Source organism: Eschscholzia californica, unplaced genomic scaffold (assembly GCF_041429995.1).
Source record: "Eschscholzia californica isolate CP2 unplaced genomic scaffold, dmEscCali1.0.p SCAF_2, whole genome shotgun sequence".
NCBI lineage: Eukaryota > Viridiplantae > Streptophyta > Magnoliopsida > Ranunculales > Papaveraceae > Eschscholzia > Eschscholzia californica.
In genome coordinates this window covers 58046048-58108912 of record NW_028238309.1, presented here as the reverse complement: position 1 = coordinate 58108912, position 62865 = coordinate 58046048, and the positions used below count along the sequence as shown (strand labels likewise).

Here is a 62865-nt window from a genome sequence, read left to right as displayed (position 1 = left end):
TCATTTGGACAGTGGCCACAATAAGATTTGTTCTTTTATCAACAATCTCACATTCTCCATTGTCAAAATGGAGAGAGTAATTTTTCCTCATGAGTTGCCCCACACTTAAGAGATTTTGTGTTATACCGGGAACATAAAGAACATCATGAATAAATTTATCACCTTTATTTGTAGCTACTGCAATCACACCTTTTCCTCCGGCAGGTTTTAATTTTCCATCACCAAGCTTTACTTGAGTAGAAACATTTTTTTCAAGTTCTACAAATAATTCTCTATTTCCAGTCATATGATGGCTGCATCCGCTGTCCAAATACCAAATATCCGATGGTGGTGTTTCAACATTCATGCAAGAAAATAACTGTGCTTCTTGTTTTTCTTCTGTAAAATTAACTTCACTTTTTCCTTTTTGAAACCAACAATCTCTTTGAGAATGATTGGGAATTTTGCATTTGGTGCATTTAAACCGACATTCCTTAGATTCATGACCAACTTTTTTGCAACAGGAACAATAAGGAGCAGAATTTCCTTGAGAATTTTTTGTGTTGACGAACTTCCCTCGATTGTGTTCTTTTCCTTGAGATTGGAAAGAACCTTGTCCTTCTTGATGCTTTTCAAAATAATTTCTTTTTTGGAAAAACTTACTTCCTTTTTTTTTTTGTTTTGAAATATTAATCTTTGATTGAAATGCTTGCTCCACCGGACTACTTTGATATCTATCGATTCTACTTTCATGAGCTTCAAGAGAACTAATTAGTTCATAAAAAGAGAGAGAAGATAAATCTTTAGATTCTTCAATTGCGGCTACAACATGATCGAATTTTTGCGGCAAACTTCGAAGAATTTTTTGCACGATTTTTTTATCTTCGATAGTATCTCCAAGACTTCTAATTTTGTTAATAAGTTCAGTAACACGAGATGAAAAAAGTTGAATATTTTCACTCTCCTTCATTCCCAAATTATCAAACTCTTTCCACAATGATTGAAGCTTAATAACAATAACTTTTTCGGAACCTTGAAATTCCTTTTTCAAAATATCCCATGCAATTTTAGCTTTAGTTGCACCCATAATTCTATGAAAGATCGATTTACTAACCCCTTGTTGGATGTATTGCAATGCTTTTGCATCCTTTTTAATTAGCTCTTTCAATTGAGCTATTGTTTTGCCTTCTTCTTCATAACCTTCATCAACTAATTCCCATAAATCTTGTGATACATAAATTGTCCTCATTTGAATGCTCCAATAACCATAGTGTTCTCCATCAAAAATTGGTATGGAATTAGGTGAAAAATTGAAGGTGGAATTTGAAGATGGTGTTGACATTTCTTTATGAGAATGAAATAGATGAAGGGGATAATTGGCTCTAGATACCAAATTTGTTGGGTGCTAAGGAAGATGATGGATTTATATAACTTGAGAAGGATATTTGATTGCTAGATAACTTAATTTTTTTCTGATTTTTTTAACTTGTTTTTTGCTTCATCAACAACATTACAAAACACCTCTATTTATAATAGAGGATTTAGCACATCTAGCAAAGCCTAGAGACTTCCACATTGGAACTTACAAGTCATAGTCTAAGCTTATCTCTAGTCTAAACTTATCTCTAGTCAAACTTCTCTAGACCCATCTATCTTGAAGACCACCACAATTCATTTACTCCCCTCTAGATTTTTCTAACACACTTAGAAATTACAAATTACATTTTTTAACACTCGGTTTGTACAAGATTTCCCGGGTCTCTCCATATGTAACATTCTTGTTGATTTAAGCATCTAAGCAAATTTTTGACAACTTCAATTGCAGGTGATTAGTTCCATTGTGTTATACTTTAGGATACATTTTTTGAGTTTATGTGATTCTTCTAGTAAAAATTTAATGATAAGTTGGGTTTCATCTAAGGGATTCGGATAATTACTTTGATTTGTTTTTCATTCTTGAAGTTGAACTTTTACGTGTTTATATCTTCTTCTTCGTATACGCATACTATATAATCTAATGCTAGATATTATTTCGTCATTTAATTGCAAGATAAACAAGAAACAGTGAAGGAAAGGAGTGGAGAGAATAAAGAAAACCTAATCTTTTATGTTGGGAGTTTTTTTATACACACATTTTGGTATTTAAACACACCACCCAAACCTAATGTTGTTGCATACTTGTTATTTACACACACCACTAATTCTTCTTTTTCACCGAAAATAGCACGCATTGATCACCAGCGGTCACTTTCTCTAACTGTTCTTGTTTCCCTCGTTGTAATGGTTTGTCTCTCTTTGTAATGACGGAGGTGTTGGTTAAGGCGTCACGAGGTATAATGGTGGTGGTGCAGCCGACTGCTAGAGCCTATTGTCATCTTGTGAGGGTTAGGCCTCTCTCCATCTCTTATGCGCGGCTGTTGCTATCGGATACACCTACGAGACTTGCCAGTCTAGTAGGTGTAATCACCACCAACACGATACTATCGGTGATACCTGTAGCATGATTTCAATGGCCATCGGTAGCATAATACTGGTGGTTATACGGAAGCAACAGTGAAGTTGTACTGGTCTTTCGCTATAACACCCTTAACCACAACTTTTCAATAAACAAGTTTAATGTTTGGAAGCCATAGTGGGGGGTTTAGACAAGGATAAGGTAGTCTGGAAAGTTTCACCATCGGGAGACTACACAGTTAAAGATACTTATAACTCAATAAGACGGAAAGGGGTTCAAACTTCATGGTCCAAATTGGTATGGTGTACAGAGGGAGTCCCTAAATACTCTTTTGTAACATGGATTGCACTCAAACGGGGACTAAAAACGAAGGCCAAACTACGCACATGGAACCTCGAAGTGGATGAGGTCTGTCCACTTTGCCAATCGGGTTTAGAAACCGATGAACACATACTGTTCCAGTGTACTTATTCGATAACAATCTGGACTGAATTGTTATCATTGTTGGGCATTAACCGAAATCACTTAATAGTTTGGGCCTAAGAAATTAAATGGTGTGTGAATGAATTTCGAGGAAACTCGATCCTTGGTCGGTTGGGGAGCCTAACCTTCACAACTTATATCTATCATATTTGGCAGGAACGAAATAATCGAGTTTTCAGAAGCGAGAACAGACCAACAGCAGTAGTATTGAGAGAGGTGATCAGAAATGTGCAAATGAAGGCCATGGCCTGGAAACGCAAATCAGTCGCAACGAGTGATGCTACACAAATATTAGATCGGTTTAACCTAGTAATTTCATTGGCTCAAAAGAAATTACTAGCATGTAAATGGCAGGGACCAGGAGCCAATGAAGTTATTATTAACACCGATGGAGCTTATGATTCCTCCTTTGCTGGGTTTGGAGCTATCATCAGAGATGCCCGAGGCGATGTAATAGTTGATGTTGCTGCCTATACGACAAACAGGGTATCGGTGCTAACTCATGAACTTCAAGGAGTCTGATTAGGTCTCCAGCTAGCACATAAATTTGGCAGGAAACGAGTCCAGTTGGCAACTGACTCGGCACTGACTGTTTCTATTCTGACCAATAGCGTGAAATCACCTCCATGGCAGACTGCACGGTTAGTTAAAGAGATTCGGACTTTATGGGGACAGTTTGAAGAATGCTCAATCAAACATGTGTTTAGAGAGATTAATCAGCCTGCGGACTTCCTATCAAAGATGCGACCAACTGGAGGGTATTTGGAAATGTTACACACTGAACTACCGGAGGAACTTAAGAAGATCGTGAACGATGATAAAAGGGGTGTAATTAGAGTTTTTTTTTTTTGATGATAATTAGAGTTAGACAGTCATAGTTCGATTTCTGTTCTATTTTGTTTAGAGCATTTGTTATTTTTTGATTCAGTTTTTTGTTCAGGGTAGGGTCCCTTCAACCCGCTGACAATTCAAATAAAAAAAAAGGGGTCTCGGACTGGGCCTAGTTCGGGTTCGGGCTGTTCAAACCCAACATAGATTAGGCAGAGTTCGAGTGTTCTCAGACTGGCCAGTCTATGTGGGGCACTAGTGGCAATTTTTTGGTGCCTTATAGGCCTTTCCTTTAACAAAATAATAGGATAAAGTGGATACTAATTTGCCTTGTTTTTTTTTACGAACTAATTGAGAGTTGGTATCCAACACTGGATCTAGAAACATTTTTGGATGAAAAGTTCAACATGAACATTTATTAGCAAACTTAAAGAATTCAGTCTGAGGCCAAATATATATATATATATCTTTTTTGGTGAACTTTTGAAAATTCAAAACACGTTCAAGAGAATGTAATTCAAATTTCGCAAGAATCTTAATGCATTTTACTGAGAGATAACGAAAATACAAGAAAAGTTACATGTTTATTTTTGCACTTTACAATTTGTAATTTAGTATTCGTGATCGTCTTAAATCACTTTCACCATTAAATCATCACCATTAAATCTAGAAGTTCGTATGATTTAAACCTTGGCTGCAGCCAGAGATTGCCCTACCCTGGCTCCGTCTTGGTAACGACAAACGTACGTAGATTGTAGTATGAAAAAAATGAATTGTTGAATCCACCTTCATTTAAAATAAAATTAAAATAAGCATAATAATTCGTACTTTATGAAATTAAAATTCAAATAAAAATAAAATAAGTATAAGATTTGAACCAAAGTGGCTCTTTCCTTTGTTTACTTTTCTTATATAGAGTAGGAAACAATAGTAGTGGTGAATGATTCAAAGCCAGCCAAAGCCCAAAACAAATAAATTTTAAATTTCAAATCCAGCTTTTCTTCTTCATCTGCTATTCTCCTTCTTCCCCACCTTTTTAAATCCATTTCTTTCTCTCAGATCTCTTTCTCTCTCTAAAAAACACACTCAATCTATTATGGGTCTCACTCAGATTCATCTCTTCTTCTTCACCGTCTTCACTTTTCTCTCTCTACCCATCTCTCTCTCTCAACCACCACCTGTGACAGTAGGAGCACCACCACCAGCTTCTGATACTTGTAATGGTGTTTTCTTATCTTATGTTTACACATCTGGTGAACGTCTTCCTCCTTTAAATTCATCACATCAAGCTTATAAGTTTAAATCTATTGCTACAATTCTTAATAATGGTGCTGATGATTTAAAGGGTTGGAGATTATTTGTGGGTTTTCAACATGATGAGATTTTAGTATCTGCTGGTTCTGTTGTGTTAGCTGATGGAACTACCCTTCCTTCTCCAGTTGGTAATGGAACTGTTTTTGCTGGATTTCCATCAGCTGATCTTAAAACAGCCATTAATACTGCTGGGGATTTGACTCAGATGCAAGTTCAAATTGAATTAGTAGGTACCCAGTTTGGGGTTAAGCCTCCTGCTGTTCCTATGCCTATCAATATCTCTCTTGTCAATGATGGATTCAAGTGCCCTAAACCCACTATGCTAGGTAAAGTAGGTTTCAGTTTTGTTCATCTGTTCATTCTGATTAGAGAGTTTGAACTACAAATTTTTATTTAGTTTAAAGGGGATTGTCTGCTGTTTTGTCTAGGGTTTTGTAGTTTGATTTCCCTTTTTAGAATTAAGAATTGAGTTAGACTGCTTAGACTTGTAATTCTTTTTTTTTATCTGCTGACTAGTTTAGGGTTTTGAACATTATTGATTCTTTAGAAGGATTCAAAATGAAAAAAGGGTTGAAAAAGTCTTCATCATTCATGGATTTTAGGGTTTCCCTGGATACCCATTTACTGCCCAAGAGTGGTGATCCGAACAAGTTGAGTTTCAGAGGGCCTGTTCATAGTTCACCACTTCATCCATGAATTAAGAAACAAAGATGGAAAAAATTTTAATGATAGAAGAAATTTAAGTTGTTTTTTTAATATGAATCTGTTTCCATCTTGAGTATAACCTATATATATATGTATAATATTTGTGTAGGTAAGAGTGAGATGCAAGTATGTTGTGAGAAAGACCCAAATTTTACGGTGAACGTTACTGAGGTTGAGTTCCTACCTCGCCAAAACGGAGATCTTACCATCTCTTACGATGTTGTTCAAACCTTCGATACTGAGTATTGGGCTAAAGTTCAAATGACAATGCACAATCCACTTGGTCGACTCGATCATTGGAAATTGAGTTGGGATTGGATGAGAGACGAATTTATCTTTGCCATGAAAGGGGCTTATCCATCTGTAATTGATTCGAACGGGTGCATTTATGGCCGACAAGGAGCTTATTATAAGGCGTTAGATTTCTCTAGTGTCCTCAACTGTCAGAAAAGGCCAACCATTGTTGATCTCCCTCCTACCCAAGCGAACGACTCAACCCTTGGATTGATCCCCTTTTGTTGCAGAAATGGTACGATTTTACCACGAGCTATGAATCCAAGCGAGTCTTCTTCTGCATTTCAGATCCAAGTGAAGAAAATGCCACCAGATCTAAACAGAACTCAAATTGTTCCACCACAGAACTGGAAGATCAGCGGTGACGCACTTAACCCAGATTTCAAATGTGGGCCTCCAATTCGTGTTAGCGCAAGTCAATTTCCAGACACGAGCGGGTTATCAGTTAATAAAGCGGCAGTGGCTAGTTGGCAAGTGGTCTGTAACATTACAGAAGCGAAAGGAGCAAGCCCTAAGTGTTGTGTTTCATTCTCAGCTTTTTACAACGATTCTGTTATCCCGTGCAAAACTTGTGCTTGTGGGTGTCCGAAAAGCCCAAGCCAAACTTGTAGTGCGACTACACCAGCTATGCTTCTTCCACCCGATGCTCTTCTCGTTCCGTTTGACAACCGAACTTTAAAGGCAAAGGTTTGGTCCGATATCAAACGCCGACCCATTCCAAGCCCATTACCCTGTCCGGATAACTGTGGAGTTAGCATTAACTGGCACTTAAACACAGATTATACCAAAGGTTGGACGGCAAGGATTACTCTTTTCAACTGGGGAGATACTGATTTTGCCGACTGGTTTGCTGCAATGGAATTTAAAAAAGCTGTTCCAGGCTTTGAAGCAATGTATTCATTTAACGGGACCGTTCTCAATAGTACCACCAACAATACCATTTTCATGCAGGGTCTACCGGGATTGAACTATCTTGTAGCGGAACGACCAAGTTCCAACCCGTCAAAGGATCCGCCAGTGCCAGGGAAACAACAGTCTGTTATTTCATTTACAAAGAAGTTGACTCCTGGAATAGATATCGTTGGCGGAGATGGGTTTCCATCAAAAGTCTTCTTTAATGGGGAAGAATGCTCTCTTCCTTCAATTATTCCGATCGGCAATGGCCATAGAACCGGTTCCACTTCAAGTATTTTAGCCTTAGTTTTAGCTATTTCGGTTCTCATCTTGATGCAGTAATAACCAAATTCTTTGATCTTTGATTCTTTAAGTGTGGTTTGGTTGATCAGTGGTAAAACTACATGTATGGTGTTTTGAATAGCACAGACAGAGAAAAAGAGAAGAAAAATGAAAAAACCAGAAAGCCACCATTGGAGTAGACAGAAAGCTTGTAGTTGGTGGTCAGGTGAAATTTTCTAATATCATATTTCATAGAAGAAGAGAGATTTCATTTGTTGTGTTTTAACTGTTTCTCCATTAAAGCTCTGTAGTTATACAGTTAAATATGTAATCTTTGATATAAATTTGATTTTTCATCAGTTCTTAGAAAATTCATGTCAGAAATTGAGAAATACTGTAGTATAAACTAAGGTGTTTGAATTTCTTCCTACTTTTTGTCCTACACATGCATCACCAAAGGCAATCTTGGAATGTTTCAATTTTGGTTTCTTGAATCATAAATGGTCTTAGTTTGTTTGAGTGTGAACTTGTAGTTTTAGACTTGGTATTGGAAGATGGCCTATTGACTCAATCTTCTCCCTGGAGGAATAGAGTGTGGTTTTATAGGCGGATATTGGGGAAAAGTTTGACAATTTTGAGAGAAACATTTTCTTTTCTGAAATAATATAAGGTACTAAGTCTTCGAATGATGTGATGTTTGAGGAAAATGATATACACTGGGGAGATTATACCGTACGACAAACAATATGAGTAGGAAGGGAAGTATACTATCATCGTTCATTGCCAACTAGTTTTGAATCAGATTCTCGTAAACTTAATACAAACCAAATGATCCTTAAGATAGAATATCATTTCCGTTCATGAGAAAAATAATATCAAATTTGTACATCGAATCAAATCTTAGATACGAACGTGGATATTTTGTTATTAAAATTAGAAAGATCATCTACTACTTCCTCCATGAACAAGTTTCTACATAGTTCTCATTAACATTTTAACCCCCACAACTCCCTAACTTACCATCCAAGCTACCACACCATGACAACTACCAAAATTTAGATATTGTTGTTAGCTTGAATTACCAAAAGAAATCAAATTTTGTAAGCAGTGTCTTGACATTCTCCAAAGACATCAGCTTCATTTTTGTGCATGATTGATTTTTCTATACCTCAAATTACCATCTCGGCCATAAAAATGAGAGATATGCACATTAAGAACCACTAGTGAGAACTGCAAGATCTTGGCCTTTGACATGATTATGAACTTGGGGTTACCTATTGAGGACTCACCGGATAAATGCGAAAAGTAACTTAGACCGATATATTATCCATCGGAAACCCATCAAAGTTGAGCTCGTTCTCCACAGGCGCTGCACCTTCTTGTTGCTGAAAGAAAAGATAGTAGTTAGAGAGAGAATTAAGTTCTGCAAAAGTTAACTATGAAATGAATATGAACTCTGAAAGATAAAGAATCGAGAAAATGAACCTGTTTGAGAATAGCACTCATGAGATCATCCTGTCCCCAGTGTTTGTTTGTGAAGTTAAAATTGTCATTGTTAAATGGCATCACGCTCGGACCTTTTAGCTTGAAATCGTTCTGAAACTGGAGATTTTCTTGGCATTGTGGAACTCGAGGGGCAAGTTCTTGTTGTGTTCCATCTTCAGTCTTTGGATTTGAGAAGATATTTTGTTGATCCAAACCTGAAAAAGACGACCCGATGTTGCTCTGTCTGTTGTTATGTTGAAGCTCATTAAAGATATCATAACTTGGGTTGTACTCTCTTGGGCCTTTTACCCCTGAGCTACCTCCACCTTGATACATCCCTACGGATCGGAAACCAGTTACTCCTGAAGAGCTACAATGAGCAAAACCAAGTCCAGGCAATTCAGATGCGTGATTCGTCGAGAAGCCCGCGAAGGGAGAGGATTGAGAAACTTGGGGTTGTATTGAACTTCTACCATTACTCAGAGTACCATTTGGGCCCAAGATTCGAGGATGGATTTCATTCGAGAATAACTTCCCTCCAAACTGAGACTGAGCCATCTGCATCATTAGAGGGTTACCATCATTTCTTTGAACCGGATCAAGACGGGTCGATGAGCTAGTTCCTAGTGAGCCCATTGGTAATTTCATAAAAGACGATGAATCTTCGTTGCCTTGCAGACTCGAGCTCCCGAACGATGGGACAGACTGCTGTAAATTGGTTAGTTGCTTCGGGTCCATGGTGGTCGGCATTCCACGGAGTATATTGACTTGATTATTGTTGCTTAATTGTTGACCAACTCCGAACCTTAACCTTGGTGTTTCTACACCAAACATGTTCCTCTGATCTGCAATTTGCAAGTTTATGCCACTTTGTGGGGTTGAGTTAGCTAGTCCTCCTCCCGCCTGTAGTTTTGAAAGACTATTCTGGGGTTGACTTGGAACAGTAAGAGCTTGGAGATTGAACCCATCAAGTGATGACATATGAGCAAAACTAGCGTCTCCAGGACCCATAAAAGGTGAATTGAATTCATTTTGTGATCCTCCACTGAGCCTCTTAAGGTATAGACGATATTTCTACACAGATTTTCGTAGTGAATCCATATAAGAGAACGCCTAATAATATTGGAACTAAAGAACAACTACAGATACATATAAACGGCAGAACTTTAATGGAATTTTAAACACTTTCTCGGGTGTTTATCAATAAAAAAGTGTAACTTACCTGAAGGTGGCTAGCAACGTTTTCTCTAGTTAGCCCAGGAACATTCATCAGCTCCAAAATTTTCTTGGGCACAGCCTCTGCAGTTACAAACAACAGATGAAGGATATTAGCAACGAATTCTGAGAGAGACAGAACAGAGAGACTGGCCGACGAAAACAAATTGATTTAAGAGGAACCAAATTCTAAACAAAATTGAATACTACAAACTGTTTCAAAATATCTTATAATTATTCAAGATTGATAACTTTCATGTGAAAATGGATAGAAAATCTTACTATCAATGCTCAATTGATTCACAGCAGCGACAAATTGTTGATGGAGCTCGACTGACCACACCACCCGTGGCTTCTTCAAAGACGAACTGTCATCTCTTTCATCTAATTCATCTTCATCATCCCTCCTCTTCTTCGAATTTCTCCAACTTTCTTCATTTGCAGATGATATATTATCAGCATCCTCGGGAGGTCTTCGATTTCGTTCACTTTCTTCAACACTACCCGATTGCTCCAACTCCCTCAATTCATTCTTTCTCTTTCTAACCACATGTTGCCATATATTTTTTATTGCTTCCATTCGAATCGGTTTGATGAGAAAATCACAAGCTCCATGAGTTACTCCCTTCATTACGACTTCTTTCTTGTCATCCATCGACATCACTGAGACAAGTTTAAGAACGATGAGTTTATAATCTTTCGATCAAAAACGTTTGGACCAAAATCAAAGTAAAACTACACATTACTCACTTATTACAGGAAGATCCATCTCTAGTCCAATGTGTTCAAGGAGCTTGAACCCGTCCATATCGGGCATATGAACATCGCTTAAAACAATATCAAACATATACTTTCGCTCTCTAAGAATAGATAATGCAACCACCGCTTGAGAACACGTCGTAACTGAAAAACAAAACCAGAGATACGATAATTATCGAAACTAAGATAGTTCTTATACCAATCTTCTCAAATAACAAAAGAAAAACAAAACAAAACAAATCAAATCAAATAAGAGTAAAGCTAATTAACATTACCCATTGATTCATTTAGACTTCCTAAATCATGGCATTTCTAAAGCTAAAACAGTTCTATTACAAGATATTGTAAAATAAGGAATCTAATAAATATTTCCCACCCCCAAATCAGAACAAAATCAGATTTGCATGTATCTTATTATGCAAGATTATACCCAAATCTTAAAAATTCCTTCTTTTTGTTCAGATTCTTGATTTTTTTTTCTCTTGATGAGTAAGATTCTTCTTATATCTGTTTATACTACTTTAACATCTCAACAGTTTTCTGATAAACAAATTCACATAAAGATCATAAGTTACACAAAATAAGGTTTCTATACTATTATTAAACAATAAAACAAGAAGTGGAAGAACAAAAGGATATGTTTATATATAGAGTGATAAATAGGTAGATTTACCCAAAGAAAACAAACCCAAGAAGAGTAAAAAAAAACTAAAAAAAAAAAGATTGAAGCTTGAAAAACAAGAAAAAGTGAAGACCCATTAAAGATTATACCTTCATAGAGACAATAATGAAGCATCTTTTCAATGATTTTGAGGCATGTAAGATCATCATCAACTACAAGAACTCTAAGACCAGCAGGAAATTGAGTATGAACTCTATCACCACCAGAACTTCCCATTGATTTATAACCTAAAAAACCAACAATAATCCCCACCACCCTTGTTGATTTTTTCTTCAAATTACAAAACCCAAATTTGCATTCTAAGAAAAACCCAATTCTTAAAAAAAACAGAGATTTTGAATAGTTACTATAGTAATCTCAAAAAAGAAATGGGGTTGAGAAATTGGAGATTGAAGATGAAACAAGAGACCAGTACCAGTAATAACAAGTTAAACAATACATATTTGTTTCTTTTCTTTTACTCTTTTGAGTTTCCCAAAAACAATGTAGAGAGAAAACAGGTAAGCAGGTAGAGAGAGAAATCACTAGTTAGAGAGAGAGAGAGAGAGAGAGTAGTAGTAGTAGTAGTAAAAAACTGAAACCCTTTTCTGGGTTCCTCTGTTTCTTCTTCTTCAATGGTGATTTTGATCAACAGGAGTCAGGAGGGGTGGTGGTTTTATTTTCTCACTCTAAAACTAGTTGTCTCCGGTAAATAGTGGATCCAGCTCACAACCATGCTAACAACCCAACACGGCAGCCAACCATACACATCAACTCTTTTAACTTCCTTTCTCAGTTCCCTCTCTCTAAAACTCTCTTTCTCTCTCTAAAACTCTCTTTCTCTCTCCTCTTTCTTTCTTCTTTGCTTTCTAATCAAATATAGCAGTAAACTAGCAAGCTAGCTAAATTGCCATTTTATTTTTTGATTTTTTACTCTTTCTGTTTTATAACATAAATTAACATTCTTTTTAGAAAATAACCTTTTAAAGTTTAACATGAATTTTCCAAACAAAACCCAACATCCAAAATAAAGAAATTAAAATTTATCCAATTTTTCTATATTTTGTAATAATTATAAGAATTTATCCACTTTAATCTGCCATTTTAGAATAAAAAAAAAGATTATCCAGTTTTAATGTTAAGATGGTGAATGATCTAAGAGGATCTGCAAAAGATGTTTCTTATTACAGTATTATTTTTCCTTAATGATTTTCTAATTAAATTTTTAATTATTCAAGATTTGGTTAATATAAGGTTAGTAAGAAAAATATTTATACTCGGACATATTTAATCACGAGTAAATTACGTTGTAACTACGTAAGAATGAATACTTTATATTGTTATCTTCAGATGGAAATTGCCAACAACCAATACTCAGTTGGTAGTGTTCGATTCCAGCAAAGGTGTAATCCTGGTTTATTAAAATTGATTTATTAGAAGGTATAAATAAAATAGTTTGTCGGAAATGCTAGTAGGTTACATATTTTGGTCTGGTTCTATAAGGATTTAAATTTAAAGGGTGTTATTGTGTTTATCACGTCTTATTGATGTATTAACGTCATGGTAATTATTATTGTAGTCAATTTTTTAAAATAAAATAAAAATTCACATTATTTATGATAATAAATTAAATATATAACTACTACTCCAAGATTTACAGATCATGATTTTACTGATCGAGTGATAGTTCATGTAAATTTAAAATTGCACTCTATAGTTTGACATAACAAGTTGAGGGAATATGATTATAATTTGGTAACTAAAATCTAGAAAAATAAAAATACTTCAGACTCTTGAAATATTAGTTTGCTGATTAGGTCAACTAAAGTGAAACACACTTCGGTTGAGTGATGACATATATGTCTCTCGATTAAAGAGGCAAGGATTCGAATCTTATTGTTAGAAAAAATTGTTAGTACAATGAATTGAATTTCTATACACCACCACCTCATTTTCTTTCTCTACCATGACTTATGACTTGATTTTCTTGTCTCAGTTAAGAAAGGGGAGACAACTTGGAACTATTTTTCTTTGACAAATGCTAAACGAAGCTGCATAATTGCTTCATAAAGCTATTTGCTAGACACAACCATTTATTTTTTATTAAATTGCTAAACAACACTAAAGATCGATTTATTGGTTTTATCTAGCAAATAATTTTTTGAATCTTATATTGCTAAATACAACTATGTTTTAACTTCCCGAAATTATTTAATCGACACAATTTTTTCTTTTATTAAATTATCAAACAAAAATAAAATTGGTTGTATTAGTGTTATCTAATATTTAAAAAAAAAAAAAACTTAAACGTGTTATAGGTTTTAAAAATATATGCATTATTTTTATGTAATATGATTTTATGTATTATGATTTTATGAAATATACATTATTAAGGTTTAAACTAAACTTAAAAATATACATAGTGCTTTTATGTTGTATGATTTTATGAATATCCCATGGAATTTTTTTTTTTTGAAAATATATCCGTTAGATTTTTTTTTGTTGAACAATACCCGTTGGACTAGATAAACCAAAATTCTAATCTATAAATACCCGTTGGACTTGATAAACCAAAATTCTAATCGATAAACACGATTTGATTTAATGAAATATACACTATTAAGGTATAAACTAAGCTTGACTAAGTCATAATAGTTAGAGTTATAGAAGATACTTGGTGATTTTATGTATGATTGTATGAATGAATATCAGTTGGGACTCTTTTTTGTTGAAAATATACCCGTTGATGAGGAACCAAAATTTAAACTGAGCTTGACTAAGTCATAGTTATTAGGATTACAAAAGATACTATCTCTATCTCTTTGAACCCAATATTTTTTTGAGAAAAAATTCGATTATATTTGATTTTTTTCTTTGGATTTTACCTCAAATAACAGCTTGGAATGCTCTGATTGGAATATAATATTTTTTTTGTTATTTGTTAATATTTGGTTAACTTTCTAGTTTAATGTTCGAATAAATTTTATTTATGAATAATTAATTATGGTAATAGAAATTTGAATTTTGAGAAAAAAATACAATTATATTTGATTTTTTTTTCTTTTAGTGTTGGGTTTAGCAATTTAAGACAAAATTTAATTAATTTTATTTAGTTATTTTGTAAAATAATTTTTTTAGAGTTGTGTATAAAATAAAGAGAGATTCGGTTATACTTGATTTTTAGTGTTGGTGTTGGTTAGCAATTTAAGACACAATTTTAGTTTGTTTTATTTAGTTATTTTTGTCTAATAGTTGTCCTTAGCAAAACTGAAGTTGCATATAGTAGCATCCTTTTCTTTTCACCTCTTAAGTTTATTTTCCAAAACTTTAAAGTGTGTTTTTAATTAAGTTATGCTCTTTTTGAGTTTGAAATACTATTTTCTCTTTTTCTACTATTTAAGTTCATGTTATGCCTCATCAAAAAAAGTTCATGTTATGAACATCAAAAGTTTGAACAAGCATATGTTTAAGAAAAATAAAAAATGTAGCGAGCAAGGGAAATTTCACCAATTAAATTAAACATCAACATACAAAGAGATGCGTCATCTTGGTCATTATCACTGAGCACACAAAATCACTGTAAACAAATTTTTTTTTCTAGTTTGATAACTTGTTTCACAATCTTTATATCAATTTAGTTCATCTTGTCATATTACTATATTGCATTATTTGTCCTTGTGTCAAACTATTTTTTTTATATCATAACGTCGATAATACGGGGATCATGTGCTCACATCAACCTTAAATTTTCAAAAATCAAACAATTAAATTATAAAAAGAAAAGGTAAAAACATGTTAACTTGTGCAAAACAAAACACATTCTTGTACTTCGAAATTCTAATAAGTCTAATTTAGTCTTTTGATGAATTAATAAGTATACAATTTTTTTGTTTTCATTATTTATTCAATTTTTTACTTAAAAGTAATAGTAAAAATTGCTTTATTTTAAAAATAGTCCTCAAAAAGTAATCCCTTACGGTAAACAACAGTCGTCCCTATTACGGGATTCCCGTGACGCCAAACAAACGGAAAACCTGACTCATTTATATCCCTCCAAAGATCCCTTCTCTTCTTTTAACGCAAAATAATACTACCAATTAACTTCACGGCAAACTCTTGACTTCCGTTAGATCTCTAAAATAAGTCAAAGATAGATTTTGACTTTGACACTTACTTCAATAGTACATTATTATGACCACACACCTATTCTCTTTGAATGATCTTATATAGACCTCTAATAGACAAAACTTTCTTAACAAAAAAAAATAGACAAAACTTTCTTTTGTTGATAAATTTCTACTCTTTCCCACTCCTCTTTCCCAATAAAATAGACAATTAAAACAAGATATATTTCCAATAAAATCTCCATAGTTTGCTTTCCTAGAGATTAAAAACATAAGAAAAGTTTTGTGCTTCAATTATCTCCTTGATGTTTTTATTTTGCCTAGTTATCTTATACTTTTTTTTTTTGATGAGATAGTTATCTTATACTTTGGAGTTGGCTTTGTTGATAGTTATTGATTGTTTCAATCAAGCTTTAATTTGGTATTTTATATTGGTTTCATAGTTTGGTTGTCAGGAGATTTATTAGATAGAGAAAGATTTACAAAGGAAAGTGAGGAAACACACAAATTTCAGGAAGAAAGGTGTTTTCGTCCAAGTTTGATAGTTGGGAGGCAAGGGTGTAGTTCTAATAATATTATCAAAATGGGGGTCAAGAAAAGCATTGTCAAAATTCTCTATCAATTTTTGTTTTGGTGGAAAATAGTCACTCAATTTTTCCTTGTCTTTATCTCTCTAAGTGTTTCATTATTTGGAACTGATTGCAAGAGGTTAGCAACTGATTACAAGAGAATTCCAACTTTATGTAAGAGGGTTGCAAATGCTTGCAAAAGAGCCGCAACTGGTTGCAAAAAAATAAAAAAAAGTTGCAAAACAGTCGAAAAGATTGAGGGTTTAACCATACAAAAACAAATATTAAAGTTTTTAACCAAACAAAATACAAATATTGGGTTTTTAGCCAAACGAAACATAACTTGATTTTTTAAGTTAACTTAAAAACTTAAAATTGAACATTCGTCTCAATTTCCCGATGTCAAAGTCTCACAATCCTATAACATGTCTCGACATGTAGATGAATGGATTTGTTGCACATACTAAATTTTCAATTAGTAAGGGGCAACTAAATTGAGGGACTAAAAACCAAATAAGTGGCCACAATTGGCCATAGACCACCATCTTCATCTTCTTCATTTCCCCATCTTAACCATCACACATTTGCATTGTGATTGTGATGAAGGGGGCAACCACTCTGGACAACAGCCTATGCCACCAATAGAGAGGTTAAGTTTGTTTTATTTTATTTTGTTACGATGAGGAGGAATGGAGATGGATGGAGAAGATGAAGATGGTGGTGGATGACAATGAAGAGAAAAAATGAAGATGGGGTTTGTGGCCTGCGGTGGCGAGCGGCGGTCATCGATGGAGGTGGCGGTGACATTTTTCGGTCCCTCTACTTAGTTGCCCCTTACTAAATGAAATTCTATTGCCTCCTCGAGAAATTCGTATAACCCATATTACCCATATTAAATATAATAAAATCAAAATAGTTTTAAGAAATTCAGTTTTTGTTTTCCACCAATTGATTGTTAATTTACTCTGAAAATCTGAAAGTCACATGTTTCATTCTTCACGGCGAAAGTAGAATCTATCATTTGTTGTAACGATGGACTTTCATGCCCCTATGATAGTCTTAAGGGTCTTTATATAACCTTAAAGACCTAAAATGTCTTTAGTGATGGTAGTTATCGGGATTATTATGTTACTACATTCACTCATAATATATCGATATTACATTAAACGTAACAATCTTTGAGTCCACATAAAATAAAATAAAAAAAACAGCTTTTGTAGTTTATGTTATTTCAATAAAACCTACATAAATATTAAACAAATTTAGTTTTGTGAAATAAAAGTTTAGTGATTTGGCTTAATATAATATCGATCTTTTTTTTCTCATCACTCTCTCTTTCTCTCTTCACCCTTTTCATTCTCGTCCTCTTTTCTTGCTCACTCCTTCTCTCCCCCACACATTTTTCGTGAAGAAAACTCCATCTCTTCTGAAAATTGTGATGGAAGAGGATGAGGAGAAGAGAGAAAAAAAAGAGAAGTACAGAAATTATAGTGGTGGTAGTGGTGAACACGGTGAAGAGGAGTAAAATCTAGTCATTCAATTTTTGGACTAAAAAAATCACCAATTTTTTTATTCTCTACGACTTATACTATATTTCTAATGCTACGGAGAGTCAATAAATCATAGATTTCTACTTCCACCAACCATCGAAGTTGTGACATAAATTTGAAATAATTCATAGATTTCTACTTCCATCCACTATTAACTATTGTAACAAAATCCTCAAGTGCTATAAATAAATAGAAACTATGTAAGAAAAGCCCAAGATTTGGGCCCAAATAAGAAAAAAAACCCACTCGGGAATAATAATGTAAAAAAAACCCAATTTTTAAACTGTTGACAACACTTTTGAAACTATTACAACACTTTTGAAACTGTGACAACATATATAATTATGTGTGAACAAAAACAAATTTGTTCATACATTTACAAAATTGTTGAGAGAAAATACAAAATTGTTGAGAGCAAATTGTGTTTTGTTCAGAAATTTTCATAAATGTTTTGTAATTTCAAATTTTGGGTTTTTTTGCATTATTATTCCGGGTTGGGCTTCATTTGCTATTTAGACCCGAATTTTGGACCTTATAATTTTCCTCTCAAATAAATATTTACAAAAAAAAACACAATGTGGAGCGAAATGGATATTTTGGAGTTTGAAACAAGAAATAGATTTTCATAGTTACCCCCTCCAAAACAACCACCTACACATTGCCACCTCATATCACAAACACTTATCCGTATTCATAGGGTACAATGACCATCATATCTGTCTTTGCTGGATCACTGACTGGACACGTCACATACAGACAGACGTTACCGTCACCGTTAGTGAAAACTGGAGTATTTTCTTTTCTTTTCTTTTGTTGTATAAAAAGACGGGGGAAACTTGTATGCTTTTAAGGCAAAACGAATATATATGTTAAATATGCGAGTACTATTCCACGCGCGCGTATTATATTACTACTAATTTTCAAGTGGGCCAGAACAACTTCATATGATTTCAACACGTGTCTATCTATAAAACCTGAACTTTTCCATATTCATGATATGTGTTTTGAATGATGAAACCATTTTGGAACATTAATGGCATAAAAGATTTTTGTAATTAAAGTGGTGATAATGTGGCACATATGAGAAGACACTCTTTTAGGGAAACAACAAAATTTAGGGGGTACAAAAATTTGAGTATAAAATCTTTTCTATTCCTCCCAAATCTCATCACTTCTTTTTTTTCATCTGACAAATTTTCATTACTCGCGACCTTTGTTTTCTTCTCAGTCGCCTTATCTGAACACCATCAAACCACCACTATTGGTCTGGACCACCATCACCTCCAATTCTCTTTCTCTCTCCTTCTCTCTCTCTCTTGTTCTTCTTCGTTGACATGAATCTTAACGAAGGGGAACTAGAGAAAGATTGGTCGGGAGAGAATTTAAAAGGCAAAGAGAGAGGAGGGTCGAAGCGAGAGATAGAGACAAAGTCGCAAACGATTGTGGTCGCCTTTCACTGTCAATTTCCAGCCAATGGTAGCTGTAGTGGGAGGAAGTAAGGAGGAACCAGAAGGTTACAGAATTTTTTCTTTAGTAAATCAGAATTTTTTCGCCCAAATGGTCTTGTTTCCTCGGAAAATATTTTGTTCCCCCAAATCACTCACCTTTCAGAATGATCGGGCGTATAGTCAAAGTTTACACATTCACATGTCTAAGCATCCAAAATATTTTTTGAGCATAAAAGATCAAATTGAACTGATTTAAAATCATTTGGTTTATCTTTTAATTTAGTCTTTATTTTTACCCTCATATCCGACTATCACGACAACTTCCGATACGTAGCACCACCACTTCTGAGCACCACTAATTTTATTTTCCTCCATCTTTTTTTCTCACCCCTTTCTATCTCTCACTCTCTCTCTTCCTCGACTAGGAACAAGCACAATTTTGAATTCGCGATCTCCGATAGAACAATCACTGTGGTTGTTGGAAGAAACACTTACAGTGATTGTTCATCCGTAGGACCAACTTGGTCTGTTGGACGACAATCTGCGTGATCATTAGGTAAAAGATCTCAACAGTTGGATTTGATGTAATTTCGTCTGCCAGATGATAGTCAATGTAGTAAAAGAGAAGGCTCAAACGCTCTTCGTGAAGTGGGCATCTAAAGCGCCCAAAAGAGCGCGTGTAATTTGCGTGGTGCAAACATCACAAAAAAACCCTATATCATTTCTTATTCAATACCCAAGTATGAAAGAATAAGTTGCTATAAGTCTTTACACTTTCTTTCAAACACTAGATACGAGACTATTGCTAGCTAAATTTTTTTTAGATAGCTGAACTCTTCCTCATCATATAACCCAAACTTTAAAGGTTAATATCACATTCACATGAAATCGGTTTTATGAAATTCAAGCCCTAGCTCGACGAAACGAACATAGTGGTACACTTATCTAGTCGCTTTAGTGAGTGGAGCCTACTCAAATCATCATAAAACATTCCAACTCGAGAGACCGATTCCTAGAGTAGAATACCGATATTCTTGAATAAGAAAAAAATAGTTTATAATCTATGTTAATAGAGTCTTTGATCAGATGATGTCTCACGTGTTATGGTGTTAGATGAGTTCAAAGTTAGCATGAGTAAAATGCCATACACTTGGGGACAAACATGGAACCCATTCCAAAGGGAGTTTTGGTGGACTGAGACAACTAACAAAACTATAGCTGTCCTTTCTGAGTAAAGAGAATATTCACAGTCAGATCCAAACCCTAAAAAGAAGTTCACCTTTTTCTCTCAGTTGATGGAGTAGTTTACTAGCTTTTGTTACCGTGGCTCGAGAGATTCACTTCTTTTTTCGAGAAAACTTGACCTCTTTCTTCCATACAAAGAGGATTTCTGCCTTCCTAAATTATTTTATGGGCCCAAGTCCAACTCAACCTGGGCCAGATTCATGGCCTTCACCTTACCATTTTCATTGTGAGTCCATTGGGTAGTGCAATGTCTCTCTCTAGCTAGGGTTTGATAGTTCAAAAAGTTACCATTTCAAGAAACTTGGAAATTTTAGCCACACACAAATAACAGTTGACTTCTCCCGTCGAGTTCTCAAAGAAATAGGCCCTTGTTATCATCATCCCAATACTGTCTTCAAGTTGTCCATGCACCAACCTTTGGTGTAGTGGTTGGACACCCTCTTAAACCCATGAGGTGGTGAGATCGAGTCTCGATTGAAGCAGTTTGCCATCAAAGATTTGTTCCATGTAATTTAGGTTATAAATAATGTAATAATTTATCGGGCTTTAGGCCTCTTTCATTTATGGTTTAAAATTAGGCCGTTATCGTGCTTGTTACTACTTCATGATGTATCGATGTCTTGTAACGACTAACGTAGAGCGTAGTCGAATTCTCCAAAAAAGATAAAAAAAAATAATATTTTCTTCAAGTTTGAAGTTTCGGTTTTGGGGCCATAACTATAGAGAAGTTAACACCATAAGATAAAACATAACTCCAGTTCTGCCCACGAGAAGCAAACTATGAAGCCCATAATTTGGCCAAAGAGGCACTCATGAATGATGATCAATCTCTCCAGTGTAATTTGGTTTTTTGTCTTTAATTGTAACTTCAAGATGATGTAATCCCTTATTGGCTTCGACTGTTATATTGAAGTTTCAGTTTCCAAAAAAAGCATGACTTTCTTGCTCTTTGTGAACAAGTCAAAGTCCTTCGCTCTTTTTCTTTTCCGATGTTTCTTGCTGGTGGTGGCCACCCTTTTGATGGGTGGTGGTGGTGTTGCTCCCCCTGCGACTACTGATCCATACTCCTGAGGTGGCAGAGGGGTATTGCTAAAGAATGACTACTCCCTTCTAACAACTCAAAGTCCGATTGTTGAAAATTATACCCAGTAATAAGACCCAAGGGTTACCCGCGTAGGGAGTTTCTCCAACTTTTCATCTGCAAAATTGAAGTCAAGAAAATCATGCTTCGACATATCAAACCCAATTAATGGGTCCATTAGCAAAGACGCCGCGCCCCGCTACCTATAAAATGGAGACTTCTATGTTTCTCCATCCACTGCCATTGCCAATAGTGTATATATACTTGCGCGTGTATAGTACGTAGGTTGGGAGTTGTATCCGATTAATCTAAATCACCCTGATACTATGTTCGGGATTAATCCATCACCTAAAGGGGGGTGGGTGGTAAGAGGTATAGTCTTCCACGTTAGAGGTCAAGAGTGGTAAGAGGTATAGTCTTGAGTCGTTTTTTATTAGTATTATTGTAATTATTTTGTCGATCTTTAGGGTCTTTTCATTCTCGATCTTCAGGATCTGTTGTCGGCCTTTAGGGTCTTGGCTTTGAGTCAGTGTCGAGTCAATTTCTGTCCCTTCATGAGGCACTTTACATTCGAAAGTTCTATGAACTTATCTTATGTAACTCTCATGAAGTTGAGGAGAGAAATACCAATTATCTACCATGTAACTTCGTGATGTTTATCACTTTTGAATGAAAGTATGGTTTTACTAAAAAAAAAAGAGTTCGAAGCACGCTGAATATTTTTTTTAAAAAAAAAGGTGAACACTGGCCTTGGTTAATAAAAGTGCCTATATGCTAAAATAGAATTGGTTAAGAGTTAGTTACCGACTTGATCTCTTTATAACAATCTCACTTTCTCTCCGGTAACATATTGCTCAAGTTTATAATTCAGTTCATCACTCTTGCAAGTATTGATCGACTTTTGTAGCTGGGTGAAGATAAATTTCTCTCTCATCTCTCGCTTTCAGTATATCCAATGCCTGGCACAAAATTCTTGTAACTTTGTAATCATTAATTGAAAGAACGTAGGATCCACTTGCCTTATTCAAAGACTATAGGAAATGGACGAAATGGCCAGTGCGTGAATGATGGTTGATAAACTAATGGCTGTATCATAAGTATTCCCGATATACCTGTACCTGAAGGTGATAGGTTAGATAACTTAAGCGGCACAACCGCACAAGTGAAACTAAACACTTTCAACAACAACAAAAAAACTGAAACTAAACACATTCAACAAAAAAAAAAAAGTGACAATAAACTAGGGAGAATACTACTTGGTCAGACCAAAAATGGTCTAAAAGGTCCAAACAAGACAAATGGGTCTACGAGTTTTAGGCATAAAATTCAAAAAGAGATTAAGGTTCAATCTTCTCAGAAAATAGGATTTTAGTCATTTTCCTTTTGGGTTAATTCCATTTTGGCCCCCGATTTGTGACCAACTGGCCGTTTTGGCCCCAAAAAATTCCTAAATGGCCCCAAATTTTTTCAACCTCCCAATTCTACCCCCATGACATTTCTGTAATTATTTTTTTTTCTTTTTCTTTGTCCACCTCATCTAACAATTGTCACATCACTCTGTCCACCTCACCCTTCTTCTCCGGCGAAAGGTTGTCGGCCGGAATAAAAAATTCCGGCCGGCCACCTTTACCAAAATATTTTTTTTCATTTCTCTCTCTTCTTCATTTCCTTCTTTCTCTCTCTTCTTCATCTCCTTCTTTCTCTCTTCTTCTTTCTTTACCTCTCTCTCTCTATAACTCCGGCGAAGGGGCTCCGAAGGTCTGGTTTCAAACCAGATTCCGTTCTGGTTAGTTGAAACCAGATCTCGGTCGCCCCTTCGCCGGAGTTATAGAGAGAGAGAGATGGGTTAGAGAGAGAGAGAGGTCAAGAAAGAAGAAGAGAGAAAGAAGAAGAAGAGAGAGAAAGAAGGAGATGAAGAAGAGAGAGAAATGAAAAAAAAAAAATTTGGTAAAGGTGGCCGGCCGGAATTTTTTATTCCGGCCGGCAACCTTTCGCCGGAGAAGAAGGGTGAGGTGGACAGAGTGATGTGTCAATTGTTAGATGAGGTGGACAAAGAAAAAGAAAAAAAAATAATTACAGAAATGCCATGGGGGTAGAATTGGGAGGTTGAAAAAATTTGGGGCCATTTAGGAATTTTTTGGGGCCAAAACGAACTGCCGGACACAATTAGGGGCCAAAACGGTCAGTTGGTCACAAATCGGGGGCCAAAACGGAATTAATCATTTCCTTTTTAAAAGAAATATTGTTGATACATAATGTGTTATATATGACACATACAAAAAAATGAAATAAAGTATGAAACTTTAACAATAAATAACATGTTATTTATGAAACAAAACAAGAATCAATAAACAGAAAACACTATAACTTTGACATCTAAACATACTTTAACTATACTAAATGTGTTTTGTTGTAGAATTATACATAATTGATACTAAATAACGTGTATATTGCGAAACAGATAGTAAGTTTGAAACCAATCGAAAAAATCTGAGAAGAAAAAGAAAGAGAATTTCACGGATTGGTTTTCAAAAGTGGGATTGTTCTTATATAAAAAGTTATAGTAGGTATTATGCTTAAATATGAGTGATAGAGATCTTTTTCTATAGAGATGGGTCAATTAGGACTAAATATCAATTATAATTATTATTTTGGCTTAAAATCTTATATAAATATTATGGTAGACTAAATGCGTGTTTAGGTGTAGATTTTTGGACTAGGAACCTAAAAATTAATATATAAAGATACACAATTAAACGTAAAATGCATGTAAAGATACACAATTAAACGTAAAATGTGTATTAGCTTAGTTGGTTAGGTATACTCTGTTACACTTTTTGTCAACCATTCTGTTATTTTGAGTGAATTTCTTTCATCTTTTAAAGTGTTTTTCAGAAATAGAAATCTAAAAATCGTAGAAAAAATTGAAAATATGTAAATATATATGTGAAAATCATGATAGAAAAGATCCATATTCAAAAACTCGTCTTTAGATTCTAAACTATACTTTGTACGAAGAAAGTATACTTTGTTCAATTTTTACTTGTAATATTTTTATTCTTCAAAAGGTCAAGATTCAAATTCCGCAAAGGGCCCCTAAATTCTCAACCACAACCTTGATAAAGATTGAGTGTATCTCTTCCATCCATCTAATTTCCAACTCTTAAGAAAGAAAAAAAGCCAACAACTACTTTTGTGGAAAGAAAAGTCGAGTTTTTCATTTACTGACTTTCTCTCTTAAAGCAGATTTATAAGGGATTTTCTTCTCTAAATTTCTAACTTTTCGTGTGCCTTCGAACTGCTATGTCTGATCACCTTCAGACTGTCAAGTGTCTTTGGACTGTCCGAGTGGTTCTAATAGAGATGTGATAAGCATGGAAACTGTCAAATTTAAACTCTTACAGAAACATGCCTAAAGCCCAACAAAACAACGACCTAAAGCTAACTGAATTACGGGTCGAGAGCCTAACTAAATTTTTTATTTATACCTATAATGACTCAAGTTCAAAAACCATGGATTTCACATCTTCTGGAATCGGATCTAACACCTCCGAAGTTTTTGAGTTTATATCAACATTGTCGACCACTTGGGCAACTAAGTGTTGACAACTAAAATTATTGTTAGTAAAGAAAGCAAACTGCCGAAGAAGTTTGCAAAATTTGTCTTGTTGGGCCATCTGGGCTACCTTGTGTGGGCCAAGTAGAGAGACAGGCAGCCAGGAACGAGGCGGTTCCCTTCTCTCAACCTTCTCACCCTATGAAGGAAAAAAAAAGGCAACAACTACTTTCGTGGAAGGAAAAAGTCCTTCCTCCGTCCTTTTTCTTTCCCTGAGGGTTTTTCATTTACTCGCTTTCTCTTAAAGCAAATTTATTGTAGTATTAGGGTTTTTCTCCCAATTTTCTTCTCTAACTTTTCAAAGCCCAACAACTCTTACCCATTGAGTATTTTTGGTTTTTCGTTGAAAATTTCCTTCTTCTCCTTACATAACCAAATGGACTCTACTTCATGGATTGATGGTCTCTCTACTTCAAAGCAATACCAATCACGAAACGGTAAGTTTTTTAACAAAGGGGATGTTTTGATTTGTGGGTTCTTATTATTTTTTTGTTCTTCCTTGTGCTGATTGGATTTTGATGTTGTTTGTGTAGATTCATACCTTGATTATGAAGATACAGACAGTGATGAAGATTATGAAAGGATGGAGGAGTATCCCTGTCCATTCTGTTTTGAAGAATTTGATGTAATTGGGTTATGCTGCCATATTGACGAAGAGCATACTGTTGATGCAGAAAAAGGGGTATTTCACTTTTATTTATCTATTGACTTTGATGAATTTGGGTTTTTCGTTTCTTTATAGAAAATTTTGAAATTGGGTTTTGTTTTAGATATCTTGTTGATTAAGTTAGTGGATGACTTTTTTATGAAATTATAGTGTTTTTCTAGTTTCTAATAGACTAATGGGCATGAGTAATTGTGCTTAAAGATTTCGAAACGTGATTCCCCCGTAATTAGAACTTGGGTATTAAGATTCATGAGTTGTATGATTAGAAAATGGAACTTTTGAACCTAATATTTAGATAAGTTGTAGTATCTTAATGTGATATGTAAATTGGATTGTATATGTTGAGAAGTATTAAATTTGAGTTCGCTAAGGAAGAAGATTTTTTCTAAGCTTCCACTTATAAGTTCTCTCATACTTGCAGTTATGTCCGATTTGTGGGATACGGGTGGGGAGAGAATTAGTCGGACACATGACGACGCAGCATGAGAAGGTCTTCAGGATAATATCCTTTTTTTAGAATACATTTTTTTGTTTTCATGTGTTTCAGTTCCGATTAATCGATTAATGGTTCAGGGCTTTAGGCCATATAAGGCATACGATTTCTGCGTAATTTTAACAACATTTTGTTTGAGGTAGATTGATCGCATAATTCACGTTCTCTGTCAAACTACTTTGGTCGAATTGGGCACTGCAAGAAACATGAATTAGATTATTCAATTGGTTTTGTTATTTCAAGTAGGTTCATGACTTACATGTTTTAAACGTCTTGTAATATCCTTTCATTTTATCTGAATATAGGACATTGTTTTTTCGAAGTCACACGAAGAAAAGATTGGAAGAAAAACCTTTATATTTTTATGTTGACTCTACTTTTATTTTATTTTTTGAGTCCTTATTGTTGTTATCCCCTATCATGATTGACAAGTGGTAACAAACAATTGGACTTTTGTAATCCTATTTGTAACCTATGATAATGTTGTATACTTACTAGTTAAGACAAAGATCAATCTCATCTTGCGTCGTCCTTTTAGACGCTAATTACCGAATCTTGTAACCGATAGAATATAAGTTGATACTACGATTTGATTTCCTTAATTATTAGCTTACATGCAGCGAAAAAGGAAGTTACATAAAGATGGTTATCGGATACCTCTTCCCCTTCTGAAGAAAGAGCTAAAAGAAGTGAACCTCCACTCCCTTCTTGGAGATTCTTATGGATTAGAGTCTTCCTCCAACACAGAACCTGACCCATTGTTATCGTCGTTTATTTATAGTTCACCCATAACCAAAGAACCTACAACTCTGGAGTCATATTCTTCTGCCGCATCAGACCCGATGGCCGGAACTAAGCATGAGCATGTGGTAGAAAGGTAAGGATCTTCTTGTACTTGACATAAAAAAAACACAGACCAATGTCCCATTTGTTTCTCAGCTTAATTTATTATTTATATTATGGTATTAATTATGCTGAGTGATCAATTCTGCTCATGAATAGTAATGAAACCCACTTACTCTTTAGTAATGGGCTATACTTTTTGTTGATAAGATATTAGTAATGGGCTATACTTGATAGTTAGATTTTGGTGGGTTATTCTTAAGGTGCATGTTTTTTCTATCTATGTAGGAATTCACAACTATCGCCTCTCTCGCATAAAGACCAAGAAGAGAAGGCAAGTAGGTCCGAGTTTGTACAGGGGTTGTTGCTCTCCACCATATTTGATGACATCTTATGAACAGAAGATACATCGTAGTTGTCCTCGTATGATGCTGTTTGCAAGTGACTGGAGCCAACTCTCGTTCGTTGTATATAATTTAAAGAAGAGAGTGAGTGAGAGAGTTTTTATGTTGCTGAATGATGAGAGAGTCGTGTACTTCTTTTCGTAAATTAGGTCTCATGTATGAAAACTTAAACAGAGTTCGGTAGGTTTAAATATATTTAGTTCCACATTGTTATTCATCTTGTGAACTAGTAGTTATTTGTAATTTGATATTATATAGGTTGGGCTCCCCATGCAACAAAGCAAGGCAAGTGCCAATTTGTTTGGCATTCCCATTCCGCTGCTCTGTTTAAAAAATACTTAAAGATTTCTAATTACTTTTTTGGCTCTGTCGAAAAACACCAGACCTGCAAGATATTGTTGAAGAAAAGACTTCACTCTGTCCAGAGTTTTTTATTGTAACAATCATTTTTCTGTTGTGATCGGTCGAATGACCCAAATCAAGGCCACCCACTGTCGCTAAATAGGATTCGGACATGACATACTCATATAGAGATTGAAAAAATGTAGAAACAAAAATGAAAATTGAAAGAAAAAGCTCTGTTGGCCCCATCTCTACTACACCTATGTATATAACTTTCAATCTCTGCCAAAAATGGAAAAGGAATTGCATACAAAAAGGATTCCGAGTAACTCTTTCAGCCGAGAAGTCAATTGATTATGCTATTCTAATACCTAAAATTGTCTTGACCGACCAGATTACAAGTATATTATGCCCGAAGCTTCCTCATTAACCACTTCTTTCGTAACGAAACGTCCAAAGCCAGAAATGTCTTACCCATTTTCTCATCCTCAAAAAAATCACAGGCATCAAGTAAAAGATCATCATCTATATCCGGTAACGACTGAAGTGAGCAGATTGCTTTTTCTATAGAGTAAATGTTAGTATTCTCTTTCTTCTTATCAACTAATGAAGAAACTGCACTAGCCATCTCTCTAAGAGCATCCGCCATTCCCATATCACCATCACTCCTCAGTTTCTTCAGATCTTGAACTGCCGAATGAGTTGTAATTCTTCGCTTGTTGTTTTGATCTTCATGGATATATCAAGAAATAGTTAGAAACTGTAAATTTGTCAAGGATTTATCGGTTTTCATATATACGATATGTTATTTATTTGGTACAAATATTTACCTGAAGAGCTATATGTTCCATCAATAACTGTGTCTTTGTATATCGAGCATAGATCGTTGTAGTATGGCATGACTCTGGTTCTGTACTGTCCTGCATCTGGGTGTTTCTGCAATATACAAAAATGTAAGATAATAACCAGTTGAAGAGATGTATATATATATACATATATAGTGGGAACTGGGAAGTATGTGAAGTGGGAAAGTTCTCTACACCTTGAGATAATTATGCCAGACGAAGTCATCAGCCGTTACCATCTTCTTTGTGTCATCCCAATTGAACCCAGGCCGGTCAAGTAGAAATTTAACAGAATTGTAATGTCTCCTCAAGGTTTTGTACCTATTCTTCAAGATATCAGTATCATAGTGATAGCTGAATTTTGTATTGAATAAAACGAGCATGTTCTTCCATGCTTGTTTTCGATCAGTAATATCGATCATGTTCCTTGCACGAACTTGATCTAACAAAAGGTCAATGAAATATCGATCCATTGTCGGTGTCCAGCTAGTTCTCATACGGGAAACACCATTAGCAGTGTTAATATCGGGTGAAACACCATAGTCGCCATTTCCTTCCTCATCTTCTACATTAATTCTCTCGTGGACAGCTTCCGTCCCACACTTATTATTGCTTCTTTCAGGACTTACCGATACCCCAAGTTGTTCGTTTGGTTCATCGTTCATAGTTACCTCCACAACCTTCTGATGGTCTGCCATATCCATGCTCAAATCGGATATATTAGGAGACTTCAAACCATTAGACATTTCATTAACCCTAATTTCGAGGGTTTCTGCCATAGCTTGTTGAATTCTTTGTTCATTAGCTATATCTCCATCGAAATTTACTGTCAATTCTTGTTCATAACCGTCTTGATCTGGGTGCATAACAGGCAAAGTCCGCGCCCCAGAGCCTTCTAACATGCCACAATTCGTAGTTCCTGCGAGACCCACCGTGCCATCATCGTTACTCCTTGGAGTTGATGGCATCAAAGATTGATGATCCATGTTATCTTCATAAGACATATCTATCTCTACATTGTCTATCAAATCTCCTTCGTACACAACATCTATAGACGGAGATTTTGAGCCTTCAAATACTTCATCAATCTTCATTTCCGGGTAGTCTAGCATGCACTCACCGTTACTTCGAGGAGAGTTTGGTGGCAGCAGAAAGTGATCAGACATATCTAAATTCTCAACAATAAGTGATGAAGACTCGTCGACTTTGTCAAGAACAGAACTCACAGGAGATTTCAACTCTTCTAGTATTCCACCAGGTTTTGTTTCTGGGGAATCAACACTGAGGTTCGAATCATGATCCACGTTACCAGTTTCAGTTTTATAAATCTCACCCAAATCACTATAATATGGAATGGTTTTGGTCCGATATGATCGGGCATCAGAATGTGCCTACATGTATCATATGCAAGTCAATATAACAAATTCACCTATAAAAATCACAAAATTTAAATGAGCAGAAAAAGACATTTACCTTGATATAGTTATCCCAAACATCATCTTGAGCTATCACCATTTGTAATGTAGAATCCCAACTGAAACCATTTTCATCAAGAAGTTTGCTTACAGATCTATATAGCTTCCTTAATGACTTGTGCCGATTTTTTAGGACTTCTTTATCATAATGAGACTCAAATTTCGCGTTAAATAACAATGTCATATTATTCCATGCTCGTTTACTAAACAAGTGATCATCGATCTTACTTCCATTCCGAATCTCATCTAGCATAAGATCAATGAAATAACGATCCATCGCTGGTGTCCATTGAGTTCGTAAAGTATCGGAATTACTTTGAGTTTGAACTCCCATTTCTTCAAGAAATCAGAAACACTAATCATTGAATTTAGGAACTTCATCCATATAACTACTAAAGTGATGACCTAAAACAGTGTTTCGAAAAAAAATTATTTACCCAACTGAAACCCATACCAAATTTCTCTCAGGTTCATCTTCTTAGAATCACCCAAAATGCAGTTCAAATGTTCAGTATAAGAACAAGTTTTGAAACTTTACAGTTTCCACTGAGTTCTAAACCTAAAAATTGATACTTTTTCAGATTAAGTTGTTAAACTAATCTAATTTTGAAGACCCATTTCTCCCCACATCTTAAATTAGCAAAAAAATTGCTAACAATTACAACATTTGAGACTAAAATATGATTCAACAAAGTAATAAATGTATCTACGAGAAAGGCGGGAAAGATAGGTTACAAAATGGATTTTGACTATTACTCTTAACAAACAGAAACTGATTCAAATTATATAAAATTCAGAAAAGTGGGAGAAGGGTTAGAACTAGCACCTGATAATCTTGCTTAGAAAGATGGATTATATTGATGAGGGATATGAAACAGAGGATTCGAGAACCAGAAAACAAAGGAATGCGGTTTTTTATTCCAGGATACGTGAAAACGGAGAAGTTTGTTCGCAAGTGTAATTTTTTCTTGGCTAACCCTAACCTTGGTGGACGTTTGGGGCAATTGAAACCCTAAAGTAGTAGTCTTATCTTGAAGCATGGATTGGATCTGGACCGTAGATCTTTAAAATATATGGACCCACTACGTGGTTATGACAAACAAAAAAATAATCTAAAAGAATAATTCAAATTCAATAATCACCCATTCTACCTCATCTAGGAATCGAACCAAGAACTTCCAGGCGTTTTGGAGTTTATGTCAACAAACTAAATTTCAAAGGACTTCCCATTAAATTCAACCCTAAGACTTTTCACCTACCAAAACTCAGTTGACAATCTTGTTCGTTTTAACACTTAAAAGTCTTACGACGGCTTTAAAACGTGTCATTGAGAAAGAATGTTTAATTATAAGGGGTATCACACTTCGTCTCTCACCGATATAATTTTTTTAATATCACGTCCTCCCAGGATCTAATAATATCAGAAACTATCGTGTTGATAATGTATTATAGGATTTTATATAACAATCTTCAGTACTGCTACCATATTGTCCGCTTTAGAACTTAAAAGTCTCATTGTTTTAAAATACATCACTAGACCTTTATAAATATCATCATAGTTACTCTCTATTGCCAATACTTTCCAACATAAATTACTTTGTTAGAGCAAATCCAGTGGGAGCCGTGCTGAGGCCAAAATTTCAAAATTTTGGGCTCACATCTCGGAGTTCCAAGCACATTCGGTTCTGCTTCAGTCGCCTCTAACATTAGGAACGACTAAAGCGTCCCCAACATGACAGTTGGGGACCCAGCGGTCATATTGGGAACCCCTCCCACCCGTTGGATTTCCTCCAACGGCTGGAAATGGGTTCAACCCCTATAAATAGGGGTTGAACCCATTCTCATTTCATCTCACTTTCATCTGTCATATCTCTCTCAATTTCTATATCTCTACTCTTTCAATTTCTTTCCCTCTTTAATCTCTTTCAAATTTTTTCTATGTTTTTCATTTGATCTTCCTATGGAACCACTAGATACTAACGAATTCAACGACCAAAGTTATATGGAAATGTTGTCCCCTAATTCTACTTACCCGTCGGCTCAATTAGGGTGATGATTATGAAGTATTTGACGATGATTATGTGCACGAAGGGACGACTTCAACAAAGATAACTAAACAAGAACAGTATAAGCTGGATGAAGATATTTTACTTGCTAGTTGTTATTTGAAAATCACATTTGATGCGGTTGTCGGAAATTGTCAAAAATATAAAGTATTTTGGCAAAAAATATCGGATGAATATAATGCTAGTGCAAAGCATCAACGTACACTTAGAAGTTGTAAATCTCGTTTCAGTGAGATAAGCTCTGAATGTCAAAGATTTATATCTACTTTGAGGCTAGTCAATAAAGTTCCAAAAAGCTGGGAAAACGATTATGACCGGATAATTGTTTCAAACTTTTAATTCCTTTATTTCTATCTTCTCACTTCATAATATAAACTTAGAATATATTTTGTTTATTTCAGTTAAAAAGAATACTTGAAATGTATAAAAAAAATCACCAAGGAAAAGGCTTCAGGTTCCAACATGTTTACAAGATTTTGATACACACAACAAGTGGATGGCAGACATGCTTTTAGTATTTACAGGAGAGTCAACATCCGGCAAAAGTGATTCTAGTACCAATTCATCGGAGGAAAGACCAATTGGTCGTAAACAAGCAAAAACAAATGCAAGAGTCGGAGAAAATTCCGCACATTCTTCTGCTTCAAAAACTCCGAATGAGGGATATTGGAAAAATAGAGTAGATAATCCCAACAGAGAGCAACAACAATGACAAAAGCTATACGGGCTCAACAAGAGGTCTTATGGGTTCAACAAGAGTATCTACAAGCAGATAAAGAACACAAGAATCGAAAATATGGGATGAAATTAATGAAGACTGATGTTAGGTCTCTCGACGAACATGGTGCATGAATGCTTATAGCAGCGTGAGAAGCTTGGTTTAACGGTCAACCACGAGACCTAAGAAATTCCTTCTAACTGTCTTTAATTTTTCGATTGTTGCGTAGTCGTATTTAAGTAGTTTTAAATTTTTAATCTATTATTAGTTGTAATTAATGTTTTTTAATTGAACTATTAAGTAAATTGGGAAATTTCAAATTCAAATTTTTGGCCGAGAGGCTGAAACTGGAGCTGAATTTTTGAGGCTAAACTGAGGTTGAAAATCTTAGGTAAAAAAATGTTTTTTTCGGCCCAAGACAGGTTGGGACTGGATTTGCTCTCAGTTGTTACCACTCCACTGCCAATATTTCATGTTTCTTAATATTTTAAAACTCAAATGTAAATTTATAACTTTTAATTCTTTCAAAATTACAAAATGGATTTAAGTGATATATTCTAGAGCTTCTATCGAGATGATTACAAGAATTATAGATAAAATGTGCTCTAAATTATTTATTCGTTTTAATTAAAGGAAAAGGAAAAAAAGGGAAAGAAAGAAACTTCACTGTAATATTCTATTGTCACAGTGTATTAAATAACCTAAACAAAATACCAACTTTAGGTATTTATAATCCACATTATATAATTTACAAAATATGCTGTGTGAGATCATGGCTTCAAACTCATATTTTCCTCTATAATTTAGGTAAAGCTAGGCAAAAAAAAAAAGCATTACTAAATACAATGTCGAAACAGTTTCTTCAAGATTTCAGGCAATGTAGACTTCCATAAATTAAAACAACATCGAAAATTATGTTGTCCTTTCGCTCTGCTATAAGCTTCTATGCATCACATAAAGCATCATAATGCAGTACTAGTAGAAGTGTAAAACTAACCTCCAATTATGTTACTTTTTTTCATGTTTTTTTTTTCTTTTGATTCTTTTCTTTATTGTCACGAAAAGAGGTATAGGAAGATGCTTCGTCTCTCTTTTTCTCTTTACCTTCTGCATGTGCTGTGTGAAACAAAGAAGCGATAATCCGGGTGGTCTACGTCTATACGTCTGAGCCAGTTATCGGCAGCTTGCAGTAGCGAGCTTGCTTGTTGGTTGTTGTAGAGCCCATTTGGAGTCCAAACTGATCCCTTTAACTTGTAGGATGCAAGCCCAAATGCAGGTAGAGATAGCTTCTCATATGCGTCGGAACCATGGTCTTCTTGCTGACCATTTCCAGTACCTGAGAGAGCGAGAGTTTAGTTCAATGAAGTCCAACAAGCATGAGAGAGAGAGATCAGAGAAGTCACAAATTAAAAAAAAATATGAAAGAACCAAGAAGTCTAGATTTTTTAAGAAGAGGAAGTGATGGTGTAGGTTTAGTGATCCTGTATGTAGGTGTGGTTGTTTGGTCATAGTGGTGGTGGGGGTGGTGGTTGTTTCATAAATAGTGGGGTGTGGTTGTATTGGAGTTTTGAGGGTGGTTTAGCAGAGGGTTGATAAGAATAAAAAAATTTTGAGTTTTCAATTTAAATGAAGTCGATATTATTCGCTCACTCACGGGTCGTTTGGTCTCATTAACATGCCTTCTACCAGTCCCGACGAGTCCAACTCTTCTGGTGGGTATGAACGGGTTTTGAGTATGAGAGTTTTATAAATAAAAAAAACACCTGATATTTGTTTGCGTCCGACTTTAGAGAGAGAGAGAGAGAGAGGTGTAAATCATACTTCTAAACGGTGTTGAGAGTGAATGGAAGGTTAGAAAGCATGCATCCAAGTCCTGTAGGGTTGTCCCGGTAGGAATCCTGTATATTGGGTACCTGAACCAAAGCTCCAACACATCACAAAGTTGAAAGAGAAACCCATATTTTAAAATATATCACCTCGGCAGTTTCAGATAGCTTACCAGGCCACAGAAATCCAACTTGAAGGTAGCAAGTCATAGCTCCTGAGTGTCTTAAGCTCAGGGAACCGAGAAGCGAGAACAGATATCTGTGTGATAAAATGTTGAGACAAATGTTCAATGCACAAACAAATATACTGTATTGTTAGAAGCTATAAACTTGTTGATTAGTAAACCAGGAATAAGAACAAACTTGCCTTATCGGCCAACGGTTTTCGGCTGTATGGAGCCTCTTGCTCCAAGTACTGAAATTTTGGCAGACATGCAGGGTTGGAAATATCTCCGTCATCACTGGATGACAGTCTATTGACATCCAAATTGTTCCTTTCACTCCATTGTCTATCTGAAGAAAGTTTAAACCACCTTTCAGCATCGTCACTGCTTCCATCACTACTTGATTCCCTGGAAGACTCAGCATCACTTTCCTCTCCAGGTTGTCTGCCACAAGAAATTATAAAGAAACTAGCAGGTTAGATCCTTATTTTTTGAATAAGGTTAGATCCTTATTATAACATGGTTTTACCAAAACCCCTACTTTGTTTATTACGTTATACAAATGATAGCATATGAAATACAATGTGATATCTGCAGTACTAAATGAAATGGAAGATCCTAACACCATAAACAACAAAGGCTCGCAGAGTGTCTAACAATCTAGGATTTTATCTTTCATAAGCACATATCAGATTCAAAAGTTGGTCTACCTCTGCTTTTTCACTTAAAAAGGAAAACACATGAGATGGAGAAGTTAACCAAGGAAAGTAAACAAGAGCAAGATGGAAAGAAGAAATATAGTTTTGTTCTTCATGCTGAAAAGAAGATAATGTACCAACAAGTGAATGTCATCCCGTTGTGGCTCCATGAGTGATGCAGATAGATATAACTCTCACATGTAAGTCATTTGTTTTATTACAAAATCCACTACGAGAAAACATGCAGGCTGTTCAGCCTGTTCTACAGCTTGTAGAAACATATCTTAATATGTAGATTGAAATGAAATAACTAAGACAATAGGCTCTCGATAGTGACTAATGAAATGCGGAAAAGATATGACGAACCATAACATATACTGAAAGATGACCATATAAAAGTTATTGAATGTCATTCTGAAAAATGAAAAGAACCGATCCCCTACTAGAAAACATAAATTTTTTTTAGTGTTTGATAGTTCCCTAACCGTCATTAATACAGAGGGATAAAATATTAGATTATTAGGGACATAGCGAAACCAAAAGAAACCATGATCTTTTTCACCAACAGAAAAAATATATTCTTGGTTCATGGAGGACCATTTCCCATGTGGGACTATTCTCACAGTAACAATGTAATATAGTGAGATGAGATCGATCATAAAGCATTAGACATCTAAAACAAAATCGATAAGCGGAGAATGCAAATTAGATTAGCGTAAAAACACGAAAGTCTCACCTTGACCTAGAGGTTGGGTTGGATGAGTTCATATACAATTGAATAGCAGACAAGTATGGCACATAGTATTGGACTACAGATTCACTCCCATTCAAAACAAGAGGAACTCCAGCTCCATAAGCACTCCACTCCTTGAATGATTCCCACAAATCCCCAAGATTGAAATAGGGATTCTCTGAGCTTGTATCCAAATGAATCCCACCTCCCCATTCCCTCGACCTCATCTATACAAAAATCTCCAACTATTATCAACCAAAATCTAATCACTAAAAACCAAACCTTTGAAATGTCCTTCACTAATAATCAGTCTTAAACTTGAGCTATTATTATACAAATTAATGGTGATTCTTCACAAAATTAAGTAGATAAACAAAAATTTTCAGTACCTTTGAGAAATACTGAGCAGGAACAAATGGAGTAGTTGATTCCAAGAATCTACTCAAGTTAGTAGAATTCCTCAGTTGTGATGATGGGGAAGAACTAATAATTGAAGGTTTAGATGATGATGAAGATGCAAAATCATCACATTCCGGTTGATTATCCGATTCAGTCATCTCTTTCAGCTCAATCTGTTTTTGAAGTTGTTGTTTCTGCAACAACAACAACTGTTGTTGATGTCTTCGCATGGCAGGTGGATTATAAAACCTGTCTCCACTATGACTACGACCAAATGGAAAACCTCCAGAACCAGACATTGCTGAAAACCTAGAGAGAAATTTAACTAATTCAAACAGAGATCAGAGAAATGAAATGAGTTTGTGTTTATTTTCTTCAAGATTTAATTTTAGGTGGAAAATGATTTATGTTTTAGATTTCTAGGGTTTTGGAAGTATTGTGACTTGTGAGATATGAAAATGTCGAATAAGTAATAAAGAAAGAGTAATTAATTAAGGGCGAGAAATGGAAAATCTTAGAGAGAGAAAGTAGAGTGGCTTTTTGTTTTCTTCTACCTTTCTGTTTCTCTTTTTCTTCCTTTATAGTGCAAGAGATTTGTTGTTGTCTTGATTATGAAATGGTGGATTATTAGGGCAGCTCTTAATGGACCATTAGGTACCCTAACATGAATTTAAAAAAGATAATGTGTTATTTTGGATGGAACCCCAACTACCTAGTGATATATCCTAGGAAAAAAAAACTACTCGTATCTAGTGATATTTAACAATTGCGCTTTATTTTCGAAAGGGCGCGTCTAAAGGGGCCTCCCCAAATTGTTGTAGGCGCCTCCTCATACGGATTGATCATAGTCAAACCCCCGACAACTGTAGGCGCCTCTTCTCGGGGTCCGAAGCCCAAAGACTCGTCACGGGCTGGACAATCCAAAAAGAGACGGACTGTCCAGTCCGATTGTGCTCGAACCAGGGCCAGTCTGAAACCATGCATTAGGTCTCAGACTGGATCAGTTCGAAAAGATCCGGACTGTCCGGTCCGATTTTGTACGGACTGAAACCAGTCTGAAACCATGCATTAGGTCTCGGACTGACTAGAGATGAAATATCACAGGTCCGAAAAAAATGGAGGAAGTTGATATTTCATCCCCAAATCTAGGTTCGTTTCTTCATCTCCTATCTAGTGTTTATTCATCTCAACAAAACCTAGAATCTTAAGCTTGATAATTAATGGTTTTGGTATTTCTTTTAAGCTTGAAGATTTAAAAAGAAACCTAGGTTTTTTATCCTTCATGATGTTTAATCTTTATTTGTAACGAGTTTTAATGAATTTATTGGTTTAAGATTTTAATTGCATTTTTTTTGTTAAGTTGCCATTGACATGTATCATTCATTGTCAACAAAAAAAAAATGACATGTATCATCCATGGTGAAATTATTTCTCTTTATATCATAAATTAATGTCATTCACCACCAATCACCTACACTGATTGCCATGATCTTCAATGGCCTGCAGTAACATCGTCTTCATATCTCTTTCAGGGAACACTACCACCATTATCTTTTTCTTTTAAAGAAGATAAGAAGGGGTCGTGTATATGAAAACGAGACTGATAATGATAGTGGTCAGTGAAGGTGGTCTATGACAGTAGTGATTGATGGGGAAGAAGAATAGGAACATGGGTTTGGGGTGGAATTGGTATAAAGAGGGGTAATTTTGTATACTTCGAACGTGTCATTGACGGGAACACACCACTTAAGCGAGATTTAAGAAAAAAAATACAACTACAAGCACTAGGAAGTAGTCTGGGTCTATGTCAAAATAACTCTAGTCTGATTTTGTTCTACTTTTTAGTGGTACAAAAATTAATAGCACAAATTAGTATGGTTCGTGTTCAACTTCTACGTTCCATAGAAGTTTTTTTCTTTGTTGAAAGGCTATGGTCCATAAAAGTTGGTAGAGAGAAAAAGTTTCTGGTGGAAGTTGTAGTAATCCGATTGTGTCACCAATGAGTCAACAAATAATTGGGGCCCAAAATTCAAGTTGCACAACATTTCTTTCCCATATTTTTATCCACATAAAATTTCAAGTTTTCTTTTCTAAAGAAAAAGATAGCTAATTTCTTTCGGTTATTCATGAAATCACTCGAGGATGCATATACGATTGTATATCTCAAAGAAATTGTAGACTAACTGATGTCCAATGCATACCGTTCAGAAAATAAAAATTGTGAAAAATAATCTAAAATGACATTGTTTTCCGGATGAAATATGTGATAGATCATGGTAAAGACTATCAAACTTAGTGCAAATATTTGTAATGCATGAGGTAGTAAGCACAAACAAGATTCTTCTTACCTAGTTCAACAAAAAAAAAATTCTTCTTATCTAAGTTTGGATTTTTGTGGATGATTGAGAGCATAACATTCTTTTAACAAAAAAAAAAGAGAGCATAACATGAATAGAGATTTCTCTATTAAGGCATATTTAAGCTTATAAGTTATATCTCTAAATTAAAAGTTCATACACAAGTCAGAGTCTGAACAAAAATTTATATAATGACAATTTTACATTCCCCTAAAGAAACTATTCGAGCGCGCATACACATGCGCACGCACACGTCTCACGTGAACGATGCAAGCAAAAAAAAAAAATTAAGTGATCAAGTTAGATTATGATTCCTTGCAACAAAAAAAAAGTTAGATGGGCTAATTTTATTTAGGCTCTGAATTTGTTGGGACCAACTGATTAGTATGGCCTCTACAAGTGTCTGACAATTCTATTTGTCTCCAATTGTTTAGGGGAATTCAATTTGACCCCCCTCCCCATTTTGTCAAACTTTCCGTTTCTGCAATGACACATTTTTAATTAAAATTTCCTTTTCTTATTTGTCTATTTTATATGTCTTTCTCTTTCACTTCATTTTTCTCTCTTTTCCTCGTTTTCTTCAACCTAACAAGGTTGTTGGAAGAAGGTTGTCAGCCGATGACTTTTTGCCAGCAACTTTCACTTTATTGAACTCCTTTTTCTCCTCCTTCTTCCACAACTTTCACCGCCATGATCACTTTCTACCTTTCTCCCTCCCACCCTCTCTCTGTTTCCGCGAAAGGGAGAACCCCTTCACCAGAACTTTGTTTGGTTCTGGAACCCACATCCAGACAAGGGGGAAAGAAACCAGAAAAAGACGGTTTCATCTATGTTAGGATTTGGTTTCCCCTACATCCAAACGATATTTGGATGAAAGGAAACTCCCTTTGCCAGAACAGAGAGAGAGTGAGAGAAAAAGAAATGTGGTGGTGGTGGAAGATGAAGGAGATAAAAAAGATTCTATAAAAAATAAAGTCGTCAGCCGACGTTTTTCTACCGACAATCTTCTTAGGTTGAAGAAGGTGCAATGCAGAGTGACGTTAAAGTGGAGGAAAAAGATATATGAGGTGGACAAATAAAAAAAATTATAATTGCAAAAGTCCTATAAGGGTAGAAATGGAAGGTTTAACCAAAATAGGGAGCAAATCAAACTGCCAGACTCATGGTCAAACTAAACTGTTGGACAATTATGGAGACAAAATATGCCCGTTAACACAAATTGGAGACCAAAATAAAATTAATCTTATTCTTATTGATACTCGAGTATAATATAGGCCATACGCTAATTTGCTTATTCTATTTAAGCATGTTTAATATTACGTTGCAACACAGATTTTTGGTTTTAATATTCGTTTTATTCGTTCACTTAAACAGCAATTACTTGTAAAATTTGCATCGAGATAAAATCAATTATTAGTTTTTATAAGGATACCATGTTACCTCTTCACACCAATAGCGCATGGATGCTACATTTTCTTTATTTAAAGTCGATGTTCATCAAACCTACACACTCTCCAAATTATCTTATAGATTTCGGTCATGAATTATCTTGTATATTTGATAACAAATTGTTGACTAGAACATATATCTCACAATATAAAACTCCGAATTACAATATTTCAAAATTTATACACCATAAGTAACATGTTTAAATGACGCTACACGTCCATAAATAAGGTTAGTAAACTAAAATTTTAATCTCTTCCATTTTAGTCTCATTTCACAAAAAAAAACCTTAGCCAATTGAACAAAAGATTTTAAAATTTCAACAGAGAAAATAATTCCTCATTTTTTTCATTTTTTTGAAACTTCCTAATGTGATTATCATGTGCCATGTGATCAAGATGATCTGTGCAGATGTGGGACTTGAAACAAACTTCCCTTGCCTTTTTAAGAGTAAAAAGCATGGGCTTCAATAATAGGAACCAAAGGTTAGGTTTGCTATAACGTATAATGTTAAGCCCCAACCATATAAGTATAAGCAAACGTGTTTCTCCAACACGTTTTCCTCATCCGGAAAAAGAGACATTAGAGTGTTGTTAAATTTGTGGTCATTTATTTTAAAATTAATTGACAATACGTGGAGATGACTCACATATTATATATTTATTGTTTGATTGTCTTTCTCTCATTTGAAATTATTCTCACAAGTATTTATCCTTTTACACATTCATTATCAGTTTGATTCTTTAAAGTGATTTTAATTTGCATTCACTTGCTTAAATATTGGTCCTGAAACTTGACTAACTCACATGTGGGGTTCAGTATTAGTGGCTAGTTTAGCTATTGCCTATAATGTAAATATTCAAAAAGCAATCTATTTGGAGGCAGGACGGAATGTAGATTGAGATGAAAGTGAGTTCCATTTCAACAATAAAAAAAGAAAAGTGAGTTCCAAAAAGAAAAAAGATTGTAGATGAAAGTGCACGGGCCTTGAGTTCCACTAGTAGAGGGCGGCCATGGGTGGCACCGTGGCAGGGTCAATCCCTTCGGGGTGTTGTTTGCCCCAATTGAATGCCAGTGGCCTCTAAGATTCATTTTTAGGTTTATTTTTTAGGACATTCATCAATGGGAATAGTTTATAGCCACTTTTTGTAGGTGGAAGCAAGAGGCTTTTGAAAATAATTTCCAGGGAATAACTTAGTCAACCATGATTGAACTGTACTATTTTATATCTAAAAATTAGCTAACTTCTTGCTTCCTAATCTTCATCTTCCTCAAACCTCATCCCACAATAAATTCCGACCACCATCTTCATCTTTTAGTCTCTTACCTCCTTTCTCTTTCTCTCTCTCTTCCTTTTCCTTCTATCCTTTGTTCCCTTTCTTCTCTCTTTAAAGTCTATTTCTTTAACTCAGAATGAAGAAGAAGGGACGGAGGGAGAGAGAGATAGAAAAGAGGCGAGAGATGAAGATGGTGGCGGAAAGATGTAGTGGTTGGAATTGTTGGTGAGATGAGATTTGAGGAAGATGAACATTAGGGGGCAAGAGAAGTTAGTTAATTTCTTACCAAAAAATAAATACGCCCCCTAAGTTAATCATGGTTGACTAAATCTTTTATTTTCAAAAGATTTTTTGTTATGCTCCTAAATCGCGACCTTTTTGTTTGGCCGTAGGCACTCTTACACAATGGTGACTTTAGGACATCCAAAGTGAGGTGACCACCATCTTCACTAAAGGAAATTGTTCTTCATTCAAATAAACAAATTATAGAGTTTGAGCTTCTATACCTAAATCAGGAGCTTGATTTAGAATTATCCTTGTAAAAGAGAGGGGGCAAAGATATAACTCAGTCGATTATATCAACTGAAATTGAAAAAATGGAGGTCATTGACGAGATTATTAGTTGGCGAATGCTCGCAAGAACAGAGGTCAAGTTCCTTTATGCGGCTGATGTTACGGTTGCTAGTCGGCATGAAGACTGCTAGACTCGGGACGGTTTACGTGGCCACTTCTGATACAACCCGACGGATTATAATTATGAGAATGAATTTCAAGTTGTGTTTTTGGGATTTGAACTTTCTGTTATAACTTCCCTCTTGCTACTGTAAACTTTTGACATATAAATAATACTGGTTTACGTTCTAAAAAAACATAGTTCTAAAAATTAGTTCTCCACTAATAGGTCAATTGGAGTTGAAAAGGTGGAAGAGAGATCGAAGAGGGAAAGAAGAGTGGAAGATATAACGTTGGGAAAGAGAAAACAATGCTTAAAGTTCTACCTATAGATGAAACGGTTGAAGAAAATAGATGAAACCGTTATTAGATGAAGGGAGATTTGGTCAGAACTCTCACTCCAAAATTTTCTTTCGCTAAAAAAATATCATCAAACTTCTTCTGCTTGTTCTTTCTACTACAATCTTTCTTTTTCGAACCAAAACTATGAAAGTTGAAACTAAATATAATTTGAGATGTGCTTTTGATTTGTTTTGGTACAATTTGAGATTTTGATGGAGACCATCAAGATGGGCCTCACGAACGAACTAGTTAGAGGGCCTCATGGCCGAGTCCATTAGGGTTAGAGTTTAGGAGTTTCCATGTTTTAGTATTTCCTACTAAGTCTAGGTTTAGAAGTTTCTATATTTGAGCATCTTTGATATTTAGGAATCCTAATTCGAGTCTATCTAGAAGTTTCTAAGTTCCTATAAAAGGAAGTCAGGTCTGTCCTTGTTATTCAGATCAGAGAATATTATGAATCAAGTTTATTGTTAATCAAGTTTATTGTTTATTATTAATTAAGTTTATCGTTTTATCGCTTTTATCTTTATTTCATCAGTTTTATTTCATTAGTTTAGTTTAATAACAATGGTTGATTCCATTACTTTTACGCTTCCGCAACAATCTACATTAGCTGGTATTCAGAGCTTTAAGAATCTGGGAACAGATAATTTTTTTTTAAATACTTCTCATCTTGAATGTTGGAATAATCTTCCGCCTTTAGGTTGGGATCCTTTAAGAGATGCACAACAACTCTATGTTGATCGAAAAGATCAAAACAAAATTAATGTCGATTCTAAAATTCCTATGTTTGATTATCAATATCATATAGATTTTTGGATTCAACAGATGGAAGATTGGTTTATAAACCAAGAAGTCCATGACGAAGATAAGGTTTTTGTCATCGAACAACACTTGTCTAAAAGAGTCTATGAAAAATTCAACGAGATGCAATGGAGACTCATTGATCAAGGAAAAAAATTCGTCGACGATTGGACTACATTGAAAAGCATCTTTAGGTATGTTTTTCTTCCTTTAGATGAATATTTTTCATATGTGGAGACAAAAATTTAATCCAGTAGACAGTTCTCGAATGTTACTTCGGTCACTGTGTTCGATGGTATTGAAGAAGTTCTTGACAAAAAAAATAAAATTTTCTCAATGACGAAGGAACAAGAAGAACAAAGTGAATTATCCTCTTTTAGCTTGAAAATGTCAGTTCATTCTAGTTTAGATTTGATTAAGCCATATTCGAGTTTGGTTTATAAGCAACACGAAGATGAACGTGGGAAGATCGTTCAAGTGAAGAAATTCAAGGTTGATTTTTCCATAAAATATTATGTGGTGTTTGTGGTCTTCTTCATCAAATTAAAAGATGACGGGAGATGTTGCAATTTGTTGGAAGTTTCTTTCCTACATTTATTTTTGCAAGATTCTTTGCACTATGAGATTGAAGCTAGTGATTTCGTCCAAGTGGGTGTCCTTCGACCCCAATGCACCGTTCACTCGAAGTGGGAATTAAGGATTGCATTGTTGAGTCTCACTTGAGGGCAAGTTCGTTCTCGGCCGGGGAGTATGATGGAGACCATCAAGATGGGCCTCACGACCGAACTAGTTAGAGGGCCTCATGGCCGAGTCCATTAGGGTTAGAGTTTAGGAGTTTCCATGTTTTAGTATTTCCTACTAAGTCTAGGTTTAGAAGTTTCTATATTTGAGCATCTTTGATATTTAGGAATCCTAATTTGAGTCTATCTAGAAGTTTCTAAGTTCCTATAAAAGGAAGTCAGGTCTGTCCTTGTTATTCAGATCAGAGAATATTATGAATCAAGTTTATTGTTAATCAAGTTTATTGTTTATTATTAATCAAGTTTATCGTTTTATCGCTTTTATCTTTATTTCATCAGCTTTATTTCATTAATTTAGTTTAATAACAATGGTTGATTCCATTACTTTTACGCTTCCGCAACAATCTACATCAGATTTGGTCGCGACAGTTTGCAATTTGATTGCAACTTGAAATGGATTGCAAATAAATTGCATTTTGCTGAAACTGTATTCACGTTGCGAAAAAGTTCCATTTACACTGTAGTGGTTGCAAATTTTTAACATGAACTTCAACTTTGTGGTACATGAATCTAATCACGTCATAGATGATATAACATACTACTAACATTTAAGCAAAATCAACTCTTAAAAAAAAAAAAAGCAAAATCAACTCTTTAAAAACAAAAAGCAAAATCATCTTATCAAAAAACAAAAGTTAGGTTACTTCATCAAAAAAAAAAAAAAAAACAAAAGTTAGGGCTGACCCTTGACGTTCTCGTCCTATCATTCTCAGCCACTCTGGATATTATTTAATCCACTATCATGTAAGATTCAGATATTTTATTGGTACATTAAATTGATTATGTGCTCTCCTTTCTACCGAAACTTCAGTACACCACCAATTATAACATCTACCGCGAGAACGGGTCCCACTAAAAAGCCACGAAGTATTTCTTTTAGATTATTTGAATCGAGTATATTTTATATTCGTAGCCCGAGATACACCAGATAACTCTTCCTTCCATTTAACATTATTATTTCGAATCAGATTCGAGATTGGAAAATTCGTCCATGAAAACGGCGATCATTTTCCACATCTTCTCCTGCAATTCGTTAATCTTTTGATGGTGATTTTAAGTTCTCATGAGATCTTATCGAAACCCTAATTTAATTCATGTTGTAGTTTCCGCCAGCCTGATTTGAAGAATTACTCAGTTTGATTTCTCTCAAGATACTTTTCTCTTGCCATGCTAATTTGGTTCACTAAAATCCCCCTCTTGAGAGAGGAAACCCTAGATTTTACTGCTCAAAATACCAACTTTGATTTGATTAATATCAATTTGAATTTAAAAAATGTCCGCTGAATCACATGGACCTAGTACTAAGTTCATCCTCTGTAATGCTGGAGCTGGTGCTGCTGCTGGTATGTGTTCTCAAATTTTCAATTCGACAACTTTAAAAGTTTGAATTGTTCAAGTTTTGATTTTTTTTAATTGTTTGAGAGGGATTTGAAATTAGAGATTTGGGTATTTGATTATAATAGGTGTAATTGCTGCTACTTTTGTTTGTCCATTGGATGTTATAAAGACAAGGCTTCAAGTTCATGGGATACCCAAACTTGGGAATGGAACTATTAGAGGTATTTTCATTTGGTTTTCTTTTTCTCTGTTCTATATATAATCTTCACTGTTTGATAAAGCAATGATCTTTAACCTCTTTGTAGTTCCGTTGTTCGATTTTATACACTGTGTGTTTGTGTGTGTTCTCTTTTGTTAATATGGGTGTTCTTAAGACAGTTTGGCTTAGTTAACTACTGATCAGTGTTCAAGTTTATATTTGATGTTAAGTGACTTATAGATTCTGTTTTGTACCTTAGCTTAGGTACAATTGTGGCATCTTAGGTAATAACAATTAACCAGTTGTATTTTAGCATTAAGTAACTAGTATAATTATCTTCTTCTTGTACTAATTTTGGGGTTATCCAAATATTAGTAAGAAAAAGGCGAACATAATCATCATTTTCTATTTCTCGAAAGTCAACTTATTGATGAAGAAGTGGTTTACGTTTATATTCAGGTAGTCTAATTGTTGGTAGTTTGGAACGAATTTTTCAAAAGGAGGGAATACGCGGAATGTACAGGGGTCTTTCTCCTACTGTCTTGGCATTACTTCCAAATTGGGCAGTGAGTTATCCTCTTCCATGTCTCTTTCACTCTGTGTGCATTCGTTTCCTCATGCAAAATAACTACTTTAGTACTTGTATCTGTCGATATGTTTCCCCACTTAATAGTTTATCCGAACTGTTATCTGAAGATGAAATCATATTTATTATCTTTCGATTAACCATTATTGTGAATTTGCAGGTTTACTTTTCAATATACGAGCAACTCAAAAGTTTATTATATGAAGATGGTTAGTTAAATAATTTTTTGTCATTATAACTATAGATAAACATCGTTTGTATAATAATATTTCCTTTAAACTTAGGCAATCTTTCATGGATAAGCTGAGTAGTTTAAATGTTTTTGTAGTTGGAAACCACCAACTCTCAGTAGGAGCGAACATAATGGCTGCTGCTGGTGCTGGAGCTGCAACAACCATTGCTACCAATCCTCTTTGGGTTGTCAAGACAAGATTCCAAGTATGTCAGACATGATATCATACTGTCCTAGTAGGAAAAGATAAATGCTTGTGATCATTATATATATATATATATATATATATATATATATTTATATATATATATATATATATTTGCGTTAGTAAATGGGGCATATGTTGGATTTTGTTTCTGGATAAATCACTGGGTAGTATTACGAAGCCATTTGAAATTGACATTCCCGGTAGTATTATCGTGTGTCTAATTCATTTCTCCTCTGTAATCTGTATACTGTATTGTTTCATAATTTTCGTAGAGTAAGACTTTCATAGAGTAATTTGATCATGTGTCGGGCACTTGTACTCAGCACAGCTTCCTCGTATCATCGACCTGCCTTATGTGCTGCTTTGCTTCTGATAATTGTTCAGTTAGTTAATGGACTGTTTTGTTAGTTAGAATACCGTGTGAAGTCTTAGTTTATGAAAAAGGTCTGGCTCTCGGCTTTCCTAACCTTTCTCTTTTGTACTTAGACTCAGGGTATAAGGACGGGAGTTGTCCCATATAGGAGTACATTATCTGCTTTAAGAAGGATAACTAAGGAGGAGGGTTACCGTGGATTATACAGGTAATGCATCTTTCTTCTGTACAGAAAGAAACCCTCAGATGGTTTAAAGTTTAAACAAATATCTGGTTTTTCGTTATATCTTATGAACGACCGATTCTTATTATCTGGGTTTTGATTCTTTGTGCATGGAATAGTGGACTTGTACCTGCATTGGCTGGTATCAGCCACGTTGCTATTCAATTTCCAACATACGAAAAGATCAAAATTTACCTGGCTGAACGAGGTATTTTCTGCTTCTTGATTGCATTATCTACTACAATCTATTCCTCGCGGAGATTTTGATCTTTCTGAATCTACTTGATGCTATCAGATAACACTACCCCTGATTCACTTAGCGCACGTGATGTTGCGATTGCCTCGTCAGTCTCTAAAGTAGCTGCATCAACATTGACGTATCCACATGAGGTACAATTTTTCACTTCACGATGATACAATATGGTCGCCGTAAGTGTATTTATTTGTTTCTCGTGCTAATGATTATTGCATAGGTCAGAATGACGTAAGCGCTTTAGCATTTGTTCAATTTTTGTAAGGCTGGAGACACTCATGACGGACAACGTCTGGGTTGGACACCACAGGCTAGACTAGGCTTACAAAATTAATTTGCCTCAATATAATCTATAATGGATGGAGTTGGGGCCTGGGGAGGGGGGAAATTCCAACGCTTATCATGATAGGCCTTTAAGTAGTTGTGATCGGCCGATTCGTCCAACTAACTCGTGGATCGGATCTGTATTGAGTAGAGTCTGAGCCAATCTCGTGCCAAACCCTCAAATTTGTATAAAATTTGAATTTATAGAGTTTAATTTGAAGTAGAGTTGTGGCTTGTGTGTGTTTGTTGTGTATCTACACTACTGAGCTTTATCACGGTGCCTTTTAGTCATTCGACTAACCATTTTCGATCTATTACCGATGTTAAGGTAATAATATTTTGTTCCTTTTTCCTCTAATTCTGCTTCATAGGTAGTGCGCACGAGACTTCAAGAACAAGGGCATCATGCAGAGAAGCAGTATTCTGGTGTCATCGACTGCACTAAGAAAGTATTTCAGAAAGAGGGTTTTGCTGGTTTTTATCGTGGTTGTGCTACAAATCTAATTCGGACAACTCCAGCTGCTGTCATCACATTCACTAGCTTTGAGATGATTCATCGGTTTCTTATTACTCTATTCCCCTCGGACCCGCTTTCTAGCACAATTTGAACACCAACAGATCGAACTCACTCTTCAATTTCGCGAGATACTATTACTTCTGATCGATTAGTAGAGACGCAACAACGAAACTAGAGGTACCTTATTTCCTCCCTGTGATTACTGAAAATTCTGAGTTTGGGTCTGATCTTTTCCATCATGTGGTCTGTGATACTAAGGAAGTTCAATCAACTGTATCTTCGAAACGTGAAAAAGGATATTGGGGTTCTTCGATAGCTTTGGGTAACTACAGAGGTAGCATTTTTTGTGTAATTTTTTATGGACAAAAATGTATTCTTGCTAGAACGATGATGTCGATTATGAATCTACTGTCATTGATTGATCATTTATACCTATGATGTCTATTATGTATTCTTGCTATAACGATGATACCAATAACAAGTGTTGTATCGATGTTGTTTCTCATTTCTTGGAATTCTTTTTCACTATGATAAATGCAGTATAGCTAAAAAGCCGAGTGGGGGTAATTTGAAGGGACTTTGCCCTGTCAAGTCCCATCTTTTGATGGGCTTGTGTTGTTTCACGAGGTGATTGTAATGGGTCGTGGCGGGCCATTTTCGAACCTCTACAACCTGAAGTGAACCTCTGTTTGCATCCGAAGCGATAAAAGGCTGCATCAGGAGATGTGTAAAAAAGGTAAGGAAGAAAGAATAGAGAATAGCAAGGTTTGTAACCATCACACTTATTAGAAGGATAACTGTTTATTCTCAGTCTTCAACTTCATCATCATATTCATATGCACACGACAAATTCGAATGGAAATAGTGAGGAGATGATTTATTTATTTACATGTCACCTCTTAATTCATACCATATCTATACGTATTAAGTTCATCCGCATTGGGCTGATATCAATTTCAGTCGATAGCTGCATTATACTGCGGCAAGTGAGGTACCACTCTGCTTCATAGCACCGCCACAACCACCACCACCACCACAACCACCTCCACAGCCACTACTCTTTGCCATGTTTCCACAGCCACTACCACCACCGCAACCACCACAGCCTCCACTCTTAGCCACGGTCACACTGTCTCCACAACCCCCTCCACAGCCACCACAACCACCGCATCCTCCACTGTTTACCATGGTCCCGCAACCACCACAGCCGCTTCCACAGCCACCTCCACAGCCACTGCCACAGCCGCCACTCTTTACCATGTTCCCACAACCACTGCCACCACCGCAGCCACCACATCCACCACTTTTAGCAGCGTCCTCGTATACTTCGTTGCGTACTCCCTCCGTGTTTCTCTCTGGTAGCACTTCGAAGACTTGCCCAGCTACTACCTCAACCACTTCTACATCCTTTTCTAATTCAGTTTTCTTGTCTTTTGTGATGTTCTTTTCAAAATCTTCATTCAAATCTGCTATCTTCTTTGAAAGTTCTCCATTGGCAACTAAATCAATGTGTCCTTCGCTTTTCAGAATATCTGAGAGTATAAAAGTCAACGTGATCGCAGGCAACACAAACCATTCTTCTTTGACCTGAGTATGAATCTCCAAGTATTATCAGTACACCAAAGACGAGTTGTTTGTTATGAAAAAATAGAAAAGAAAGCATTGATATACCTTAAGAAGCCCAGATTTCACGTTAAGTAACGCAAGAGCCTTGCCATATGGATCTTCTGCAGAGAATTGAACTACTGTGACGAAGTCGGGTTCAGTTTTCAGCCTATCACATGTCTTTGGTTCATATTCCAGCACTCTACCAGGAAAAAGTTTGATCTATATCACAAATACACAAAACGTAAGTGACATAGGTACGTAACCAGTTACATAGTGTGTATAGCCCAATGAGAGAGAGAATCGGAACAAGAAGACGCTTACCATCCTGTTAGAAGAGAGCTCAAGTATGTGCCCTTGTTCACCGGATTTGTGTTGAAACTGAAAGGACCCATTAGGATCCAAAAGCGACCACCCCGTTCCCGTGCACTCTGCTAAAACATGTGTTTCACCAGACAAGCCCACAATGCCGATAACCTCTTTACCTGAAATGGAGTCGCTTTTTCCATCCATTTTCTTCAAATTCCTGAAATGCAAAGACGGAGATAAATATAGAAGGGGTCCAGGACTCCTAAAGGCATCAGAAGAAGAATCTCATTGCCAGCTTCATACCTCATTTGGATGTTAAGAATTTCATTGCCAGCTTCATCCACAACAGAAGTCCAAGTCTTTGTTTGTTGGATACTTCCAGGAAGTGGGAAGAAACATGAATTCTTTGCAAATGGTCGTGAACGTACCATATGAAGCATGTGTGGTGAAGTTGTCGGAATACTGACGGAAACAGCTACGCGCAGATAGACTGGTTTTGAGTTCTTAATGCCAGAAGTTGGAGTTAGCTCAAACCATTTCTCCACCGACAGCTTAGACTTCGGATCTAGCAAATCCTTCAAAGAGATCGAAGTTGTACCCATGGATTTGGCTCGTTTTGCTATGGGTAGGTTTGAGGGCGAATGTGACATGAGTTCAAAGAAAAGCTCTCCGTTCGGCTCACACTGGAAAGCCGCCACTTGCTTCTCCCCAGATACAGACAAGATACTCAATCTTTTCTTCGCGTTGAAGAAAGCATCCGGCATTTTCTTACTAAAATTGACAAAGACGCTACCCTTTTGGCCAACCGGTAAATCTCTTACTGCCACGATCTCCAAAACTACCTACAATACAGACGGGAATAAAGGAAAGGTAGAGACATGAGAACAGAAAGGTTCTTATAACGTTCAAGAACATGAAGATCATGAACTTAGGACAAAAGAAGAGAAAAAACATCAGAAGGTGGTAGAAGCTTACCTCTACGACCTCAACCTTGGGAAGCTGAATTGTTTTCTGAGTCTCATTCAAAGGAACGACATTCTTGCTCTGTAGACTTGACTTCCATGGAACTACTGTAAGCGGTTTTGGTGCTGTTCCTCTATACATTGCCCCTGCCCTCCAATACCTAGAACCAAATGTGTCTTCCCACTGCTTCGTTGTTCCTGAAAATCCAATATCAAGTTTCTGCCCTTTGCTTCTGTTGGAATCGGTGTCGTCATGCTCTAACAACTTTCCAGTGGCTTCAATGACATCTTTACAGTAAGAAACAGGATGAAGTTGGTGTGTATGCCATATAAGATCAATATCATAAGTGGGAACACAGAAGCGCCTGATAGACCTTTCCTTGTTTCTCTTGATAAGATGAAGAAACCCTTTGTATCGGGCTATTGCTCCTTCCAGGAAGAGATCATGATTCATGTTGGGTCTCGATACCTGTCAAAAGTAACCTCCCAAGATAAATAAACACAAATTGGATTATGAGAACTATGAGTTGTCTAACTTGGGCTTAGGTGTAGGCTTATCGCGAGACTTAAAATTGTGTTGCCTAAAAAAGTTATACGGTGCGAACAACAGTTATATCAATAGTTTTATTTACGGAGTTCTCACACTATACTACTAAATCATCAACATAAAGACAACGGGTTGTAATTCGAGTACACTAAAGGACTGGCCCATGGCCCAATGAAATTGTGGGCTTCTGTTCCTCAGCTTAAGAAACTTCTATCGTCCATGTCATAATAATGCATTGAAATGTGCACTTGATTTGTAGCTAATGGTAGAATTTGGAGATGGCAATTGATTTGGTTTGGTACTGCTATTGTATGAGAGGAAAAGGTTAATCACTGAGATCGTCTCTCTTACCTGGTAAAAGAAAGAGCTCTGCCTAGTAATAGCTGAAACCAGATCATATTTGGTACTCTCTTGATTGTCAAGAATAATTTCAGAAGCATTATCTGAGAAAGAGCCGCTCAAGTCAAGCTCATATGGCTCATGTGGGTACAGTTCGTTCCAGATTTCTTCTGTTTTCTTTGTGGGTACCCCTTGAATCTTGGAAATAACATTTTGGTTGTCAAGGGTCTGCCCGAAGAATCCCTCACAGTCGGCTTTGTATCTTACCTATATAACAAAGCATACAAGACTATTATGGGACATGCATTGTCAAAATGGTCCAAATACCAAAGAAAAGGGAAAAAAACCTACTGGATTTAGCCTGTGACAGTGCCAAACCCATTCACAATCAAGAGGGATAACCAAAGGGGCTTCTGGGGCCTCAGATTTGACATGTTTAGCAAGCAAAGGAAGCCAACAAGTCTTGTACCTGAAAATTAACATTAGACACAATTACAATCGCGAAACTGTGAGCTCAAAATAATTGATAAGTGTAGACCGTTGAGTTGGTAAATCAATTATACTGTGCGTGAGTTTGACAGTCTAGATTGTCATTTTAAAGAAGAGTTCATGTTCACAGAAAGGACATAAAGAGGTGGATGAAGCCATTGAAATATGACTGACTTTGTTCTGTTTTCTTTAGTATTCAGTTGGGATCACACCTATAAACTTGCAGAAAGATGCATTTCCACACTGTGATATGGCATTTTGATACGGATAGCTCTATAAAAGGACATACTTTAAACGATTAGGAAAGGACCAATTATCGATCCACATAGTTTGGTAAATAACAATTATCCACTATATTATATGTACTAAAACAAAAACTACTTCACTGAAAACAAATCAATACTCTAAGACTGTAACGCCCCAAGCCTTAGCAGTTGCCGATATTGTCCCCGCTTTAACCACCCAGGCCCAAGCCCACACGGGTACGGGGTTTTGTTCTTGGCGAAGGCACCACAAGCCCACCCAAAAGGCCTTGGTACTTACTAAGCTTGAGCTTACACATATAGCCCAGTCTCTGGACACTCTTGTGAGCAATGTGGGACTATTACAATCCCCCACCCTCAGCGAAGAGCCGTCCTCGGCTCTGATACCACTTTGTAACGCCCCAAGCCTTAGCAGTTGCCGATATTGTCCCCGCTTTAACCACCTCACACAGGTACGGGGTTTTGTCCTTGGCGAAGGCACCACAAGCCTACCCAAAAGGCCTCGGTACTTACTAAGCTTGAGCTTACACATATAGCCCAGTCTCTGGACACTCTTGCGAGCAATGTGGGACTATTACAATCCCCCACCCTCAGCGAAGAGCCGTCCTCGGCTCTGATACCACTTTGTAACGCTCCAAACCTTAGCAGTTGCCGATATTGTCCCCGCTTTAACCACCCAGGCCCAAGCCCACACGGGTACGGGGTTTTGTTCTTGGCGAAGGCACCACAAGCCCACCCAAAAGGCCTCGGTACTTACTAAGCTTGAGCTTACACATATAGCCCAGTCTCTGGACACTCTTGTGAGCAATGTGAGACTATTACAAAGACAGGCGAAGAACCAAGAATTGCGGTAGAGGGGAGGCTGGTCTATATAGGCTACGTTAGTTGAGGGTCTGGCTCGGACCAAATAGTATAATCCACATAAAGTTGAATCTATTTTCTATTTTAAAGGTAGCACGAACTAGCCTACTTGTACTTCCGGCCCTGGTTTAAGGCATTGAGTACTTCGATTACACTCTAGGGGTTATTCACTGGCAAGACATCCAAAACTACAAATCGTCGATAAATTTGAAAAACAGTGTTGTTAAAAAATATTAACAAACAAATTGAAGAAACACTTGTTAGGTAACGTACCTGTATATAGCTCGTCTTAAAATAGGCCCATCTTCGTAGAGACATCGATACCGATCGATAGTTGCTAGAAACTCAAGATGTTTCTTAGCTGCATCTAAAAGGTCTACACTTATGACAATCTTTTGAGCTTCAATCCACTCTAGCTCTTGCTCCTTTTCCATTTTTAGCTCTAAAGAAGAATTGATAATTCAGTAATAAACAGCCAAAAAATCCTCTTTCAAGTTAAATCCACTAATTGTTTCACTAATTTCAGTGAATCTTTTAACTTGAACAAAATATTTTCAAAGATATACAGACTAAAATCGAGAAATTTCAAATACCCATTTTAGTGAGTCACAAGAATATGAATAAAACTCTAGAATGAAACCCTAAATGAATCAAGCTTAGTAATTCAATTAGAAAGAAATAAGTTATGTTCTGGCGAAAACCAGAGAGGGCTTCTGTTATTTTGTTAACAAGGTGAGACTTTGTAATCACAATTTTAAGCATTAATCAATCAAATAATAGAATTTTTAACTTTAACAACATAATTAACACTGCAAGAATAATATGGAATAAGAACTCAACTAATAGACACAATTAAAAGAGAAAAAAACAATTTGATTTGTTGAAATTATTCGAATAATGAACATGAAATTTGAATGATCTGAAACAAAAGGAGAGATTTAGCAGAAGGAAATTCAATTCCTGGGTAGATGAGAAACTCACCAAAGAAACCGGAAGATTTACTCCTTGAAGAAAGTCAATTAGCTTGGTTTAATATCTTGACTATTTCTCTCTCTTTGTTTATTACAGGAAAGGAAGAAGTTGCTGAATTTGTACTCTCTCTGTTGATGTACCAGACTAACAGAAAGTACATAACAAATTGTCCATCCAGTACACCAAATCATAAATATCTTTAGTTGGATCTAGGGGTCCGATTTTGGCCCACTACTGAGATCCGTCCACAGACACCCGCGTCCACGAGGGTCCATGACCGTGGAGCATCCACGGACCCTCGTGGATGAACGCGAACAAAAAAGCCTTGCCTGCCGTAGCGTCCATGACTGCCGGATCGTAAGCCCATCCACGAGTCTAGGATTATTACAGTACGCATGCCCATTAATTTCTACCCGCATGGTTGTCCCTATACTCAATAGCTTGAGTTTGTTAGATATATAAGGCTTAATATGGACAGTAAAACTTTGTAGCGGTGAATTGTTCTTGCCAAAATCTGGTTGTGTTGGTTTGGTTAATGGTGGCGTCAATTTCGGATCTGTTGGTGGAGCGATAGGTTTAATGGTGGTGTGGTGGTGAAGAAATGGTGGGAGTGTTTTTATTGATGGTGGTGGGTGGTGGTGGAGAAGAAGAGGGTTGTGGGTTATTTCTGTGGTGGTGTTTTAATGATGGGGGTGGGTGGTGGTGGAGAAGAGGTGTGGAAGCTAGGGTTTCGGCTGAAGAAGAGAAGGGATGAGATTAGGGCAAACATGTTTAGAAAAGGGTTTTTATATGGTCAACCAAAACCCTTCTTCTAGTCTTCCCAGTCAAGTCAATAGTTGGACCGAGACCAAGCTCCAAGACCAAGTCAACAGGATTAGACTGACTTCCATTGTGTCTAAAGGCACCTGTGTGAAATCAAGAAACAAAGTTAGTTAGACTTGTTATTTTCTGTTATTTCTGTTTTTAGGTTTTCTGTTATAACTAACTACAACTCTCTTATCACTTCTCCTATATAAGGATATTTGTAAACCAAAAAGAACTATTGAAAATAAAATCGAGTTAAGAGAGTTTCTTACATGGTATCAGTTAGGTTGTGATCCTCAGCTAGGGTTTTCTTTCTCTTCAACTCAAGAACAATCATTCTAAATCTCGCAAAATCAAAACAAGACATGATCAAAATTCAGATAAAATGGGTCATTAAAAAAGATAACAAGGATCAAAATTAGATAACAAAGATCAATATCAAGTTTCAAGATCAAAAGTGATAAGTGATAAAGAATCACTTACTGTTTTTTTCGGACTTCTCTCCAGCATCTCCTGGTTCTTTAATCATCTATTCAATTTTCTAATCATGGCAGCCTCAAATCAAGGTAATCTTCCACCAATCTCTTCTGTTACTAACTTTATAACAGAGAAACTAGATGATAGCAATTATCTAATGTGGAAAGACCAAGTTGAAACTATGCTTGGAACCTATGATCTATTAGGGTTTGTTAATGGTACTATAGAAGAACCACCTCAACTTAGATATGTCAATGGTATAGAACAAGTAAACTCTGATTTCCAAGTATGGAGATCAAAAGAGAGTTTTGTTAGGTCATACCTTAAGAGTACTCTCTCAAAGTTTGTTTACTATGATACATATGGGCTAAAAACAGCAAAGGAAATATGGGAATACCTTGATCTTACCAACAATGAAGGTCTAGAATAAAAAAAAGACCAACTTAGAAGAAAATTACAAATAATCAAGAAAGGAAGTGCATCTATTGCTGAATATCTCAGAGAATTAAAGCTAATTGCAGATTCTTTAACTTCAGTAAATGATAAAATTAGTGAATCTGAGCTTGTCAGACTAGCTATTCATGGCTTAAACTCTGACTATGATCAATTTGTCATTGCTATAAGAGCAAACAATGAGCAATTGACTTTAGCCCATCTAAAATCAAGATTAATCCTACATGAACAGTGGTTATTACAAAGAGAAACTGATCAGGAGGCATATTATGTTAGGAGACAGTATCCAAAGCCACATCAAAGACCATCTAATAAACCCTCACCATCTTATTATAAAAATCAAGCTTATGCAAAGAGAGATGGGTCTCCTACAAAGGGTCAATCTTCAGTAAATAATCAACTAAAAGGTCAAAAGGCTGAGGACTTTGATTTCTCTTCAGTCCCATGTGGTTTGTGTAAAAGATGGGGACATACTCCTAGTGTTTGTTATTTTAGATACAAACCAAATAGAAGTTACCCAACTTATCATACTGAATCTCAATGTCCTCAAGATGATATTGAAGAAGCTCATCATGAAGAAGATACCACAAACATGAAATCATATTCTTATATGGAAGAAGGTATGCTAGAATGCAATAATGCTGTACTATTACCATATGAAAACAGTGATGAATATGATGAATTTCATGAGTGTCATACTGCTGTAGTGATTACAGAATTAGAGGATGAAGTTTATTATGATTGCAACCCAGAACAGGAACAGTGTTTTGTCACTACAGATTCTACTTATATATCAAAAAAAGATAGTTCTTGGCTGGCTGATACAGGAGCTAGTAGCCATATGACTCATAGTGAAGACAATCTTACACTAATTCAACCATATAATGGTTCTGATGCTGTTATGGTAGGCAGTGGCAAGTTTTTACCCATTTATAGCACAGGTACATCAACACTTTCAACTTCAACCCATAATTTTGAGTTAAGTAAAGTTCTATGTGTACCTAATCTTAAAAGGAATCTACTATCAATTTCAAAATTCACAAAAGATAATTCATGCTCAGTAGAATTTCTACCATGGGGTTATAATATAAAGGATATTCATTCAAAACAAATCCTAGCAGAAGGGCTTGTCAAAAACAATTTGTATCCTATAGAGGTACATAATGCTATGTTAAATCATAGACATAAGGTTGCTTATCTATCTCAGACATCTTCAAACTATGATGTTTGGCATGCAAGATTGGGACATTCTAATAGTGCAGTTATCAAGCAACTTCATGAGGAACATAAAATTATTCTAAGTACTGGACAAGACTTTTTGTAAGTCTTGTGAATTAGGTAAAAGCAAGTGTCTACCTTTTGAATCTTCTTCTTCTACTACCAATACTCCTCTATATTTGATTCATTGTGACATTTGGGGACCAGCCCCTGTCACCACTCCTAATGGTGCAAGATATTATATACTGTTTCTAGATGATTTCAGCAGGTATAGATGGATATATGCAATGAAACTAAGGTCTGACAGTATGAAGTGTTTCAGTCATTTCAAGGCAAAAAATGAAAACTTCTCAAGGAAAAGATTGTCTATTTTCAGTCAGATGGTGCACCAGAACTCAAAAAGGGAGAATTTAGGGAATTCTTAGACAAAAGTGGTATTCTTTTCAGATGTTCCTGCCCATATACCCCTCAACAGAATGGAAAAGCTGAAATGAAGCATAGGCACATCACAGAACTTGGTAATACACTATCTTTTCACTGTTCTTTACCAAAACATCTATGGTTTGATGCTTTTAGTACTGCAGTCTATATAATCAATAGAATACCCACCAAAACTTTACAAGGAAACACTCCATATGACACACTATTTCATCATTCTCCTGATTATTCAATCCTCAAAGTTTTTGGCTGTGCTTGTTACCCACACCTTGGAGAACTCAGAAAAGATAAACTCAGACCCAAGAGTGTACAATGTGTTTTCTTGGGCTATAGTAATGAACATAAGGGATATAGGTGCTATGATCCCTTAACAAAAAGACTTTATATGTCTAGACATGTCACATTTGAGGAAGACAACTTTCCCTATGTCAACCTCAGTGATAGACAGTCTAGTGATGATCAGAAAACACAGCCACATATCTCATTACCCCTACCTTCTATTAATCATGTTCTAGACAGTCCAACTGAATTAGGGACACCTAGTATAATTACTAGTACACCAGCTAATTCAGTATCAAGGCTTTTGGCTAGTGATGAGGGCATTGCTAATGTTTCACTAGTACACCAGCAACATCACTAGGAACATCTCATCCTCCACCATCTAGAACAATCACAACAAGAGGTAGAAATGGGATTATCAAAAGGAAAGATCTACCCAATGATTTTGTAGCTCATTTTTCATTACCTCACACATTAGATGTTGCTTATTTATCCATATTACAACTACCAACTGAGCCAACATGTTATAAGGAGGCAGCTAAGCATACTGCCTGGGTTCAGGCCATGAATGAGGAGTACCAAGCTTTACTTGACAATTAAACATGGTCTTTAGTACCTTATCACAACAACATGAATGTACTTGGGTGCAAGTGGGTCTTTAAGTTGAAACAAAAGAGTGATGGTACAATTGAAAGATATAAAGCAAGACTTGTAGCAAAAGGATTTCATCAACAAGAGGGTGTTGATTATGATGAGACTTTCAGTCCAGTTGTGAAGGCAAACACTATAAGATTGGTACTCACTATAGCAATTTCAAAAGCATGGCATATCAAACAACTTGATGTATCAAATGCTTTTTTACATGGGGTTTTAGAAGAAGATGTGTATATGATTCAGCCACTAGGGTTTATCAAACCAGGAACAGACAACCTTGTTTGTCATTTACACAAAGCTCTATATGGTCTTAAACAGGCACCTAGGGCCTGGTTCAACAAATTTACAACCTTTCTATTGTCATATGGTTTCCAAAAGAGCAAATCAGATCACTCAATGTTTGTCTTTCATCATCCATCATCAGCAATGATTCTTCTTTTATATGTGGATGATATAATTCTCACAGGGAATTCTATGTCTCAATTATCATCTCTTATCAAGGACTTAAGCAGTAGCTTTAAGATGAAAGACCTGGGTCCTTTATCATATTTCTTAGGCATTGAAGTCATCACAGATCAGAGGCAACTTTTTCTTACACAGAACAAGTACACATTGCAGGTAATACAAAAAGCAAAGCTTTTGGATTCTAAACCATCTAAATTACCAGTATCTAGTGGTAAAAGGGTTTCAATCACAGATGGAGAAGAACTCCCAAATCCCACTGAGTATAGGAGTCTAGTTGGGGCATTACAGTACCTAACACTCACTAGACCAGATATATCATTTGCAGTTAATTATGCAGCTCAATTCATGCATAAACCAACAACAGTACACTTAGTTGTTGTCAAAAAGATTCTAAGGTATCTCAAGGGCTCAATGGGGTCAGGAATAACCCTCTCTGCAGGTGAGTTAACTAGGTTTACTGCCTACTCTGACTCAGATTGGGCTGGTTGCCCTGACTCAAGGAAATCAACAGGGGGCTATTGTATATTTCTTGGTACAAATCTAATCTCATGGAGTTCGAAGAAACAAGCCACAGTAGCCAAGTCATCAACAGAAGCAGAATATAAATCACTTTCAAATACTGCTACAGAGTTAGTTTAGTTGTCATACCTCATGGAAGAGCTCCGATTACCACTAACTCGTCCCTTTCATCTCTTCTGTGATAATATTTCTGCCAAATATCTTGCTTCGAACCCTATTTTTCATGCGAGGACCAAGCATATTGAAGTGGACTTCCATTATGTAAGAGATCTGGTTTCGAATGGTTCGGTTATGGTGAATCATGTCTCCACTACAGAACAAATCGCGGATATATTCACCAAAGGGTTACCAGAAGACTTGTTTAAGAAATTTCGAGACAAACTGATGGTGTTTCGTCTCTCATCACCATCGGTTTGAGGGGGGCACTGGAAGCTAGGGTTTCGGCTGAAGAAGAGAAGGGATGAGATTAGGGCAAACAGGTTTAGAAAAGGGTTTTTATATGGTCAACCAAAACCCTTCTTCTAGTCTTCCCAGTCAAGTCAATAGTTGGACCGAGACCAAGCTCCAAGACCAAGTCAACAGGATTAGACTGACTTCCATTGTGTCTAAAGGAACCTGTGTGAAATCAAGAAACAAAGTTAGTTAGACTTGTTATTTTCTGTTATTTCTGTTTTTAGGTTTTCTGTTATAACTACTACAACTCTCTTATCACTTCTCCTATATAAGGATATTTGTAAACCAAAAAGAACTATTGAAAATAAAATCGAGTTAAGAGAGTTTCTTACAAGAGGGTTGTGGGTAAGTTTTGTGGTGGTGTTTAATGATGATGGTGGGTGGTGGTGGTGGAGACATTCGTTTTTACGGCAAGATCTGGTGGTGTTTCGTGGTGGTGGTGTGATTTCTGTGGTGGTGTGATGGTGGCGGTTTTCTGGTGACAGATACAGTTTTTTCGGCGACAATGACAGTTTTCCGGTGACAATGGCGGCGACATTGACGATTTTCCGGCGACAACAACAGTGACCCTTCATTATAGTTTATACAATCAAATTGACGGTTCTTCCGTGGTGGCGGCGACTTCCTGATTATGGCGGGACATCATAGAAGTTGGATCGAAATTAAAGATCGTTCCAGTGAGTGTTGCGGAGCAAAGGAGAAGAAAGAGTTACTAGTTTTTATTTACTTAGTACAATAAAAGATATGTTTCTTTGTTGGTCTTTAGGGCCTGTTTTGTTGGTCTTTAGGACCTTTTGTTATTTTCGTTTATTCAGAACCGAGTGTTATGATCATAGACCACTATTGGGAGTTTCTTCATCAACTACAACTCTCTCTACCGATGTACCAGAATCAGATGCACTAACCAGAGATTTTCATGCCACGGTTGACGGCGAGAAGAGAAGAAGGTGAAAGAAGCATCGGTTATAAATCTACCTTTAGTTGGTTAGTGAAGGCTGCACCTGAAGTAGCCAACCAGTCAGATCAGACAACTCCAGACCCTCCCGAAGTAGGCATAACTTGTCTTGTTTGCCCGATGTTGGTTGTGTCTTTGTTAGTTCAAACTTCATGATGTAATTTTCATCAGCCTTTCGGCCTTTCAATGAAGTTTGATTTCCAAAAAATAAAATAAAAAAGATATGGACAGTTAGATTTACTATGGTGAGTATATAAAATAGGTCCGGAAAATTCTAAGATCTTTTATTTTCTTTCTCCTCTCGACTAGGGATGGGAAAAAAGTTCGCGGCCCGGGTCCACCCACCGATATAAAACTCACTTTGGAATTTTAATTGTATGTAAATAGTAATGATTTAACTAAAAGGTTAGCATTTAGGTTGCTTACTTCAACCTATGTGTATTATCAGACATTACTTACATTTCTCTTATTTGTAAAGCTTTGGATCACTTTTATCTCAAAGAATTTACAATCTGGAACAATGATATTATAACAAAAATAAGTTTTATTCTCTACATTTTTGTCCCATCTCATTACTATTTTATTTTTTTGTTGAACTAATCCCATCTCATTACTAGTAAAGGAAAAAGTGTTTGGAGTTACTTATAAGAGTTGAGGGATAGAACTCTCTTTGTAGGGCTTCAAGAACAATATTATAGAGAGTTGGGAAGTTGAGTGTCTCCCAGAACTGTTAATGGAAGGCAAATTTGAGGGGATGGTATAAGGAAAAGAGGCACCTTTAACTAAACTTGGGGTGCTTTTGAAGCTTCCCTAGAGAGTTTTATAAAGAGAATTCAAGAGTCCCAACTTTTGAAAGCACTACCATGAGTTCAGCCTAGTTTTTTGGTATTGCCTATAAAGTATGTTGGTATATGCACACACCATTTTTGTTAATGTGCGTATGCGCATAAGTTTAAGGTTTTCGTGTCTAGGTCAAAGAAGATAAATGTGCATATAAAGTTTAAGGTTTTCGTGTCTAGGTCAAAGAAGATAAATGTGCATATAACAAAAATTGCGTTCATCTAAATTCCCACGTAAATTTGCTGGTTAATCCCAAAAGAAAAAAAATAGTGTTATGGTTTTTGTAAGTGATTCTGCGAGTTCATTAATTAAGAACAAAATTACATGAAGGATCATTGCGTAGACTAGCTGT

At 35.9% G+C, this 62865-nt stretch overlaps 7 protein-coding genes across 12 annotated transcripts; 3 read left to right on the top strand and 4 right to left on the bottom strand.

The window, feature by feature from the left end:
• Nucleotides 1-4535: 4535 nt before the first annotated feature.
• LOC147559530 (COBRA-like protein 7) lies at nt 4536-7605 on the top strand. Its single transcript, XM_086661433.1, has 2 exons — nt 4536-5385; nt 5874-7605. The coding sequence occupies exons 1-2, from the start codon at nt 4842-4844 to the stop codon at nt 7292-7294; spliced, it is 1965 nt and encodes a 654-aa protein (XP_086517559.1). The 5' UTR covers nt 4536-4841; the 3' UTR covers nt 7295-7605.
• Nucleotides 7606-8063: 458 nt separating this feature from the next.
• Nucleotides 8064-12312, bottom strand: LOC147559529 (two-component response regulator ARR1-like). Its single transcript, XM_086661434.1, has 6 exons — nt 11465-12312; nt 10685-10837; nt 10217-10597; nt 9942-10018; nt 8720-9793; nt 8064-8619 (listed from the first exon to the last, which is right to left on the bottom strand). Exons 1-6 carry the CDS (start codon nt 11589-11591, stop codon nt 8545-8547), a joined length of 1887 nt encoding a protein of 628 aa, XP_086517560.1. The 5' UTR covers nt 11592-12312; the 3' UTR covers nt 8064-8544.
• A 12785-nt stretch (nt 12313-25097) lies between these two features.
• Nucleotides 25098-27611, top strand: LOC147559528 (protein DEHYDRATION-INDUCED 19 homolog 4-like). Its single transcript, XM_086661425.1, has 5 exons — nt 25098-25424; nt 25521-25669; nt 26076-26158; nt 26764-27024; nt 27279-27611. The coding sequence occupies exons 1-5, from the start codon at nt 25364-25366 to the stop codon at nt 27385-27387; spliced, it is 663 nt and encodes a 220-aa protein (XP_086517551.1). The 5' UTR covers nt 25098-25363; the 3' UTR covers nt 27388-27611.
• Nucleotides 27612-27901: 290 nt separating this feature from the next.
• LOC147559527 (uncharacterized) lies at nt 27902-31323 on the bottom strand. Of its 3 annotated transcripts, none has more exons than XM_086661422.1 (5): nt 30883-31323; nt 30055-30461; nt 28779-29972; nt 28567-28672; nt 27902-28465 (listed from the first exon to the last, which is right to left on the bottom strand). In XM_086661422.1, exons 2-5 carry the CDS (start codon nt 30388-30390, stop codon nt 28143-28145), a joined length of 1959 nt encoding a protein of 652 aa, XP_086517548.1. In that variant the 5' UTR covers nt 30391-30461; nt 30883-31323; the 3' UTR covers nt 27902-28142. The 3 variants fall into 3 exon arrangements, with proteins under 3 accessions (XP_086517548.1, XP_086517547.1, XP_086517549.1); XM_086661421.1 differs by having other exon boundaries at nt 30055-30392; XM_086661423.1 differs by having other exon boundaries at nt 30055-30115; nt 30883-31058.
• Nucleotides 31324-33493: 2170 nt separating this feature from the next.
• LOC147559526 (uncharacterized) lies at nt 33494-37445 on the bottom strand. 3 transcript variants are annotated; one of them, XM_086661419.1, is made up of 7 exons: nt 37215-37445; nt 36651-36969; nt 36265-36488; nt 35034-35274; nt 34840-34925; nt 34662-34753; nt 33494-34176 (listed from the first exon to the last, which is right to left on the bottom strand). In XM_086661419.1, exons 2-7 carry the CDS (start codon nt 36957-36959, stop codon nt 33941-33943), a joined length of 1188 nt encoding a protein of 395 aa, XP_086517545.1. In that variant the 5' UTR covers nt 36960-36969; nt 37215-37445; the 3' UTR covers nt 33494-33940. The 3 variants fall into 3 exon arrangements, with proteins under 3 accessions (XP_086517545.1, XP_086517546.1, XP_086517544.1); XM_086661420.1 differs by having other exon boundaries at nt 34604-34753; nt 36651-37259; XM_086661418.1 differs by having other exon boundaries at nt 36651-37259.
• A 7818-nt stretch (nt 37446-45263) lies between these two features.
• Nucleotides 45264-49116, top strand: LOC147559525 (nicotinamide adenine dinucleotide transporter 1, chloroplastic-like). Its single transcript, XM_086661432.1, has 9 exons — nt 45264-45701; nt 45822-45917; nt 46355-46461; nt 46642-46690; nt 46810-46919; nt 47408-47502; nt 47637-47725; nt 47813-47907; nt 48466-49116. The coding sequence occupies exons 1-9, from the start codon at nt 45632-45634 to the stop codon at nt 48700-48702; spliced, it is 948 nt and encodes a 315-aa protein (XP_086517558.1). The 5' UTR covers nt 45264-45631; the 3' UTR covers nt 48703-49116.
• A 261-nt stretch (nt 49117-49377) lies between these two features.
• LOC147559524 (glycine-rich domain-containing protein 2-like) lies at nt 49378-55039 on the bottom strand. 2 transcript variants are annotated; one of them, XM_086661431.1, is made up of 9 exons: nt 54968-55039; nt 53948-54428; nt 52725-53266; nt 52386-52640; nt 51501-51956; nt 50829-51367; nt 50541-50742; nt 50283-50438; nt 49378-50198 (listed from the first exon to the last, which is right to left on the bottom strand). In XM_086661431.1, the coding sequence occupies exons 3-9, from the start codon at nt 52854-52856 to the stop codon at nt 49584-49586; spliced, it is 2355 nt and encodes a 784-aa protein (XP_086517557.1). In that variant the 5' UTR covers nt 52857-53266; nt 53948-54428; nt 54968-55039; the 3' UTR covers nt 49378-49583. The 2 variants fall into 2 exon arrangements, with proteins under 2 accessions (XP_086517557.1, XP_086517556.1); XM_086661430.1 differs by having other exon boundaries at nt 52725-52842; nt 54260-54428.
• Nucleotides 55040-62865: the final 7826 nt, after the last annotated feature.

Coding starts and splice junctions, on each gene's coding strand:
- LOC147559525 (XM_086661432.1), top strand. CDS start 45,632: ATGTCCGCTGAATCACATGGACCTAGTACTAAGTTCATCCTCTGTAAT. Junction 46,920..47,407: donor TTGTCAAGACAAGATTCCAA/GTATGTCAGACA, acceptor TTTTGTACTTAG/ACTCAGGGTATAAGGACGGG. Junction 47,908..48,465: donor CATTGACGTATCCACATGAG/GTACAATTTTTC, acceptor TCTGCTTCATAG/GTAGTGCGCACGAGACTTCA.
- LOC147559530 (XM_086661433.1), top strand. CDS start 4,842: ATGGGTCTCACTCAGATTCATCTCTTCTTCTTCACCGTCTTCACTTTT. Junction 5,386..5,873: donor CCCTAAACCCACTATGCTAG/GTAAAGTAGGTT, acceptor ATATTTGTGTAG/GTAAGAGTGAGATGCAAGTA.
- LOC147559526 (XM_086661419.1), bottom strand. CDS start 36,959: ATGTCTGGTTCTGGAGGTTTTCCATTTGGTCGTAGTCATAGTGGAGAC. Junction 36,489..36,650: donor CTGCTCAGTATTTCTCAAAG/GTACTGAAAATT, acceptor ATTTTTGTATAG/ATGAGGTCGAGGGAATGGGG. Junction 34,177..34,661: donor ACTCTCAACACCGTTTAGAA/GTATGATTTACA, acceptor TCGCTCTCTCAG/GTACTGGAAATGGTCAGCAA.
- LOC147559529 (XM_086661434.1), bottom strand. CDS start 11,591: ATGGGAAGTTCTGGTGGTGATAGAGTTCATACTCAATTTCCTGCTGGT. Junction 10,019..10,216: donor GAATCAATTGAGCATTGATA/GTAAGATTTTCT, acceptor TTGTAACTGCAG/AGGCTGTGCCCAAGAAAATT. Junction 8,620..8,719: donor TGAGTGCTATTCTCAAACAG/GTTCATTTTCTC, acceptor CTTTTCTTTCAG/CAACAAGAAGGTGCAGCGCC.
- LOC147559527 (XM_086661422.1), bottom strand. CDS start 30,390: ATGGGAGTTCAAACTCAAAGTAATTCCGATACTTTACGAACTCAATGG. Junction 28,673..28,778: donor TCTGGCATAATTATCTCAAG/GTGTAGAGAACT, acceptor TGTATATTGCAG/AAACACCCAGATGCAGGACA. Junction 28,466..28,566: donor TGGAACATATAGCTCTTCAG/GTAAATATTTGT, acceptor ATATCCATGAAG/ATCAAAACAACAAGCGAAGA.
- LOC147559528 (XM_086661425.1), top strand. CDS start 25,364: ATGGACTCTACTTCATGGATTGATGGTCTCTCTACTTCAAAGCAATAC. Junction 25,425..25,520: donor GCAATACCAATCACGAAACG/GTAAGTTTTTTA, acceptor TTGTTTGTGTAG/ATTCATACCTTGATTATGAA. Junction 25,670..26,075: donor CTGTTGATGCAGAAAAAGGG/GTATTTCACTTT, acceptor TCATACTTGCAG/TTATGTCCGATTTGTGGGAT.
- LOC147559524 (XM_086661430.1), bottom strand. CDS start 54,420: ATGGAAAAGGAGCAAGAGCTAGAGTGGATTGAAGCTCAAAAGATTGTC. Junction 52,843..54,259: donor TTAAGACGAGCTATATACAG/GTACGTTACCTA, acceptor GTTAATTTTCAG/GTACAAGACTTGTTGGCTTC. Junction 51,368..51,500: donor CCAAGGTTGAGGTCGTAGAG/GTAAGCTTCTAC, acceptor TCTGTATTGTAG/GTAGTTTTGGAGATCGTGGC.